Raw genomic sequence first — 72,089 nt, forward strand, 5'->3', positions numbered from 1 at the left:
TCACTCTTTAAAAAGGTGTCTCTGCAATCAATGCAGAATGCAGCAGCTACTGGGGCACCCTGTTGACACCATCTATCACCTCTACTGAAGGAGCTGTCCTGGCTACCAATATGCTGCTGGGTGCAGTTCAAGGTTTTGCTGTTAGCGTTAAAAGCCCTGAACAACTCGGGACCAGCATATCTAAAGGACAGCTTCACCCACTATATCCCTGCCCAGCAACTGTACTCCTCAGACAGGCCATTGCTGAGAGTATTAGTGTTGCAGCCCCAGTTCTCTGGAATCAATTACCAGCCGGAATCAGGCAGGCCCCTAGCATGATGATGTTTAGGCTTTTTTCTTTTTTTTTTACGAACACTTTCCCTGAGGGGGAGCCCAGTCATTTATGGAATTATCTGGTGAAATGTTTTTTTGAGTTTATATGGATGGTTTTATTGTTTTTAGAGTTTGTATTGTTTTATTATTGTTGTTATATGAAAAGCATGTTTCAAATGCTCCCAATCAAAATGCAAAAAACCTGTCTAATTGTACTGTTTTTGTATATAAATGTACAAAATTTTAATGGCAAGCCCACCCAGGATTCACACTCACCACTTTTTGGACAGACAGAAACCTTTCTTCCTTGTATGAGTTCAGATAAAAGCTATTTTTCTGGATTTTAGTAGAAGAATATTTACACAGCGCTGATGGGCCAACTCTCATGCCAATCATGAAACCATATCCTCCATAATTGCATCAGAGCTATGCACAGTGCTGATTGGCCGGCATTGCCTCAGTCATGAAGCCAACCCCTCCTTGTCTCAGACCACTTTTTTTTTTTTAAGATATACAGCACAAAGCAAATGTTTGAAAAATTAAAAGTGCTTATGGGAAAGTGAAATAAAAAGCACACAAAACGATCAGTTTTCCTGAAGCACAGGGTGATTTGCAGTGTTGTTCATAAAGGAGAAAAATAAGAGAAGTGTAATGTCCATCTATGTCTCTTTTTAATAAATAAATACAGCCACCGGAGGAGGGGGGAGGGAGCTGATTGTTGTCATGATCACAGTGCACAGGAAGGGGAGATTTAGCCTCTCTCCAGTCATAACCTACCCCTGAAAATCACCCCCCATGTGGCTACATTTTTTTTTAAAAGGCTTCATACTGTGTATGTGGGGGATTTTTGGAGGGGAGGTCACAGCTGGGTAGAGAAGGGATAAACATTCCCTTCCTGTGCACTGTGGTCCTAAAAACAATCTCCCCATCGTCCTTAGCTACAATTAATGTAACAATCTAAAATATGTATCATAAAACTACATGTTAAGCATTACAAGTAGTTTCACCCACATATTTCAGAACAGCCATGCTGGTTCAGATATTCTGTCTCCAGTAGAAATTTCTTCAGGCATCATGACCATTTCAGATATAACACTAAACCAGTTTCAAGCTATGCGAAGTTTCACGCTCATGTGCTATCTCCTCCCCTCTCTTTCTGTATTGCAGCCATAATGAGATTAGAAGCAAAACTCACAGGCCTCAAGGTTGGTTGGGCTGCTAGGGAGGAATGTACAGGTGGATTTTGTGGATATCTGTTGTTGGACTTCAGCTTACATCAGCCCCAACAAGGATGGTCAATGGCCAGGGATGATGGAAACTGTAGTCTACCCCTAGTTTAAACCTATGCCCAAACCAGGTCTAAATTACATTGCTGGAAGAGTGGGTGTTGTTGGTGATGAACTTGATGTCTTTGTTTTATTGAAAGTTGACCTTTTACATGGCCCCTCCTGTCCTGTTCAGGAAGCCATTATTGTTCAAGCCTTGGAAACCTGCACATGTGCCTACAGGAGATGCAAAAGTCCAACTTTGACTCTTACAAAACCTCACAGAGAACCCAACACGTTTCTTTCAAACAAAACAGACACACATTATGATGCACATGCTTTCTTGAACCCATGAATTAATATCTCTTCAATGTTCTTTTTAACTGGGAAATCCATAGTTCCTGGAGCACACAGTTCAAGAAGAATCAAGCTAGTTGAGAATGTCCTCCCCTCCTCTCTAATGCAATCAGACGAGCCACCAGAATAGGCAGGGAGCCTTTTCTAAAGTGGTTCCTCTGAGTATTTCAATTTTAGCTCTTCTTCAGTATCTGACACACAGTAACTGCCACCCCAGGGACCAATTTCTATGTATATGAAATGTCTGCAGGATGATAAAATCCCACTCAGCTGCCACTGAAGGACAGGAGAGTTGTACTATTGTATCCCCCTAGTAACCCATTAGGACACCTGGATAGTATTATGTACACATTAGGAAACGACAATTTTGCACAGGCAAAATTACCAGACTTATTGTATGGTAAATTGTGACATTTTTACATTGCAGAATGCGAAACACAATGACATAATCTTCTCTCATCTTCAGCTGTTGAAGCAACAAATTGTCTTTTGCACTGTCAGTAGGTCATTGCTACTGATTTGATGAGAGAACTATCTCCAGGTATCAAAGGGGTTTGGATTGCAGAGCGTTATCTTCCACAAGAGCAGGCTGTGTAAATCTTAATAATGGTAAATATTTATTTGAAGCCACTGTTATACATGAATCCATAAATACAGGCATAACATGCACAAATACAGAAGTGCAGAGTCTCCTGAATTGTTAGCAATCTACAAGGTAGGTTCACCAGGTCATTAATGGATAAGATGCAGGTTTCAGTATTAATTAAAAGCCTTTGTGTTTGTTAGCTATCCTGAGACCATGTGTGCTGAAGATTGGGATAAATATTGGTTAAATAAATAAATCTATAGGCCTTTCTAGGTTTTACCTCTCTCTAGGGTGATAAAAGACACATTTACTTTCTGTACTCTGTCTCCTCAATCAGATCAAATATCCTGTCCACCCTATTTATTTTGCTTTATTTTGTTTCTTCCGCTTTGTGAAGTAAGGATAGGCAAATCAATTTTTGTTTCTCTTTGTTTCTCATGTTTCCAATCTTAAGTATAGTTCACCATGTCTCCACAAAAAAATCACCAGCATTTTTACAATTTTCTCTGAATATACACATTTTGTATGAAACGGTGCCTAATATTTTGCTTAGGATTCACTGATATAATGCATTTTGTATGTTATTTCCATGAATATATGCATTTTTATGCATACTTACCTTAGCATATGCCTTTTGATACATCTCACGTGGCTGGAGAAGTGCACTGCAAATTTTGGAGAAGTGCAAATTTCAAAGGACAGCTGTGTTACAGTTGCACATTGTTTCAGAAAAAGTGAATTAGGTGTATTCATTTTTAAGTGTGAACAGAAGTTCTTCCCAATCCTCAGTGTGAAGAAATGAAACTGGTCCATCATTTTATGTTCTGTTCTTATAAAATGGTTGTTTTCTGGGAGAGGTTAGAGGCTGGTCTCACCAGAAGGTTAAAAAGTCATCAGAGGATCTAAATTTTCAATTTGGTACTGAAAAGGAAAAGGAAACCCAATGACAAAGAAGGGGGAGCATGAAACCTAATAAATTAGGAAACTTTTCTAGGTCACTATTCCCCCTATGACTGGCCATTAGGTTGGGAAGGGGAGTTGAAAGAACGTGTATTGGGGAGAGTTAAAGAGCATTAGGGTGTAAAACAAACCCTCATGGCACTGGGCTGGGAGGGGGGTTTGGACTGGCAGAGGGGATTTGCCCTGAGGCCACTGGTCTCCATCTCAGAATGATGCCAGTGTTACTTTGCTAATGTGGAGCTCCAAACAGGTGTTCCAGGAGCTGTGAGGGGCTCAGTCTTAAGAAGGAGACTACAGCCCATGACACCATACTTGGATTTTCTAGAAAACTGGCTGGGTGAGGTTCCCGTTAGCTGCCAGTATATCGTGGTTCCAGGGTCACTGCTCGCTTTAGACCAAATAAAATGAAAAAATGTGACCCCGGATCATTTTGTGTACACACTTTTTCATTCTCTCCCACTCCCCTTCAAGACATCACAAGGCACCATAAATAGAGGGTCCCATGGCCAGCAATGTCTTCATTCACAAAGAAGTATTACAGAACTGATTGCTGAGAGTTAATAAAACGATATATTCATATATAGCTTTATTCACCTGCCATAATTGCCATGATTCAAGACAAAATCACAACACTAAGACAGATAAGAGGTTTAAATAATTACTGACTGCGTATCAAACTCTCATTCCTTCTGAAAAGTGCTGTACTTAATTATTACAGTGGAGGAAAAACCATATGCAATAATATGATTATAGTAATCTGCACCTTATTTACGCAAAGATCAAGAGAAGCATTAAGCAGAAATGGACTAAAAAGTCTTTATTACATCAAATAAACACAGAAATCAATATATGTTTCACTATGTAGAGCCAGGCATGTATATTGTGTTTGAATTTCGGATCTTTACAAATCTGTTTATCTTCCTGTCTGTCTAGCTGTGGGGCAGATTATGCCTGACCACTGAACAGAGGAAGGATGAGTCTGAGGAAGAATACTAAAGAAGTAATGCACCTGCTACTTGCACATGCACTTCAGTATGAATCCATCAACTTAATTGTCTCCTTAGTATTCTTGATCTGTCATGTCCGTCATTTTAGACAGTGCTGGAAATTGTGAAGGTTATCACATGCTCATTTTGGGGTGGTCAAGGCCAACTGGAGGAGACATCTAAATTTTTATCTCACTCTTCCTTTAAAGATCTCAGAGTGGCGTAGTTTCCACCACACACATTTCATCAACATGCCAGTACAGTAGGATAGGCTGAGAGATCCTTTCTGCACTCTGACCTTTTTGGGGGGGAAATGTACTTCAGTTGGCTTGTGGGGCACTGTTTAGGGTCCATACTATCTTCAGGCTTTGGAGTTAGTACAAATATATTTCTGCACCCTCTTTTTAGTTGTTACTCCATTGATTCCTGGGGCCTTGGTTAGGCTGGAGACTAATATATGCCAACAATATCTGGTAACATTTTTATTTTATTTATTTATTTGTATTAGTTACTATTTGATTTATATCCTGCCCTTCTTCCCAGTAAGAGCCCAGGGTGGCATTAACATTTCCTATGTGAGTTGTTAGATTAAACTGCAGTTAGTTAAAACACATGGCCTTCCAAAGCTGCTTGAGATGCTTGACAATGACATTCTGTAACCAAATTCTTGATTATATGAAGGTTGGGAAAGAAAGAAAAAAGAGGACAGCATCAAAAAGAGGACAAATGAACAACAAAAAAAGAGGTGATACTGGAAAATGTGTCAACTTTTTGATGGAAACATGCCTCATTAGAATGCAATTTGTGCTGTTATTCTGGTCAAGGGATGTTGCCTAAAAAATAGTTACAGTGGTTATTGTTTCTCTAGTTCATGGGTTGCCCTTGTAGAATTCAACAGGGAGATGGTTGCGGACAAAACTCAAATTAGGCTACATTCAGACTTGGCAGTTGCATTATTTTTCCTGATTATAATACAGTAGGGCCCCACTTTTCAGTGGCCCACTTTTCAGCGTTCCGCTAATACGGAGGTTTTCAATTAGAGTAAGGCCCCACTCATACGGCACTTGTTCTGCTTTTACAGCGTTTTTTGGGTGTCGGGCGCCATTCTATTGATGGAATTCCACTTTTTGGTGGGTTTTGCTTTTAGGTGGGGGTCTGGAAAGTAACCCACCGTATGAGTGGGGCCCTACTGTACTAGTGCTTCTGTCGCAATTTCTAATGTCCCTTTTACACTGCAGTTCCTGATGCATTATGAACTTGTTTTTTCTTTTCATCAACATACCACCATGTCATTCTAAATGTTATTAATACCAGTGGGCATGGTATGACACAACAGTGGACATCATTAGATGTGGTGCCATCCCCACCTTTATCCACATGTGTGCTTCTGTATGCCCCAGATTTCAATACCTGAGTGGCAGCAGTGTGATCCCGAGAAAACTGCAGCAGAAATAATATGACAAACTCCCCCGTTTCCCAGGCTAACCGAGTTGCAAATGGGTTTTTTTTCTGGAAGCAATTAATGTGGAAATAAGTGCTAAACTTCTACTTGATTCCGTCAAGATTTCCAGAAGTGGCTTTTACTTCATGTGAAAGATCACATAAAATGTGAAAATTAACAGACAAGGAAACTTCATGCAAATGGAATAAAGTGCTGTCTGAATGCAGCCTAAATTGACTCTGTCTGTCATTGGCTCTGACTCCACCTACATTTGGCCTGTTTTTCCTACCATCCCCAGTGGGGACCAGCCACCGCTAAAAGGATCACATAGCAAGTGATGGGGAAGACCTCTGTCTGAGATGCTAGAGAGCTGCTTTCAGGTCAGACCATTTGTCCATCTAGTGTGCCCTGTACAGGTCTAGATTAACAAATAATCTGACCTGGTATTAGGCAGCTTCCTGTGAATCGTGGGGATGTGTCACTTCAAGTCTTTGCTTCAGCTGCCAACGGCTATGGCTGGCACCGTGCCTAGAATGGCCATCTATACTTCAGTGTAGCAAAGGAACCGTATACTTCAGAACCAACATTCTTGAACTTCAGTGTATTATGATGACTCTTCTTGTTTGATGCTACTTTGCAGACCACTGCATTTTCATACAATGTGACCACTTTATGGGAAACAACTTGAAAGATGTCTGGATCAAAATTCACTCCAGGAATCAAATTCCATTTATACACCAGTGCTGTTGTATGTAAAGCACAGAATGAAGAAAGGAAAGGGCCTTATTGCTAGGTTGTGTTGCCAGGTTTGTACCTCTCTGGAGGACTATGAAAAAATGATGCACATTGTAAATGCATGTGACTGGTTAGCTAGCCAGATGGGCGACTAAGAAATCCAATAAATAAATAAATGTAGACGTGGGAATGGGGTTGCTCCTGCTGGCTCCAGCCGCTACAACCAGTCAGCATAACTTCTGGAAACAACAACCCTATGCATATAAAAACAGGTTCTATATATTGTGCAATTACGGACACTGCTCAAGAAAGGCGTTGCCATGCAGCAGGGTGGAGCTATGTGCTTCAGGCAGCACCATGGTGTGTGTGTGTGTGTGTGTGTGTGTGTGGTGTGTAGATGAACATAGGATGCTGCTTTATACTGAGTCAGACTATTGTTTCATCTAGCTCCGTATTGTCTACCCTGAGTGGCAGTGACTCTCCAATGACTTTAGACTGGGGTTTTCCCAAGCCCTACCTGCAGATGCCAGGGACTGAACCTGGGACCGTCTGCATGCAGAACAGATGCTCTGCCCCTAAATTATGCTCCTTCCCCATTGGTGTCTGAGCGGAGCACCAAGACTTTTAGAATTCCTGGTCCTAGGAGTGCTAAGGAAGAAAGGACAGTCTCTTCCATATTTTATTATTCCATATCTCTGGTCTCTGCACCCTTAAACTACAGTTCCCAGAATTCTGTGGGAGAAGCCATGACTGTTTAAAGGGGTACAATCCTGCTTTAAATGTATAGTGCAGATGAGGCCTTAATCTGCACCCATGAAAACTATAATGTGAAGCACTTTTACTTCCTTCTTGAGTAAAAATAGTAATACCTCACAGCTGCGGTAGAACCTACTAACATATAATTTCCTATGAAAGCCACATGGCTGAGAAAGGGATTTCTAAACAAGAATAAACCAATTTGCTGCTTCCTTCCCTTATTTTAGCAGTTAATATAACAGCCAGTTTTCCCAAATACTTAGCTTTCCATTGCAGTTAATTAAACTGCTAAAAAAGCAACATACCATCCAAAAGGTATGTTAATGCAACACCAAATATTGATGCTCCCTAGGCAAGCTCCTCATAGCAATTTCAGTTGCACTTTTTAAACTTTGACCTCTCACTTTTTTCTAGTCCTGAGGCCTTAAGTGGTCTGTAATGCTGTCAGTGCTTCATACTGCTTTCTCTCTGCTCCTACCCAGCCCTTTGTTTTGGTCCCAAATGGTTTCCCCACCTGCTGCACTTTGTTGTTGAAATACCATCAGAATTTTCTCGAATTTTGAATGAATACAAAGTAGGCATGGAGAGAAATGAATAAGAAGCTTAACCCCAAAGCAGAGACTTCAAGAATGTAGCAGCCTTAAAATCCATTTCAAAGACGACAGCTGACAGTCTTAGTGATGCTAATGGCCCTGCTAGAATCAGTCAGGATGCATGCAGTGTTAGTTTTGCCACAGCATTTTGCTCTGAGAATTGGATGCCCCTGATGCCCCCACTGAGGGCTAAATGCTGTCAGCTCTATTCAATGGATAGACAAGCCTAAAATAAATGCACACTATTTTGTGTGAGCAATGCAGATTTGGTCAGAAGTTTTGGCAAATGTGGTAGAAGCCACTTAGATTTATGGGCGTGCCTAAATGCAAGGCCCCAAACTCCTGCCACTGTGCTTATCCTCTTCATGCAGGTAATGGGAGCTGTGGGCTAGAGTCCTGCACCTTTGTGAGTTGAATTACAAGGGAAATGATAGCAGGCTCACCTCCTCCCATCATTCCCTGACTGTGCTATGATGGTTGTAAAAGCCACACCTATCATTTCCCTTCCACACAAGTCTTGTTCAAATGATGGGGTATTTAGGAAATTCCACCCGGCTCAGATTAGTGAGCAGTGGGTTCCACCAGTCTCAGTTCAAATTGGCATCAGCAAATAAAAACAAAAGAGGATAACATTTTGGGAAAGCCCCTGTCCTCTGCGGGTTCTAAATTTGCACACAGTTGCCTTATTCTGTGACTATGCTCCTGCAATGCCTCTCCCATCCCAGGTGATTCTGCAGTGGTGGCAGTGGAGGGAGAACATTCTTCCTGTCCCTTGTCTACGGCAGTTGCTGAGGATGAAGGGATAGAGACAGAGGTTGGAGACTCTCTCTCCTCCTGGGTGTGTAACGTTAGAAAATGTAGTTTTGCTAGGTGTAACTGATGGCATCTGGCACCCTGAGAAAACTATATCTCCCAGTTTCCCAGGCATCAGGTAAGGGAGAGGAGAACAGAAAATGTAAGACGATGAAAAGTGGGGAAAAGAAGAAAAAAAGAGCAAGGCCAATGATCTCTGATATTTCCTGCCACTTGCAGAGTGCAGCAGCCCCAAAGATAAGGAGCCAGGCAAGTTAGTGGGAGGGAGTAGGAGGGTTTTTCTTCTTCTTTTCTCTGTCTTGGATTAATTATGGAGAACTAGTTTAATGCTGTTTTGTTTGTAAGGTAAGCATTACGAGTTGTTGAGATTCTTACACTGAGCCAAGGAATTATGAATAGCCTGGCAATATCAGATTGATGTGGTGAAAGGAGAGGCTGAATTTGAAGTTCTGCAGTACAGAAAGAAGCATCACACATGTTGCGCACTGAGTGATGTTGCATTTCCCTACTTTCTATATCCTCTTTTAAGATAGGAGTAGGAATGATCCACAACTGCATTTCCCCCCGATATATTGGAGTATTTAAAGGTATAGAGCAAATTGCTGGGCTAAAACCTGACATCCCTAGCTGTGGATGGTAGAATACATATGGAGAGCCCTCCAGATGTTGCTGAACTACAATTTCCGTCATCCTCAGTCATTGGCCATGCTTGCTGGGGCTGATGGGAGCTGTAGTTCAGCAACATCTGGAGGGTCAAAGGTTCTTCACACATGCTATAGAGCAGCCTTTCCCAACCAGTGTGCCTCCAGATGTTGCTGGACTACAATTCCCATCTTTCCTGACCATTGGCAAATGTGGCTGTGGCTGATGGGAGTTGTGGTCCAACAGCATCTGGAGGCACACTGGTTGGGAAAGGCTGCTATAGAGTATAATAAAATTAAATTATTATTTATTTATTTTAAATGGGATTGTTATAATTGTCAAGAATGTAATCCACTTAGAAAAAGATTTATTGTCAGGCTATTATTATATGTTAGTGTTATAAGCTGTATTTTAAATAAAAAGGGAAAAGAGAAAAAAGAGTAACTTGAGTATTCTTAATGTGCAGATATTTTGTGTAAGTCTGTATTTTTAAATGCTTCTGTCTCTCAACTCCCACTCCCCCCCCCCGTATTGGCTTAATTGTGTCCAGTGCTCATATAGATGGCTCATGCAAAAAAAAAAAATGCCTTAGTATAATGTTGTTAACAAGGGTCAAGTGTGTTTCTTTGACATTACAGTGAAGACAATTATTTTTATTTTCCTTCATATCTCAGCACCAACAGATGAAGACAAGATGCTTAGATAATTCACCTTTTTAAATGTAAGAACCAACACATTCTGTTTAATTTTTATAATTTAGTGGTAGCTGATTTTATTTAGTCTACTGTATAGTGTAGTTTGTCAAATTCTTTCCCGGTATATGCACTCTTCTTTTTTATAAAATGTGACTTTCTTTTGGTGGGCAAGCACAGATGGCATTCAATAAAGAAAAATTACTCCTTGTTTCAAATTTTTCAAGAAGTGAATCAATAAGTACAGATAATGCTATATCTGAGCATAGCTGCTGAATACTTCAACGTTTAACAATATCTGCCTCATAAATGTGAGATTTAATTAAAACTGAAAAATCAGGTGACTTTGTGGTTTTCTTCCAGTTAATGTTTCAGATTTGAGATTGGGAAACTTGAAAATCCAGGAGCTCATACCATATAGGAGTGGTTCAATTTCAGAACTTTGTAATTTGTACAAAAATGCTGTAATTGTCTCCCTACCCCCCCCCATACTCAAACTATTTTGTTTAAAATGGTTTTGTAAATGGAGACTTTGGTCCTTTGTCACATCAAAATACAAGGCTTCAGTAGGAACTAGATGGAACACATGAGTTGTTCAAACTCATGGTTGCTCTATGGCCCATATACACCCTAATGAAGAAAAGTTATTTCATCAAAAGGAACCAAGTGGTGACAGTGGATGCTTTACCTTACAGAACCTAGCTGCTAAATTTGCCCACAGGAGAGGCATTAAAAGCAAAAACAGTAAAGCTTTGATTCTATTTTGTAATTTTAAAAGTAATTACTTGTCAGGCCCAGGATGTGACTCAGGAACCAGACCAACGGCTGTAGTTAATTCGTGTTTTATTAGGGTAATGTCCAAACAAAGACTGCGTTTTCTCATGAAGCAATACAGGGATACAGGTCCTGCAGCATTGGGAGAAAGTTGACAGAGCAAGGGACTTCTTCCCGCCTGTTCTTTAAGAAGGGGCCAAACGGGCGCGCAATCTTTCGCTCCTCCTTAACTGCCCCTCAGGTACTGCCCGCCTTCCCCCCTTCTCTCCTGTCTTTTCAGCTGTCTGCGTGTGCGCGGTGAGGGGGGAAGCATCACCCCCTCCTCTTCTGAAGTTTCTGATTCCAGGATGGGGGATAGGGGAGGGGCTGATGGTAAACTGCCTCCCCGCTTTTCGGCTGTGAGCAGCCCTCCCTCTTTCCCCTCTTGCTCTGAGCCTGAAAGAGGGGGAGGCGTGAGAATGTCCAGGGAGGGCTCAGGCTCCCCGTTGCTAAGCGACCTTATCACTGGCAGTTCCTCTGTTTTGTCTTCGCTCCAAAGGGGGGAAGTTCCTCCCCCTTCCCTCTGCCATCCATCCGAATACTCTTCTCCCAACTCTCCGGGATCCAGCTCCCCGGGATTGGGACCCCAGCTCTGCCTTCCGACACCATCCCCCCTCCCAGGCTGTGCCCCCCTCCCCTTGTCTGGCTTGGGACGGTGGGGAAAACGTTGATGGAAAAGTTTTACAAATTCTGGAGCATGCACATCAGCTGCATCTTCCCATGATCTGTCAGCCACCCCATAGCCTTTCCAGTGAATCAAGTACTGCAGCTTGTGGCGTCTGATCCTGGAATCTAAGATCTCCTCAACTTCAAACTCAAGCTGCTCATTTACCAGGAGTGGAGCTCTGGGAGGTTCCTCCGGCCGTAACTCACTGGGAGGGGTGGCTTTCGTTAAGAGGGATCGATGGAACACAGGATGTATTTTAAACGTGTCAGGCAGCTTCAGTCGGTACGCCACGGGATTGATTTGAGTTTCTATTTCGAAAGGACCCACCCTCTTGTCTTGTAATTTTCTACATTTGCCCGGCATCTGGAGGAAGCGGGTGGACAGCCATACCTGGTCTCCCGGTTGAAGGGGGGGGGCCTCCTTCCTGTGCAGGTCAGCAACTCGCTTGTACTCCGTTTTGGCTTTGTTTAACTGCTGTTTCAGTGTCTGTTGCGCCGCTTGCAATTCCTTAAGGAAGTTTTCAGCTGCCGGTACCAGCATTCCTTCTGAGCTGCTTGGAAAGACTTTAGGATGGAATCCATAATTAGCGAAGAACGGGGTTTGTTGAGTGCTGGAGTGCAGAGAATTGTTGTAGGCGAACTCTGCAAAATGCAAATATGATACCCAGTCAGTCTGTTGATAGGACACATAACTTCGTAAATATCTTTCCAAAACGGCGTTCAAGCGTTCCGTCTGCCCATCTGTCTGGGGGTGATGGGCGGAGGAGAGTTTTAATTCCGTCTGCAACTGTTTCCACATTGCTCTCCAAAATTTGGCTGTGAACTGAGTTCCTCGGTCTGAGACTACGCTGTTTGGCAATCCATGCAGCCGGTAGACTTCTTTGATGAATAACTTGGCCGTTTCTTTAGCCTCTAAGGCCCCTGCACAAGGAAGAAAGTGTGCCATTTTGGTAAGTAGATCCACCACTACTAAGATGGCTGTCATTCCTTGGGACTTGGGTAGATCAGTTATAAAATCCATGGAGAGGTCCTTCCAGGGTTCGTGTGGGACAGGCAACGGTTGTAACATTCCTGCTGGTTTTCCTGTTTGTGTTTTTGTCCGCAGACAGACAGAGCAGGACTTTACATAACTCTCAATATTCCGATGCATTTTAGGCCACCAGAAGTCCTTGGCCACGTTCTGAATGGTCTTGTAAATCCCAAAGTGTCCCGCTGTGATGGAATCATGACACTGGCGTAGGATTCTAAGCCTTAATTCCCCTTCTGGCACATATCTGGCGGTTTTGAACCATAACAGTCCATTTCTCCAGTGAAAGGTTACTTCTGAGTCTTGACCTTGTCCCGTCTCCTGCTGATATTTTAGCATGTCTGCATCTTCTTGTTGTGCCTTTTTGAGTTCCTCTTCCCATGAAGGCTGGCATACTCCCAACGTTAATTTCTCTGGTGGGATTACGTACTGAGGCTGGTCCTCGGATTCACTTTCTTTGTATTGTGGCTGTCTGGATAAGGCATCCGCTCTCTGGTTTTTGGCTTGGGCATGGTAAGTAATCTGGAAGTTAAACCTAGTGAAGAACTGGGACCATCTTATCTGTCTCTGGTTCAGCTTTCTGGCGGTTTGGAGGCTTTCAAGATTCTTGTGGTCGGAGCGCACTTCAATTCGATGAGAGGTCCCCTCTAGGTATTGTCTCCAGTTTTCAAAAGAGTCCTTGATGGCCAGCAGCTCCTTCTCCCAAACTGTGTAGTTCTTCTCTGCAGGCTTTAACTTCCGAGAGAAGTACGCACAGGGGTGCAGCTCCTTCCCTTCTTGGTCTAATTGTAGCAGGACCCCCCCGATGGCAAAATCTGAAGCATCTGCTTCCACTACGAAAGGGCGGTTCGGATCAGCAAAGCGCAGAATGGGCTCAGTAGCAACCCTTCTCTTCAGCTCCTCAAAGGCCTCGGTGGCGTTCTCTGTCCATTGAAACTTCTTCTTCCCCCTTAAACAGTCAGTCAGAGGAGCTGTTAATTTGGAAAACCCTGGAATGAACTTTCTGTAATAATTGGCAAACCCCAAAAACCGTTGTACATCCTTTTTGGTGACAGGTTGGCCCCAGTCCAATATGCAGCTTACTTTCCCTGGGTCCATCTCCACGCCTTCCGCTGAGATTCGATATCCAAGGAAGTCTAGAGACTTGAGGTCAAATCCACATTTCTCTAATTTAGCATACAGGTGATTTTCTCTCAGTCTCTTCAACACCGTCTTCACATGCTGGTCGTGGTCTTCCTGGTTCTTTGAGAACACCAGGATATCATCTAAGTAACAGATTACATACGTGTCCAACAAGTCTCTAAACACGTCGTTCATGAATTTTTGAAAAATTCCTTCCACAAAGCCCGAACGGCATGACCAGGTATTCATACTGTCCGTAAGCGGTCAAGAATCCTGTTTTCCATTCATCTCCCTCCTTCATTCTGATCAGATTGTACGCTCCTCTCAAATCCAACTTCGTGAAGATTTTTGCAGAGCGCAGTCGGTCCAGCAACTCTGAGATCAGGGGCAGCGGGTAGCTGTTGGGGATGGTGATCTGGTTCAATGTGCGATAGTTGTTACAGGGTCTGAGTTCCCCCCCTTCTTTTTCACAAACAATAGTGGCGCTCCAGCAGGGGATTGTGAGGGGCGTATGAATCCTCGCCTCAGGTTTTTATCCAGGAATTTCTTCAGGGCCTCCCTCTCATTCTCTGTGAGAGAGTAGATTCTCCCTGATGGGATGCTGGCTCCTGGCACTAGGTCAATCGCACAGTCGTAAGGGCGGTGGGGGGGTAAAGTCTCTGCCTCTTTTTCATCAAACACATCTTTGAATTCTTCATACTTTGGCGGCAGGGTCACTTGCTCGATCTCTTGCACTGCCCCCGCTAAGGTGTTCTTGATTCCTTCAGGTTGACAGTTCTCCTGACAATACTGTGAGGTGAACCACACCACCGCCTCCTTCCAACTTATTTTGGGTTCATGCTTTGCTAGCCAGGGCATTCCCAGAATCACCTCAAAGTTCGAGAGATCTGACACGTATAGCGAAATGAACTCTTCGTGCCCAGGGATTTGAAGTTTCACTTCCTCCGTGGCTTGTGTCACCCCTCCTGACTTCAGGGGTCTCCCATCGATAGTCTCCACAGCTAGGGGAGCGTCCAGTTTCCACCGGGAAATTCCATGACGCTTGACTAACTTTGCATCAATAAAATTTGTGGAGGCTCCACTGTCAATTAAGGCAGTGGAATTAAACACTACTCCTCTGGAAGTTGTAATCCGAATAGGCAAGACCAACACCCCCTTTGAGGGAGGTTGGATCATTGGGGGGCCTTTATACAACGCTGCCCCCAGTCCACTGGCCTGCACGTGGACTGGGTGTTCTAGTTTCCCGACGGCTCGGCTTTCCCCCCTTTCAGTCCACAGTCTCTGGCCACATGGCCCGGCTTTGAACAATAAAAGCATAAACGTTCCCGGCGTCGTCTTTCCTTTTCTTCTTCAGACAGTCTTGGCCTAGCCCCTCCCTGTCCCTCAGTTGCATTACCTGCCATCCCTGCAGTGGGAAGGGTCTTGTTGCGGGATGCCGAGGCTGAGTATCTCGGGACCTCCTGCTTCCTTTCCAGGCGCCTTCCTTCCATCCGGTGATCTATCTGTAGGCATAGCCGGATGAGCCCTGGTAGGTCAGCGGGGGGGGGAGGTCCTGGCCAACTCATCCAGGATTTCAGCATTTAATCCACTCCGGTACAAAAACATCAGGGCGGCGTCATTGTAACCAGTTTCCTGGGACAGAATTTTAAAAGCGTTAGTGTACTCGGAAACAGTCCCTTTAGCTTGCTTCAGAGCGCCTAGTTGCCGCGCTACTGTTTCAGCCCTTTGCAGGTCTTGAAACATCTCGGTCATCTCCTGTATAAATCCTCTGTACCTTCCTAAGACAGTATCCTTTCTCACGAGATATGGAGTCACCCATTTTGCAGCTTCTCCCTCCAGGAGGCTAATCACGAAAGCTACTTTAGCCCCATCATCTGGAAATTCCATGTGCCTGACATCCAGATATAACTCACATTGAGCCACGAAGGTTGCCAACTGATCACTTTGCCCCACGTATTTTGGGGGCAATCCAATGGGAACCTTTACTACGGCAGCTGGAGGGGCTGTTCGCATCTGGTCTATCGTGGCCTTCAAGGTTTTATTATCCGTCTTCTGCGCCTTGACTGCTGCTAGCAGGGCTTGAACATCCATCTGCAAATCAGCTACCTTAGTCCTCAAGAGTTCCACTTCTTCCGTCTCAGAAGTGGGGTTCGTCCCCCCCGCTGCTCCCTTTGACATCTTGTCCCAGTCAAGTGAAGAGAGCGTTGAGGGTGATTTAGGTGGCTCTGTCAAGCTGTCAGGCCCAGGATGTGACTCAGGAACCAGACCAACGGCTGTAGTTAATTCGTGTTTTATTAGGGTAATGTCCAAACAAAGACTGCGTTTTCTCATGAAGCAATACAGGGATACAGGTCCTGCGGCATTGGGAGAAAGTTGACAGAGCAAGGGACTTCTTCCCGCCTGTTCTTTAAGAAGGGGCCAAACGGGCGTGCAATCTTTCGCTCCTCCTTAACTGCCCCTCAGGTACTGCCCGCCTTCCCCCCTTCTCTCCTGTGTTTTCAGCTGTCTGCGTGTGCGCGGTAAGGGGGGAAGCATCACCCCCTCCTCTTCTGAAGTTTCTGATTCCAGGATGGGGGATAGGGCAGGGGCTGATGGTAAACTGCCTCCCCGCTTTTCGGCTGTGAGCAGCCCTCCCTCTTTCCCCTCTTGCTCTGAGCTTGAAAGAGGGGGAGGCGTGAGAATGTCCAGGGAGGGCTCAGGCTCCCCGTTGCTAAGCGACCTTATCACTGGCAGTTCCTCTGTTTCGTCTTCGCTCCAAAGGGGGGAAGTTCCTCCCCCTTCCCTCTGCCATCCATCCGAATACTCTTCTCCCAACTCTCCGGGATCCAGCTCCCCGGGATTGGGACCCCAGCTCTGCCTTCCGACATTACTGTAGTAAAGAATCTGTTATGAAAGGTTCACTTTGAGCACATAAAAGGGCCACTTAGGGACACTTGGAGCAAGAAGCTAGGTTTGCCTTCCTATCGTAGTCCAGTATTATTCCTCTCCCTTTCTGTTCATGAAATCTGGGACTGATGTACACATGTAGTTGGAAAGCTGGGTAGTAAAATGGATTGTACCACTAAAGAGTGCAGGTAGGAGATTAGGGGTGGCAGTGGCGTCACTAGGGTTGGTGTCACCTGGTACGGTAACTCATGGTGTCACCCCCATGGACCTCCTCCCATATCAGACCATACAGTAATGTTTTTTGTACTAATGTTACTCATAAATCGTAATTCCCATATATCACTGAATGTAATGGCAATAGTAGTGACATAAACAACTAGCAAAATTAAAATTACACCTTTAAATTACAATATCATACGCACAGCTCAGATTCTTTCTCTTATTACTAACGGGAGTTAATTATCTTGCATATGCCCATAGTAAATTTTCAGATACTTTCAGACCCTCAGCAATTTTCAAGTGGTCTACGTAGAAGAAAGGTTTGGGAACCACTGGAATAAGACACCTGCTTATGTATGCTGCTCTCACCTCTCATTTAGGTGCCTGGGATGTGTGCGTGTGGACACACCTCCTTACAATTATGGAAAGTGATTCTTAATAATAAGTCTCCAGACACAAAGTTACATAGGTATTTATCAGTTGTTTAGTAGAAAATTCAGAGCTGCAGGGTCCCTTCATGATAGTTACAGCCACGTACACCCTTTTTTGCTCCTGGATTAAGAATGAGATCTTGGTTAATGCATTCTCTCACAACAACAAACATCTCTAGGAGCCAATCAGCATGAAAGTGGAGAGCGTTAGCAACTGAGAAGAGTCTTCTCAGTGGGTGACTCACCTCCTTTCACTCTGATTGGCTCCAATCTGAAGAAAAGGCAAGGAAGCATATTAGAAGACTCTTCTCAGTAACTAATACACTCCCTTTTCATGCTGACTGTAGGATGCTTGGAGACATAGCAACCCTGCTCCCAAAAAAGCAGAGGGACTAAGATCCCCTCGGCGACTACCCTCCTGGTGCTTATGGACATGACCGTAATATATTTTGTGATGTGCAAGTTCAATATTATTTATTAAGTGTGGTTAGGATTACACTGATGGCATTCCCAAATATGTACTTTCACACAGACTTTGGTTTTCCATAACATAATGTTTGTCCAAGCCTCCACATTTGGGGGGGCACTACTTGCACACCCCTTCCATAAGCACATCAAAGTTGGATACACACCTGAACCAAGACCCAGACAAAAGGGCACTTAAAACAAAAAGGTAATTACAGTGGCTGAGTAGATCTTGTACAGTGGTTATACTGTCTGGGCAGCCACTGTCATATTTTACAAAATACTTTTTCCTATACAAAGATTAAATTTCTGTGTATGAAAAAGTAATATATGAAGCGGTCTCAATAGTGAGAAAAGTAAACAAGTGAATGGTGATCCAAATGTTTTTCATTATGAAGCTGGCTGCCAGATGATGTATCACCTTTGCTACGCATGCAGCGTAGACTGAAAAAACAGCACCCAAGCCACCATTCAATACGTGCACGCGTTCTTTCCAACATGAATCTACAGTTCTCAAAAAGTAATGTGTGACAAAGTCCTCAAACACCTTATAACATGCCTCAAACATGGTCTCTTGTTCTACCAGCATGCCTTCACACCATCACTTTGCCAAAACATAAGGATAGGTAAATTGCTTTTAGGGAGGTTCACAATTATGATTTCCTATTTATTTAATCTAAAACTATTTAAAATACATAAAAACAGCCAGGGGAAGATATTGGAGAAATATAAAATAAGTACAAATAAAAAAGGGGGGGAGGTGAAGAGATCTTAAATGTGCTACTCACCATCTCTCAGCCTATCCTCCCCTCAGGATGAAAACAATGGAGAAACAATGAAGAAGGGCACACTTAAAATGTAGAGGAAAAAAAATCTACAACCATAGTGTGAAATCAAATACTTATTGGGACACAGTATGAAGAAATATTTATATAAACATGACTCTCAAATATGTTTATGAATTACACAATCTGTAAATATATTTATAGTGCAATCCGATGTTTGTCTACTCAGAAGCAAGTCCCAATGTATTCAATGGGGCTTACTCAAACTGGGAAGTGTGCAGAGAACTACAGCCTCAAGTGATAAGGAACTTGTTCTTTCAACTTGTTCTTTTAAGTTGAGACCTTATCCCAGTCTGAGTCTGTGTTGGAATTGCTTTTTAATATGTTTTTAAGCCTTTTCTTTTTTTAAAAAAAATGTTTTTTTAAAGCTTTAAAAAAATATTTTCAAAGATGTTTTAATATATTTTAAAGTCTGTTTTTATGATGTTTAAAAGTGCTTTTAGTGCTTTTGTTTGCTGCCCTGGGCTCCTACTGGGAGGAAGGGCGGGATATAAATCAAATAATAAATAAATAAACTTCAGTCACCCAACCCAAAATTCAGAATCATGCCTCTTTAGGCTGTTTTCCAACTGTTTATTCTTGCTTTATGGTTATTGGATTTTAAATGGCTTTATTCCTTGTTGTGAGCTGCCTTGGTTTCCAACCCTACCTCACAGGGTTGTTGGAAAAACTACACACACACACTGCAGATGTATAAATACATACAGCCCATATAATAGTTTATTGTCAAACCAGTTGCATAAAAAATTATTGCAGAAAAATCAGTATTAGTTTTTAAAAAATCAGTATTCGTTTCCTACAGAATAAAACTGTAAAACCTAAGTAAGCCCTGCCTACTTGCTTTAAAATAGGACTGGAGGAGGGGGGGACAGAAAGACAACACAAACACAATTCTTTTTTACATTCACTCCAAAGTCCCATTGATTTTCAGCACATTCATAACCATGTCTACTCAAAAGTAAATCCTATTGAATTCAATGGGATTTACTCTGGAGATATGGGATTAGCAATGCTTTTACCCGCACAAAAGCAAGTATTGGGAAGGTTTTGAAAACACTGCCCAGGATCTGATTCCTACACACAAGAGGGGAAAAAACAGAAATGTATATACTTACCCAATTTATGAGATTTTCAGATAAACGGGGGGGGGGGGAAAACCACCATTTTCTGGCCTTGGAATGAGGTTTACTAGACACTGCCACAGGTCAAACAAACACTTCACTGATTGGCTGCAATCCTGAATGGGCGGGGTTAAAGCTACAAAGTGCTATACAGTAGTTTAAAAAAAGGTTTAACGGGGCGGCTGACATTTTTATGTATATCTTGAGAACCGGACCACCTAGAAACTTAATTTTTTTAAAATTAAAGCTGAGAATCACCCCCCTCTGATGGTGTCACCTGGTATGGTCCACCCCCCCACACACCCCTAGTGACGCCACTGGGGGGTGGCTGACGTTTTTATGTATATCTCGAGAACCAGACCACCTAGAAACTTACTTTTTTAAAAATTAAAGCTGAGAGTCACCCCCCTCTGATGTTGTCACCTGGTGCAGTCCGCACCCCCCGCACCCCCCTAGTGATGCCACTGAGGGGTGGGGTAAGCTTTCGCAGTTTTGCGGTTCACTGTGCAAGTAAGTGCTAGTTCAGCTTTCTCCCCTCTCACAAATAGAAAACTATTTGGGAGGGGTTGGAAGAGTGAAGTACTTTGTCAGGTTAAGACTGGGGGAGGCATATGAGACAGCCTTTGAACAGTCTTGGCAGAGAATGTGGCAATGAGGGTCTTGATGGGTGCTTGGCCTTGGGAGCACATGGCATCAGTTTTACAACAACTGCACTGACTTCCATTTGTTTCTGGGCACAATTCAAAGCCCTAGTTATGACCTTTAAAGAACTAAGTGGTTTGTTTCCAGAATACCTGAAGGTGTGTTTCCTTCTGAACAAGATTACCCATGCCCCAAGATCAGGAGGGGAGGCACTTTTCCATGGCGGTGAAAGTTCAATGGGTTGGCATGTTGCTGATCCCAAACTATGGAACTCCCTACCTTGGGAAGTTCATCTGGCCCCCACTCTTTTGGTTTTCTATAATTCAGTGAAGATTTTGCTTTGGTCAGCTTTTGGCCTGCAGGGCTGTTATTTTACTGCAAGAGATTTGTGTTAGATTTTTATCTCTGTTGTATGTGTATATGTTTTAATGTTTTGTTTTGTTGATATCAATTTTAGCTGTACTTTAATATATTTTAACAGAAGTGTGGGATATACATTATTTTCTCTTCTATTTAATTCTGCTTTGTATGTAGACCTAGCCTTAATTCTGCTACATCCCTGAATCTAGTACAAAGGCAGGTAAAATACAGGGCCTGTGTACCTCTTTCTTGGGTCCTATGGGGCTCGTTGAAACGAACACTGCAAACACAATTACAATGTTTGTTTTATATATATATATATTTAAACAATAACTGAAAGGAACATAACACCATGTATGCCAACAGAATATATCATATATCTTCTTAACATAATAATTCCCAAAGTCCAATGCATTCAGCAAGACATAAATGAAGAAGTTGCTTGCAGAAAGTCCAGTAGAGAAAATTCGGAATTTTCCAATTGCAAACTTCAAAGCCCTAAATAAAATATAATTTAAATTCAAATACATAAAGCCACAAAAGAATTAATTTACTCTTCCCTCCCCTTTACAAACATAATTGTAAAACCCCATTACCTAATTCAAGGTGACAAGGGCCTAGTCCTTACTCCCTGGCATTAACAGCTCCTTTTCTCTTCAGCTTCCTCACGGTTTGTACTCAACTCCTTAATACAATCCTTCCATAAGGTTTCTCCACCCACTGGACCAAACCAATATAACCCATAGGGGTTACACCTGCTCCTATAAGCAAATATTATGACAGAGACTTCCAGAATGATAATGGCTTTACCAACTTTGTCTAGTAGTTTTGCTTTTTTCTGGTTAATTTATGAACCATACTTTATTCCATTGCCCTTAAAAAAATCCCTGCATCCCATGGTCCAGATAGTATCTCCTCAGTCTCTATTCAAGGACAGACCACACATTTCATTAAAAATGTTTAATGCAACCTTTGATAAGATTTTAATTACTTTTTACTCATTTACATAGAATAACTTTTTTTTTTTTAAAAAAAGGACTTGTGAAAGGATATAAAAACATAGAACAACACCTTTTCTTTTAGTTAAAAAAAAAACCTGTGGTCCCACGCAGATCATTCATTGTCATCCTCCACTACAAATTAAAAACAAGCAGAAGGCCAGAAGGTTAACTTTCAGCTTGACAAGTAGAATGATAGGCAAGCAACAATAATAAACCCAGTCTTCCTCCTTCTCTGTCTGCAATCACTGTTTTTGCTTAACCTATGATGCTAACTCCCTTGCAGCAATCTTTCCTTTCCAAGAGTTTCAGTCCAATCCTATGCAGAAAAACGCAACAGCTTAGTTATGCTTACATGTTACATATGTATGTCAGAACCTACATCCAAGTCCACCCCACATGTGACCACTAAAACACACTTCCTCGAGATGTGAAATCCTTTGCTGGAGACTATTGTGTGCTGCCCTGGGAATGAATCTAAGAAGTTTTAAACCCAAATAATACCTCACCAGAATATCACTGGACATTCTATGCTTGACATTATTTCAACTCTCTAAAGGTCTACCTGGGGTGTCATGCTACCAAGCAACAGAACCCTTACCAGACCTCTAGGTGCAATATCCAGCACTGTGCTAAAGGTGTCCCCTGAGAGTGATGTGAAGATGTATGAAGAACCACTGAAGCTGTGATGAGAAGGTAAAATGTACCCTTTAATGTTTTGGATTCTCATTGACTCACATGTAAGAAGGGGTGGGATCTGTGTATGTGAGAAAGAATGTTAAGAAAGGTTATCCATCCAGATGGGCATCTTGAATGAGCATCCTGACCAAACCACATATTTTGCATGTTGTTTCCTGGTTTTCCAGGGTACTTGAAGCAAACAACTATTGTTTTGCTAATCAGTAGTGTAGTGGTCAATTCAGAAGTGCAATGTTCCTTCATGATAGTCGCACCATGCCTCCTCACAGCCACTCCCACTTCTAAGAGTATACAATAAAATAAGCTTTCTGCCTCTTACTTAGTTTGGAGTACTTTTGCTTAGTGATGCATTGTAAAGATCAATGCAGATCTCCATGTGTTGCATTTCAGCTAGAGCCACAATTTGCTGTGCACATATATGGGCAAATATACTCAGATGCTGTAAAGTAAGGAACTTCCTCTGCTGAGTTTCTCTTCTTGGTTGCCATACAAAGAGGTGTGTGTTAACTACTGAAAAGAGTATTCCCAGTGGCTGACTTGCTTCCTTTCACTCTGGCTCCAATCAGCAGGAAAGGACACTGAAGACATAGGGACCCTGCTCCCAAAAAACTAAGGGGTCTGAGACCCTCTGGGATCCTGGATAACTACACTGCTGTTGCTAATCCAAAATTCCTCACTTAAGTGGTATCTTTTAGTTGGAAGGAGCAATCTTTCCTCCAGAGATCAGCCAGATCTTTAATTTAAATAGCTATCTTTTGTACGCCCAATCGCTATCAATTTCTAACTCATAACAACTTTTAGCAATTCATGTCACGTAGCGAGCTTGTAAGGGAAAAAGATCGGAAAGGAGGTAACAATACCATATTTTATTATTATTTATAATTTATTAGTAGATCTTTATTTATTTATTATTAAATGTATATCCTATCCTTCCTTCCAAAGGAGCTCATACTGCTTTTTGGGTTATGAAACTCTTTAGTCCAGTTCATGAACCAAAGTGCTAGCTGACTATAGATACTGCATAGGACCAGACTCTTACCATGTAGCCATGGTCCTTTGCAAATTTAAGCTCACCTGTTTCTATTGATTTTGGTTAATTTGGGCAATGAAGATACTCTCTCTCCATCATTTCCACATCATGGAATGATCTCTTTGATGTGGTGTGCCTGGCGCCCACACTGTTATCTTTTCGGCACCAGGTCAAATCCAAATCTTTATTAATACGGTCAAAGACCAGCAGTAAAACAATATCCAATAATACATACATTTAACTAAAATGAACAAAATTTTGTTTGATTTAAGATATTTTAAAACTATCAAATTATAAAACACCATGTGGGACCAGCAAGGTGCGTTGCTTTATTACTGCAGCACAATATTTTGCAACTGGGAATGTAACAGAAGGGTCCACATCTGCTAAAAGGTATTTTGTATATAATGCAGAGTCTCGGCCTGGGATTCATTGGAGAAGAGGAGTAATAAATCGCTGTCTTAACTCATTGTAAAACTCACAATTTAACAAGACATGGTTGATGTTTTCTAAAGAGCCACTGCCACATGGGCAGACACGCTCTAGGAGTGGTATTTTTTGATATCTACCGTTTAATAAGGTAGAGGGTAGAACATTGTATTTGGCCTTCGTGAATGCTTTTCTTATTCTATAGTCCACTAAGATCCTCAAGTGATTCGCAGGTATATAGGGCGAGCTACGTGGTTCCCCAATTGTATTAATATGTCTAAAAGAGCGTTGATTTTGTATTTCCGTATCCAAAATTCTTTTGGTAATTAATAAATTAGCTTGTTGGAATCCCATAGAAAGGAGAAAGGGCGGGGATAGGCCTAAAGATGTAAGTTTTAGTACTAGGGAATTTCTCCACTCCGAATGGAAGGAGTCAGTAAGTACTAAAGGAGCCAATCCCACCGGAAAAAACACTAATTTTAACCAAAATTTTAATTTAAGGATCCATATACGTGAATCCAGTGTTGGAAGACCAGCTTCCAGGCATAAGATGTTATTTGATACACAGGATGGAACTCCTAAAATGGACCTAAGAAATTTTGTTTGTACTATTTCTAATAAGGAAAAGTTTGTACATGCGCTAGCCTGGGTACCATATAGTAGTTGTGGGACAATTTTGGAGGTAAATACTTTTAAGACTGATGGAATATGTTGGCCACCCTTAGTATAGTAGAAAGAAAGAAGGGCATTTACACTTCTTTGGGCAGTTATCCACGCACATTTGGCCTGAGCTTGCCAGGTACCTGATGAGTGTAATACTATGCCAAGATATTTATAGATAGTTACTTGGTCTATAGCATTACCCTCCAGATTCCATCGGTGTTTTGTGCGTTTTTTGGTAAAAACCATCACCTTGGTCTTTTCATAGTTGATTACCAATGCCTCAGTCTTACAGTGATTACTAAGAGCTGAAAGGAGACGCCGAAGACCGACTGGTGAAAGAGAAACTAACACAGCGTCATCAGCATATAACAATGTTGAAATTGGCCTATTTGAGAGCGTAGGATGGTAGGAAGGAATTTTTGCAAGGCTTTTAATTAAGGCATTCACATAAAAATTGAAAAGCGTTGGAGCTAATATGCAGCCTTGTTTTACTCCATTTGTCTTTTTTTTTTAATTAATTTTTATTCCAATTTTCAAAACCAAAACAATACAAAAAGAAAACAACACAAATCAATAACTAGTACAATACAAAAAGAAATATATATATATATATATATATAAAAGAAAGAATATTGACTTCCGATTTGTCATAGTTCAGCTATAAATCTATAATATATAACAAACCTATCTCTTAATAGATTATAAAATCACCTTCCTCCAACGGTTATCTTAGTTGGTTTCAAATCTCATTAACATCATATCATTTTAATCTTCCACAAAAAGTCAAAGAGAAGTTTCCAATCCTTGAGATATATGTCAATCAATTTTTTTTTCTAAATAAACATGCCAATTAATCCAACTCATCAAATCTACTAAGTCCAGTAATTTTAAATCGCTCTTCTGTCATTATCCATATTGGGTCCATCTTCCATCTTCCATCTTTACGCACCCAAAAATCTTGCTGTCATAGTCATATAATAAAAGTCTGATAGGAATTTCCTCCATCACAGATATTTTCTTGCCATCAAATCCAAACGTATCACTGAAGTATTGTTGCAAAGCCGCATCTCTGTTCCTCTTTTCCACATGATACACTAGTACATCTCTTGAAGGTTTTTCCATTGACACAAAACAGGGATTAATTCTGTTAACTTTCTCCATTTCAAGTTCCATCAAATCCTTCCAGTCCAAGAATTTTTTTGAACCGATAATATCTTTATCTCCAATCTCTTCAATTCCTTCAGGGACAGCGCTGAATTCCAAACTGTAATATTTGTCTCCACGATCCATCACAGCCAGGAAATCCAAATCTTTTTTCATGTCCATAATTAAGCCAATCTCCATAGTTTGAACCTTGCCTTTAATTTCTCTTTCATCCTTTTTTTGTTTTCCAGATCTATCTTTATTCTCCTTTCTCATAGAATCCTGAGTTTCTTTCAGCTCCTGTCTCATTTCGTGAAATTCAATTCTCCACGCTTGTCTATTATTTCTCAGTTCTTGTTTTATTGAGTTAATCCCATTCATTATTTTCTGAAACATCTCTAGAGATAAAGTCCCTTCTTGTACATCCATGATCTTCTTAATTGTCATTCTTAAAGCCAAAGGAACAAAACTCCTTCAATTTTCAATGTCCCAAACAAAGAGCAGCTTATTTCTTTAACCAGTTACAAAGGAGTTAATCTTTCCAACAAACTAACGTCACACGCTAGACAGCCCTTATCTCTTATCTGCCCGGAAGTGTAAGAACGGCTTTAGTTCACAGCATCGAAATAGCTAGTAGCAGAGAGAATGAGCAGATTCGTCAAAAAAAAAGTAGATCAGGAAAAATAGTCCCAGCCATACATCAAAAAGATTTCTTATCTCTTCCAATCAGAAATCTCTCGTCCGTTGTAATCTTTAAAATGCTATTTTCCATGTCAGCTTTTTGCAATAAAAAAAAAGATAAGCTATTTATATTTTCTTCCCCCTTAGTTCCGTGAATAAAAAAAGGAAAGTCTTACCTCACCTAGGTTATCTCAATTGCTGTTACTTTGACAAATCTCTTTAGCTGTATAGATAAGAAAATGATGAATGTAGACAGGAGGATGTTTGCCTGTTAATCCGTATAAAAAAAAACGGGTCACTTATCCAGCTGAGCTAGCATAAAAATCCTCGCTCTGTCTGAGCTGCTGGAAGACAGACAATTCTGACGAATTCCAGACTCCAACAATCAAAACAAAGCTATGTGGGAAATCTCACGTTTCTTCTTTAACCGGAAGAAATTATTCCCAGTCAGAAAAGAGCCTTCTGACGGAATTTAAACTGGATAAGTTTCATCCAAGACGGAGCTCGTCTCAGAGGCTGCACAGGCATAAGGATCCTCCTGGGAAGTCCCGTTTTACTCCATTTGTCGTTGGAATGTGCCCTGTTAAATTGCCAACACTATTATATCTGATGCGAACGTAAGTATTTGAATAAAGGGTACGTATAAGCAATAACAGTCTCTTATCAATATTTGCAGATTCTAATTTAGCCCACAGTTTGTCTCTGGGGATAAGGTCAAATGCAGATTTAAAATCTATGAAAGCTGCATATAACCCCCCCCCAGGCGCTTTGAGTATTTGTCTATTAGATGTTTTAGAACAACTAGGTGGTCAAGTGTAGAACGATTTACCCTAAACCCAGCTTGTTCATCTTCGAGTATATTTTCCTGCTCAAGCCAGAATTGGAGTTTTGCTAGCAGATGTTTAGCATATAATTTGCTGATCACACTCAACAGACTTATGGGTCTGTAATTCGATGGATCAGCTCTATTTCCTCTCTTAAATATTGGAACAATAATAGCTAAACCCCAGTCTTCAGGGATGATGGTCGTCTGATCTATACTCGTAAAGAGTGTAGCTAATATAGGTGCCCACCACTTGGGATCAGTTTTGATCATTTCAGCCGTGATATTATCAGCACCGGGGGCTTTTCCTAATTTCAGGGAAGTAATTAGTGTGATCACTTCACTCTCAGTCACTGGGGGCCAGGTAGGAAGATCTTTTAACGGTATTTCAACATTACTGGTCTTATTCTGATCACTTACATAGATCTTTTGAAAGTGACTTTCCCATAGGTTTACTGAAATATGGGAGTCCAATTTTGATATTGAATTTGGCCATCCTCTAGCAACTAACTTCCAGAATAGTGTAGTGTTCTTAATCCTAGAGGCCATGATCAGCTTTTGCCAGTATGATTTCTGGAGTTCTAACTTTTTCTGTTTAATTAGATTTTTATAACTCTGTTTTAATTCTCTATATTCCGCCGGTATTTCTGTCAGATTTTGAAACCTATATTCTCTATATTTACAGATCAGAAGATTCTTATGGGCCTGGCACTCCTGGTCAAACCATTGTTTATGACAATTAGAACCTTTATTCCCTCTGGGAGTAGATTTCATGGTCAGATTTGTTTGGTCCTCAGAAAGCGTCTTCTGATAAGCTTGTATTGTAGGCTCTCCCTGTATTGCTGATAGTAATGTTTCTCTGAGCCGGACCATGGATGGAGAGTATATTATCTCTCTAAAGTGTTTTTCTACTTTAATTGTCCAACGTACCCTAGAGATGGACTCAACAGGTTCCCAGTTTAAAGTTGGGATATTTACGGGGTGAATCTCTTGTGATCCCCATATAAGTGACAATATAAGGGGTAAATGGTCACTTTCTGTTCGGATATCAACAGAACAGGAAGCTACCATATTGAACCAGTCCCTATGAATAATAAAGTAGTCGATAGTGGATGATCCCACGTTTGACAGATATGTATATTCACCAGACCAATCACCCTCAACAGTTCCATTTACCAGGGTAAAGTTCAGTCTATAAGTCATCTGTATAAGAGAAAAACCTGCATAATTTACCCCTTTATCTTTCGAGGAGCGGGAAGGAACTTTGTAATTCTCGCATGACATAGGGGGAATTTGACGGAAATGCTTATACAGTTTCTCATCACTAGGGCCAGTTCTGGCGTTAAAATCGCCGGCTATTAATATTATGGCCTCTGGGTGAGATGCTAATAGTTTAAGTATGTATTCCTCTAATAATTGGTATCTAGATTCAATTTGTTTCTTCTGTCTAATGGGGGGAAAGTAGACATTTATCAGTAACAGACTTGACTCCTTCGTTTTAAGAACTAGAGTCATGGCCAGTCCTGGCAAACATGGTAGATTTTTCAATTGTAGTCTTAGTTTGGGGGTAACCATTATACAGAGGACGCCTTTAGGGTGACCACCTTTATCGCTACGTGTTGCTGGCATGGTATGTCATAAATCCATCAATATCTATTGGATCTATAGCCCAGGTCTCTTGTAACAAAATCACATCAAACTTTTTAAGATAAATCAAAAGGGATGGATCAGTAATTTTAGATTTTGCTCCCGCAATGTTCCAGGAAAGGAGGGAAAGATTTGTAGGGAGTTGAGTACTACTCCATCATGGTTTCAAAGACTGTAACGTTGCTGTTGGTGCCGTCATTAAGTTTTCTTCAACCAATTCCGTTAGTCTGTCTGATCCCGACAAGGAGGTTTCTGATGGAGACTTTCCTTCTAAGGGTTGGTTAGGATGTACGTCGTTTAAAGATTTGTTAGTAAGTAGCGATGTCAAGTTTTGCAATCTTTGAACTATGTCAAATTGCGCCTCACTTGAGAGATCTATATAAGCTTCCAACAGTCTTACTTCCTCCTCGATATATGGGCCACTTTCTTCCTCGGTCGCAGGTATTTGGGTCAATTCGGATTGTTGAGGCTCAGTTGTAAAGACGCTAAGATGAACTTGTTGGTCCGGATGTGTGGAAACATCCTGGCTCGAGTTTAACTCTGCGTGTTTTGCTAAATGCTTCGTGTCAAAGTTTTCTGTCAGGTTTTTAGTTGGAATTTTTAGGCAAAGGGGTTGTGGCACTGCTACGTTCATAAAAAATCTCTTTATTTCAATGCCATGGTGCCATAGACTGAATTCATGTTGCAGCAGAAGATCCGCATGCTCCCAGGAGTCAAACTTCACCACTGCTCGCGCCATGTAGCTATTGTAGTATAGATATTCCACTGAAGATATATTTGCTGGTGAGAACCAGTTGGGCAAAACGCTGTTGAGTAGATGCAACAGATGAATTCTGCGCTCCCTTTGAGTTAGATATCCGGATGGTTTTGGGTAGTCTGTCAGTACTAATTTCCTACGGATAAGTTTTAATTGCCATTTTGAGGTGGGACTCTGCATCTTGACCTCCCTAGTATTGGAATAAGGGCACATACGTTTTAAAGTATTCTGATTATATTTAGGAGATTTTGAATCCTTTAGATGAGCAGACGCCATTAGAATCTCAGGTTCAGCAGTTCCTTTAAGTTGGTCACTAGTTATGGACTGCTTTGGATGATTTACATGTTGTTTTCTTTTGGAGTCAGTGAGTGACTCTAGAATTTTAAAGAGTTTGGAGAAATTCATTTTAACATATTGACGGAATTTAGGGCGCTTGATGTTTTTTACTCAATTTAGATGGTCTGGCCATTTTACCATGGTGTCTTCTTAAATTGGTCACCTGTTTTCCCTTGTCCTTTTGTTTAGCGTTTGCTTGGGACATTTGTTGCGGTTGAGCCATGTTAGATCGAGATAAAGGATCAGAATGGAGGGGGAGTTTACTATACGCCTCCACAAGCGTAGTTAACAGCTTATTTGCCTCACAAATAAAGTTTTTGATGTGTTCAATGTCCTTAGTCAATGTAAAGAGCCAACAATCTAAGGGTAAATAGCTGGTTGTACTCAGTACACTTTTCCCCTCCAATAGTTTGGTGGGACTTGATGTAATAATCGGAGATTGTGCCATGAGGTGTAGGCTATCAGAGCCAGCCCCAGGTGATCCCTTTTCCATATCCCTCAAGTCTGTAGTTACCACCTGTAATTTGTTTGTTATCAAGGAGCTTGCCAAATTTTCTGCTTGCGCAAACTCCTGGGCCAAAGAGGGAGTTAAAAAAGCAGGAATGTCCAGTTGGATTGCTCCATTTAAATCCAGAGACCAATCCATAGGTGTATCCAAGAGAAGGCCCTTTACAGTCTCTTTCCTTGTATTGCTGCTTTCAACATTAGTCCAAGTTTTAGCAGACTCAGGGCCCTTTTCCTCCAAAGTAAGCTCTTGGCCTTTTTCTTTCAACGTACCAGATAAATTTGTCTGCTCTTTGGGAGAGAAATACTGGGTGATTTTCAACTGTTTGGGCTTTTTTTCTACTGCTGATAGTTCCAGAATATCAAGCCCCTGAGTCAGGTAATCTCTTCTCATGTATACCATGTTAGAGTGTTTGGGTATCACCCCAGTCTAGAACTGAGTTTTTGGCCAATTCTAGTTAAAAAAGGTTTAACTTCTACTCACTTTCTGGTGTCTCCCAAACCTTCTCAGAGCCGGGAATTTCCTTTATTTTCCTTTTCTGTTCGTCTGTTGGTTAAGTCCAGATTTTTATTTTCACAGTCTCATTATTTTCTAAAAGAGCAGCTATCTTTGTTTCTCCCAGACAGTCGGTTATAGGAAGCAAACAAACACCAAAGGAGATAACGGGAGGCAGACCTGCAGAATCTAAACGCCCAGCCAACAAAAACATCCCATAGAAAAAAGCAACAAAATGAGTGGGACAGAGATTATTCCCCTAGTTTAGTTTGGTTTAGCTTGATGTTTTATATCAGGGTTGAGAGCGACCAAACTTGCTGTTATCTGCCGGACGCCATCTTTTTCGCCGGCACCAGGTCAAGACTTTCCTCTTCTCCCAGGCATTTTAGCATGTGTTTTAAGTTGTTTTAAATTGCTTTTAAAAGGTGTGTTTTTAAATTTGTATATTTGTTTTTAATGTTTTTAGTTATTGTAAACTGCCCAGAGAGCTTCGGCTATGAGGTGGTATATAAATACAATAAATAAATACAATAAATAAATAAATCTCATTTTTGCTAAAGAAAAGCAACATGGAAATATGCTAGGAATGTGATGGGGAAGGAGCATGAAGCATATGAGAACTGCCTGCAAGGTTGCCTTCAAAAGCTTCATAGTCGACAGAAAACTTTCATCACACAAATACTTTGATGAATTCAGTGGCATTTAAGTAAGCTGATTTCAGTATTCAAGCTGTACAGCATGATCCTGAAAGCATATTGGCTTACATACTCCCAGTCTTTTTAAGATTATAGCATTATGACATCATCCTAAACATGCAGGAATCATCAGCAGGGAGGGATGGTGCTGCAGACCTAGCCTCTCAATACTGACATTGCTGCCACTTACAGGGATGGTATGGGGGCAGGGTAGGGTGGCACACTGATGGGACTGGTAGATTCACCCCACCCATCTTGGTAAATGGTAGCAACACTAGTGCCAAGTGCCTTCCCTGGCCACTCCTGTAAGCATATTGATTGAAATAAATCTCAGTAAGTTCAATTGGACATTCCTAGTAAGTGTGTTTAGGATTTATTTAAAGGCTAATGATCTCAAAAAGCTGCTTCATACACATGGGAGGCAATTTCCAAATTCAAGGTACTCTGTCAGAGCAGTCATAGAATCATAGAAAAGTCGAGTTGGAAGGTGCCTATAAGGCCATCAAGTCCAACCCCCTGCTCAATGCAAGAATCCAAATCAAAGCAGTATGACAATGGAACCAACTAACTCGGCAGGTTGTGGGCTCTCTAATACTGAAGGCATACAAGACACAGCTGGAAAGCCACCTGTTCTGCGTGCTTTAAGTTGGATTCCTGCATTGAGCAGGGGGTTGGACTTGATGGCCTAATAGGCCGCTTCCAACTCTACTATTCTATACTATTCTAATAGCATTAGTTCTGTTCAGACAGTGGAAGCATTTGGAGCAGGAGTGGAAAACCTCAGGCCTGGAGGCAAAATGCAGCCCTGCAGTCCACTCTATTGGGACTCTGTCCAGACCACTCCCCCTCTCCACAGACCACACCTCCCACTGGTCCTGCAATTAATTCAATAATTAATTGATTGATTAATTAAATGTATATACTGCCTTCCTCCTAGAAGGAGCCCATCTGACTTCATCCACCACTGACATGCAGCCCTTGGAAGGCTGACAATGACTGAATATGACTTTCAGACTGAAAAAGCTTCACCATCCCTGATTTTCAAAAGTATGGAGGGAGAGGTAAAATCATAACAACATTTGGTGACTGATCTTGGCCTCCATATCATTGTGGGTTTGGGGGTTGGAATGGATGATCCCTGTGAGTCCCCTTCCAGCCTCTGATTTGGAATCCTGTGCCTTGGGGTGAGGGGCTGGCTCTGCTGGAGTTTCTTTTGTTAAGATAATAGAGTAGCCAGGTTGTTAATGGGTCTTTCAAGTGTCCAGCAACTGGTGAATGGGCCAGGAACATCCTTTTGTCATTGAAACTCTTCAGGAGAGCTTCCTTCCTCCTGGTAGCTAGCAGAGGTTTGTGCTTTGAGTGTGTAGAGATTTCTAGAGAAAGGCTGGGAACTGGAGGCAGGCAGAGAGGCTGTCTCTCTGCACCATGGATTTAGAATGCCTCCTGTAACACAAATGGGAAAGCTGGATATTGGACTGCTGATGCCTTGAACCCCTCCATCCTAAGCTCAGGTTGGAATGTGTGTAAATAAATCAACCAGACTTCATAAAGACACCACAGTCTCCGCTGACCTTCTTCCCAAAGAAAACCAACCCTGGATGAGCGCAGGGACCCCTGAAATCTCACCACTTGGAGATTGGGAAGGCGCGGAACTTCCCGGAAGGATTGGTCCGCCTGTGGCTGCCTCTGAGATGAGCTCTGTCTCAGAGGAAGCTTTTTTCAGTTTAAAATCAGTCAAAAGGGAACTTTGACTGGTATAAATGTTCTCCCAGGCAAGGGTGAACCGAAGATTATCCACAGAAACTTCGTTAGGCTGTCGGTGGCTGGAATCGATGAGGAATTCCCTGGGATAAGAAGGCATACCTAGCAGCCGAGGACGGAGTTAGGACTTCCAGCAAGCTGGAATGATCCACAACGGGCAAGCTTTCTTCTGTCTAATCTTATCATTTGGCTTAAATTACTACAGTAAAAGAGATTTGTTTAAGAATCAGAAATCAAGATACCTGGGTGAGTTACACTTCTCTCTTTTATACAAGGAATTAAGGAGGAGGAAAGAAAATTTAAAAAGCTTATCTTATTTTTTATGGCAAAAAGCTGGCCTGAATTTGGAAACTATAAAGATTAAAATGGATGAGGGGCAACTTACCCGAAGAGAAAATCTGATATAGATGATTATTTGATTGATATATGTCTGGGACTACTTTTTCTTGGACTACTTTCTTTAGACGAATCTGCTGTTTTTGTATGTTACTAATTGTTCGGCGCTGTGAACCAAATTTGTTTTGCATTCTTGGACGTGCGGGAGATAAGAACTGTGCTGGCCAGATGATGTCAACAGGACTGGAATATTAACTCCTTTATTGCTGGAAAAAGAAGCAAATTACTCTTTGCTTGGGAATTGTGGCTATATTGGAAATTTGAAGAGTTTTTTCTTCGGCTTTAAGAATGACAATCAAAGAAGTGGCAGAGACCCTGGATGTATCCCTGGAAGGGTTTTCTCCTCTGGATATGTTTCAGAAGATAATGGATGAGATTAAGATAACGAAACAAGAACTGGGACAGAGTAGACAAGAGATGGCAACTGAATTTGGTAAAGTGAAACAGGAGCTGAAAGAAATAAAGGATTATATGAGAAAAAAAGCAGATGGACAAGCAATAGAAGATGAAAAAGAAATTAAAGGGAAGGAGCAAATTCTGGAGATTGGATCAGATATATCAAATGTGGAATTGGAAAAAGATTTGGACTTTATGGCAAAAATTAAAGGGAGGATGCAAGTCCTGGAGATTGGAACAGATATATCAAGTGTGGAACTGGAAAAATATTTGGAGTTTGTGGATCCTGGAGATAAAGATTACTGTTTGGAATTTGACGTTGTCCCTGGAGAAATTGATGAAGATATCAGAGATAAAGCTATCAATGCTTCGATGGAATTTCTGGACTGGAATGATTTGATGGAACTTGAAAAAGAGAAAATTTATAGAATTAATTCCAGATATGTGACAATGGAAAAACTCTCAAGAGATGTGCTAGTGCATTTTGTAAAAAAGAGGAACAGAGATATGACTTTACAACAATATTTCAGCAACACATTCAGAATTGACGGCAAGGAAATATTTGTGATGAAGGAAATTCCCATCAGACTCTTACTATATGACTATGATTATGACAGCAAGATTATTATGGGTGCAAGGATGGAAGTTGGAAGATGGAATTAACACTGATAATGGAAAAATGGCTATTGAAATTACTGGACCTAGCAGACTTGATGAGATGGATTAATTGACATGGTTATTTGGAGAAAAATCGATGGATATATTTCTCAAGGAGTGGAAACCTCTCTTTGACTTTTTGCGGAAAGAATAAAGTGATGTTAAATTTGATGATTAATTAAGATAACTACTGGAGGAAAGTGATTTTGTAATATATTAAGAGACAGGTTTGTTATATATCATAGACCTATAACTGATCTGCGACAAATCGGAAGTCAACATGTTATTTTATTGTTTAATCCGTTTCTTTTTTGTTTTGTTTTGTTTTGTGTTTGAAAATTTGAATAAAATTAATGATAAAAAAAAAGAGATTGGGGAGGCGCACAACACTGGTGTTAGAAATGAGATTGAGTTTCCTAGAAGAAGCATTGGGAGCAAGATGTGCCTGAGTTAAAATGGAGGGAGAAACAGCAATCCTAATGGAACAGATGAGATTGATGTCCCAGCAGTATAGTCAGAAGGACCATCAGCAGAGGCAATGGGACCGGCAGTAAAGGCAATGAGAGCGCCAGGAAGAGCATCAGCAAAGGCAAAGAGAGTGCCAAGAGGAACGGGAACACTGGCAACGAATGGGGGAGATCATTGGAAGCTTCTTGGGAAAGGGAAGGGAGACCCTCTGTGAGGAAATGAGAGCCCTGCCTGATCAACCGCTGCAAGGGGTCGAGAATGACCCAGGAGCCCAGCTGCAGAGTACCCAGACTGCAGTGGCTAAAGAGATCCAGAAAGTGGATGGGCAGCTGGAGGGCTTGAACTATGAGGAATTGTAGTCAGTAGTGGAGAAGGAAGAAGTTTTGATTGTCCAGGAGCCTGCCAGGGGAGAAGACAGCACAAAGCTGGAAGTAAAGCTCCAAGAGTTGAAGGAGGACAGGCTGGGAAATGAAGAGGAAGAGGCCTCAGAAGAAAGTGGGATAGAGGCTGGAGAAGAACAGCTGTTAATGGATTTCTTCGCCCTGTGTGTGCCAGCTGTGAAAGAGAAAGTGCAGGAGGAAAAGTTGGAGATGTGTGTGCGAGCAGCTCCCAGCGCCTGTATAAATGGCTGTGGAAGAAAAAGTGCAGGAGAAGAAGCCTGAGGTGGGAGTACAAGTCCAAGAGGAGCTCCCAGTGCCTGGAGAGATGGGTGAGATAAAAATCCCCAAGTGACTTTGCCCCTTGGATGCCCCATAATTGTCTTTCAGGGTGGGATGCAGCTATGATGGGTGCAGTCCCAGAGCAAATTCCAGCAGTGAGAGGCACCCAGTGCCCTGTGAGTTTGGAGGGCAAGAGACACTGGGAGGGTTACCTGCCTCTATTTGGACCCATGATTCACACTGGAGATGGTGAGGGAGAACAGAGAAGATTTCTTTCCGCCAACCTGGGTGGGCTAGGCCAGCTAGTCCTGAAGAAAATGCCCCCAGATAAGGATGTGTGGCAGGACTTTGATCTGGAGTTTGTGGCAGGAGATGAAGTGGACTGGCTTAAAGACTTTTCCCAGGGCATTGGGTGGGAAGAAAATGGCTACAGCCGGCCGTGTGCTGATGAGGAAACAAATCTGTTCCTGGAGAGGAGTCCCAAGACCCTGCAGGCAGCAGCAGGAATCAGCTTGGACTGGGAACTCCATGAAGCCCCAAGACAAAGGGCCATGTGGGCAACCACTTGGTTTGGGGGTGGGGGTTGTGCTTATGAGACTGTGTACTGATTTGTTGTAGGAATTCTTCTGATGGTTTTAGTATTGCCTTTTGAAATGCTGTTGATTTGCGCTTTTTGCATGCTTGTGGGGATATGAGCTGTTTAATGATTTTTTTAGAAGTTATGGTGATAGGTTTTTGCAATAAGGTTTTAATGTTAAGATTTACTATTCTGTGACTGTTGGATTGTGGGTGTATGTACAACTGTTTCGGGGAGCGAGGGAAAAAGGTGCAAGTGTGTCTGAGGGTTGCTGTGGTACACACAGCAGGACAAAGGAGCTCCAGTACTGGGGGCTCTAAGAAAGAAGAGGAAGCCTAAAGAGAGAGCATTTATTTGAAAACTTGCTGTAAAGCAATGGATTGTTTTGTACTTGTGTGGAAATGAGACTGTAATATGATTATGCTTTTAATGATGTATAACTTGTACCTGTTATTTCTTTGTAGAAGCTGTTATTCTGTTGTTTGTTTGCAGGTCTGGGACAGGTCTTCTCAGGGAAGGGGGTAGAGTTGTGAGTTTGGGGGTTGGAATGGATGGTTCCTGTGAGTCCCCTTCCAGATTCTGATTTGGAATCCTGTGCCTTGGGGTGAGGGGCTGGCCGTGCTGGAGTTTCTTTTGTTAAGCTAATAGAGTAGCCAGGTTGTTAATGGGTCTATTGGGTGCCCAGCAACTGGTGAATGGGCCAGGAACATCCTTTTGTCATTGAAACTCTTCAGAAGAGCCTCCCCCCTCCTGGCGGCTAGCAGAGGCTTGTGCTTTGAGTGTAGCGTTGTCTAGAGAAAGGCTGGGACCTGGAGGCAGGCAGAGAGGCTGTCTCTCTGCACCATGGCTTTAGGATGCCTCCTATAACACTGATGGGAAAGCTGGATGTTGGACTGCTGATGCCTTGAACCCCTCCATCTTAAACTCAGGTTGGAATGTGTGTAAATAAATCAACCAGACTTCATAAAGACACCAGTCTCCGCTGACCTTCCCAAAGGAAACCAACCCTGGATGAGTGCAGGGACCCCTGAAATCTCACCGCTTGGAGATTGGGGAGGCACGCAACAATATATTAGTTGTAACATCTGCTCAGGGCCTACGCACAAATACCCCAGGGTGTGCAGACTTTCATAGCACACACCTTCAAGGCTCTTCAGACATTTGCCTGAATAGGCAAATGCTTATAAATGGGGCAGGCTGCACATACAAGCCCCACCCCAATGTCCTGGTGTGCTCTCTCCAACTTTCCCCTTTGTTGAGTATGGAAGTTCCAAAGAGGGCATTTGCTCATATTCACTTGACAACAAGTAGAACCCCCTTGTGACTGAGACCCCAATTAATCAGGGCTCCTGATTGTCCAGAAGCTTCTCCTTATGTTCACGGAATACAAATTAAAGCTTCTTTCACACTTTACCTTCACAGCATTGGAAGGTTGGGTGCTGAGGAGGCGGGACCACAGACACTGTGGTCAGGGCTGGCATACAGGGGTTTCCTGTTCAGGCATAGTGACTGAATAGGACTTACGAGCCTACAAATATTGGAATGTGCATTGGTAAGCCCCTGTTACTGTATACCTTGTACTTGGAAACAGATGCTCATCATTCTTTTGTGATGACCCATGACTAAGCCCTGAGACTGTAATCCTAAGTATACCTACTACTAACTCTTGCTTGGGGTCACTTTCCAGTCAGGGCAGAAGTTTGGGGATACTTTTATTTTCTTTTATTGTTTCAGCTCCAGGCTGGCACAGTAGAGAAGCCCAGACTTGGCTCCTTCCCCAGAACATGGGCTAGTTTAGGATCCAGTGTATTCTTTACTGGCTCTGCTTCATCCTCACCCCAATGATAGTTCAAAAGCAGCCTGTGTCTTTGGTGGCTGTCGCTGGGGGTTTCATGGCAGCAGCGCCCCCATCATCACCACCAGCAGAGGTAATCCTAACTTCCCCCTAGCACTCAGCAGCACAAATCGGGGCCAGATTGCTCCCTTACTTCTGAATAAACATTAGAATCACAATGAAAGGCTGCGATCCTGCACACAGTTAGGCTGTTTAAATTCCACTGCATTTTGTAGAATGCTGTATAATGATTTGCAGAAAATATATTACTTTTATAGTTGAAGTGTGTGTGCACCTTGAAACAACTTGTGTTGCCCAAAATGTAAATGGTTATACCTAATTTACATAGCAAATTGAACAGATCAGAATACTCTTTGAACAATGCAGTTTCTAGTTATCTAGTGCTTTCAAAATGAAATTGCATTTTATCTTCAGGAACAATAGTTCATACACATTTATATCATTTAATAACTAGATCAAGTAGAAAAAAAACCTGACTGCATATCCATCAGGGATCATATGCATAGTAATTAAGCTTGAAATAATAAATTCCCAATTTCCACAGGATAAGGTAAGCAGCCAATTAAAGCCGGATGCAGTCATTACTTTCCACACTCATTACTCAAAAGCATAAAGTATCTTCACATTTCCTAAATAATTTACTTGTGCTAAAATAAAGTAAAATGCTTAAAGTGTTAATAGGGTGCTTTACAACAGAGGAGTAAATAAGGCATTATATCAGGTCTATATAAGTATTTTATGGTTTTAATCAGAGGAAAGGTATGCCACTTTCTGCATTGCAGAAACCCACTACCAAAGTCTGTCAGGCCCCCAGACAGGTTTTTTCCAAGTGAGGACAAAAATCCGATGATTGCCAGGGTTCTTTATCTGCTCCTGTTTGATTCTGTGTGGTACTAAGTGCCTGATGCCAGTTGCTCAGAATGTCACCCACTGACATGATGTGACAAAACGGTAAGATCCCCTTGTGTGGGTTGTTTTTCCAGTTTCATTCTTACTCCTTCATGTCAGGACTATAGTAAGGCATAAGAATATATCAGGTTTGAAGGAAGATAATATCCCGGCCCAAAAAAGAATGGATAAGGAGTAACTTTGTTCCCAACAAAGGCTTTGTGAATTTACCAACAAAAATTCAGCAGGTGTAACTTTTCCTGGTAGGGCTTGTACACATTATCAGCTTAAAATGCACAGAGGTCTTTTTATCTCACTGTGTTTCAGAATGAATCTGCACACTGCAGTACACATCTTTATTGTTTGATGTATATCTGCTCTGTGTACATACCAGTGGGTGGAGAGGGGGTGGGATGTTTATTTATTTATTACATTTATATACCGCCCCATAGCCGAAGCTCTCTGGGGTTTACAGATGTTCTAGCCCAATGCGCATTAGTTGGCTTATTTCCTCACCCAGGCTTCACCCAGGATACTGTCACCATGCTCCCATCATTTGTACATACACACAGGTATTTATTTACCTGTGCACACACACCTTTTTTTTTTACCAGACTTCTGATATACCAGAAGTCCCAGTTCCCCTTGCCAGCATCACTATTTTCCCTTGCATTTCCTCATTGTGCTGTGCTGCATTTTCCCTTGCCGTTTCCTCGTAGTGGTGCTGTGCTGCTCTGTTGTGATGGTTGACAGAAAGTTGCTGGGCATACAAATACAGAATATAGATACTGTTTTGGAACTGTCTGAGCACACAACCTCTTCCTCCCCAAGCTCCACGTCAAAGTCTTAGGGTTCCCCTCTTTCTCTCTTCACTACCTCTCCTTGGTGCTGTCCCCTCAAATGGCTTTCCCTACCTTTTCCTCCAAGGAGGCTGTAATCCTATACCAATCCCACCTACTTGAGAGTAAGTCCCATTGAACTGAGTAGGATTTACTTCTGAGTAGACATGGTTAGAATTGTACTATGAGCTGGTAAACACAAAATCTCTCCTGCCCCCCTCACTTTCTATCCCTTTTCTGGCTCTCCACACACACAACTCAAATGGGGGACAGCCTGTTCTGAATAGCCCTATTCTAAACTTCTGCTCAACCTTGAATAAGCCCTGTTCTGGAGGTGTTGTGAGGAGATGCAGCCTCTGCTCTCTCTCCCTGCAGTTGCTGTGCCTTTCTCTCAAACTATTTCCTAATAGGGTTGCCAGGTTCCTGGCCTGAGACTGATGCTGTATCTTTAGGAGAAGAGAAAGTCAGCCAAGTGCAGGTGTTCTGGCAACCCTGTAATGGGAAAAACCATAAGGTAGAATTCTTCCTTCCCCCTGCACAACTTTTAAAGATACAGAAGACCTCTTGGAGGCCGGGCCTGGCAACCAAGAGGTCTTCTGTGTCTTTAAAAGTTGTGCAGGGGGAAGGAAGAATTCCACCTTGTGGTTTTCTCATTATAGGTGTTGCAAGAACACCTGCACTTGGCTGACTTTCTCTTCTCCTAAAGATACAGCATCAGTCTCAGGCCAGGAACCTGGCAACCCTATTGCCTAACCCTGCTTACCTGGGAGTAATTCCCATTGAATGGAGTGGGACTTACTTCAGAATAGACATGGTTAGGATTGCATTGTGTTTTTTTTAAACTGTGAGCAACCCATTCCATCCAACCTCATAACATTGTGCACCTGGGTCACTAAGCTGAGACTCTGCCATTTTCTTCTAGGCATTAAGGCGGGAGTGGAGGTGAGTAGAAGCACTGTGTGGAAATGAAATAATCCAAGCCTGCAGGTAAGAAGTGGGAATACACCCCCCCCCCGCTGATGACAGAGATTTAGGACCCTCCTGTGATGTCCCTGTATATATATAATACTGTAAATATGGTAAGTGCAGGTTTATTAGAGTATATGTGGTAAGTAGACTGAGTGTGAGAGAGGAGTACATGGGTTGGAATGTTGATGAGTGTTGTATGATGATTGGCTTAGCGTTTGAATGTCTGAAGGTATAAATGAGAGGATGACAGTTGAGAGAGGGTTGGTTCATTGGTTCTGAGGGTTTTGGAGGGTTGGTTGGTTTTGGAGAGGGTTGTTGGGTGGATGGGATTAAGCGGGTAGTGAGGCAGGATACTGATGACTAAGAAATATACAGAGTAGCACATCTTATGAAACCACATGCTTGTTGACTAAACCTTTAAGTAATCTTCTTGTTCCCTGTGTATATAAATAAATAGTTATTGGTTTACTAAAATGCCTGATCCCTGGCTGGGTTTACACAAACCAGAAGGGTGGGCAGGGCATATACCAAGGTTGGGAAACAGTATCAATGGTGGCAGCGGTGAAGAGACAGTGTAACATCATCAGGTATCCAGAGCAACCCAGGGCTGTAATCTTTATAGGCACAAAGATACAGGGGGGTTGAGGCCTGTAAGTGGACCCAGACACAATGTAACAATAAGCCAGGAGGAGACGAAGAAGGCACAGTCTCAAGGCAATATTGGTTACAGGGAGTGTCTGGTGGTGCTGCCTAGCAGTGGGATCTTGAGAGATCTTTGCTAGAGCCAGTGAGAGAACTGTTTTGAGAGCAGGACCCTGAGGTGGGACAGTGACAAGGCGGTGACCATGGGAGGGAGCCTGACACACCCCCACGGAAAGTGTCTCCATTGTACATATCTCGGAGTTGCAATGAGTTGATCGATCAAACAGTTTTCAATTCAGAGTGAAGCTGGCTTGGAGGGAAATGCATCAAAACACAGAATTCCCAATTTTTGGAGCAGGAATCAGTGGGTAATGTCGTGGGTAATGTCATGTGCACCTGGACTTGAAAAACAGAGGTGGAGATGCACTGAAGCCAGAATTACCACAAGTGTATACATGGCCATAGTTGTAGGGATAAGGATAGAATATTGAGAAACCGATTGGTTCCCCATCAGAAAGGGCGTGAGACAGGGGTGTATTTTATCACCCTATTCATTTAATCTATATGCAGAACATATCATATGGAAAGCAGGATTGGACCAAGATGAAGGAGGTGTGAAAATTGGAGGGAAAAATATCAATAATTTAAGATATGCAGACGATACCATACCACTAGCAGAAACCAGTAATGATTTGAAACAAATGCTGATGAAAGTTAAAGAGGAAAGCACAAAAGCAGGACTACAGCTGGATGTCAAAAAGACTAAAGTAACGTCAACAGAAGATTTATGCAACTGTAAAGTTGACAATGAGGACACTGAACTTGTCAAGGGTTATCAATATCTTGGCATAGTCATTAACAAAATGGAAACAATAGTCAAGAAATCAGAAGACGGCTAGGACTGGGGAGGGCAGCTGTCAGAGAACTAGAAAAGGTCCTCAAATGCAAAGATCTATCACCGAACACTAAAGTCAGGATCATTCAGACCATGGTATTCCCGATCTCTATGTATGGATGTGAAAGTTGGACAGTGAAAAAAGCGGATAAGAGAAAAATCAACTCATTTGAAATGTGGTATTGGAGGAGAGTTTTGTGCATACCATGGACTGCAAAAAAGACCAATAATTGGGTGTTAGAACAAATTAAACCAGAACTATCATTAGAAACTAAAATGATGAAACTGAGGTTATCATACTTTGGACACATAATGAGAAGACCTGATTCACTAGAAAAGACAATAATGCTGGGGAAAACAGCAGGGAGTAGAAAAAGAGGAAGGCCAAACAAGAGATGGATTGATTCCATAAAGGAAGCCACAGACCTGAACTTACAAGATCTGAACAGGGTGGTTCACGCCACATGCTGTTGGAAATCACTGATTCATAGGGTCACCATAAGTCGTAGACGACTTGAAGGCACATAACAAAAACAAAGTTGTAGGGAAAGTAACTAGTTGATTTTTTTTAACCTGTCATAGCTGTTAAAGAACATAGCTTTTGTTATAAAGAACTTTTGTCGGGAACAAAAGCAACTCTATTCTCCAACATTATTTAACCTGTAAAAAGGTTGCATCCCAATGTGGTTTATAACTTTGTGTATCTATGCAAACTTTGCAATTTTATCATGCACTAGAACACTTAGAATTGGAACCACCAGGTTTTTTAGTTGCAGATCAGTGTCCTTAGAGTTTAGGAGCAATACATCATCCTTATTCCCTGAGACATTTCTCAGCTTTCATTTGGCTCCCTGTGGAGCCTTTTGCTTGACTAGGAAATCTATATATCCTTTATAACTATCTGGAGCATCTTTGAGATTCTGTTGCAGTCCTGATCTCAGAAAATCTAGATCTGCTTGACGCTGCTTCTTTTCTCTTTGCCTCCTGTTGTACTTTGGTTGTTCTTCACACTGTGCTTCTGACTGCTTCTGTAGCTACTGTCAGTTCAAGCTAATCAAGCATGGTAACTGTCTCATTCCTAATCTTGCTGACATGATGGCTCTCACTGATTTATCCCATCTGCTGGTGTTGATCCTATTTAGAGCTGGAACTAAGAGGATAAGATTTTTTTCCATTTGGCCAGACTTCTTTGGGCAATGCCATCACTCAAAGCAAACCTCAGTTCTAGTTTCTGCCTTCCTAAATCCTTATTGGTCTCAGACCTCTGACTATATGTCAGTGAAACCAGATTGTTAACCCTAAGTAAGCTGTTCCCAAAATATGATAGATACAGCAAAGCTTTAGGAAACATAATTCCTATCTTAGATGGAAAGAAGCAAGTTTGCGATTTAAAGACTAGTTAGTCTGAGTTCAGAAAAAATAGTAAAGCAAACAGCAAAAAGAATAACAGGAAGATAAAAGGCAATATGTAATAGCTAGGGTTGCCAGGCTCAGGGCCTGAGACTGATCCTGTATCTTTAGGAGAAGAGAAAGTCAGCCAAGTGCAGGTGTTCTTGCAACTCTGTAATGGGAAAAACCACAAGGTGGAATTCTCCCTTCCCCCTGCACAACTTTTTATACAGACACAAGAGTGGCGGTATACTATAGCAAGCGTTGATGTTTCACATTCCGCAATGTTAAATTTAAAATACCCCCATGCCATTCTGATGCTCCCCATAAGCTCATTTCAAAACAAAACCTTACAAAACTTATAGTCCTGAACTCAGAAACACTTGCTTAATAACCCTGTAAATTTTCATGGTGATACACAAAACAGTCAGAGAGAATAGAGAGTTCAAAGTCTAAAGAGAGAGAGAGAAAAACCCAGAGCCCTTTTGAACTTTTTTGGCAGACTTCTCATAATTTGTTGAAATTCATTTAAAATCAGCCATGTTCACAGAGTACCTGTAATCCTAATACTGACCTTGCCCCATACTCTGACCTTCATCTTCTGCAGTTTAAACGTTAAAAAAAATGCCTGGCTGATTTTTAATTATTTTAAGAAATTTTGGCTTGAATCAATTGATAACATGGGGCATTCTCAGTAAATACCAACTGTCAGTGTTCTAAAAGCCAGACTCACAGCTGCTTGGCTTGCCTAATCAGGCAGCCACACCCACACCAGACTGATTTCACTTGAGACAGTCATGATTTCCCTCAAAGAATTCTAGGAAGTATAGTTTGTGAAGTTTGCTGAGAGGAGACTCCTATTCCCCAGAGAGAATGGTTTAACAGTCAGCCACTCTGATTGAGGGTCTGTGAGGGGAACAGGGCGTCTCCTAGCAACTGTCAGCACCCTTCACTAACTACACCTTCCAGGATTCTTTGAGAGAAGCCATGACTGTCCAAAGTGAAATAAAGGCCTGGTGTGAATGTGGCCAGGGACAGCTTTGGTTTAAATTTGGGTGGGAGGCTACATGTGCCTGCTGTAGAATAAAAAGGTGAGGGAAATGCTGAAAAGCAGTGATACTGTTCACAATGTTTTCCTTTCGGAAAGGGGCTTCCCCTCTGCCCGGTGCCCACCCACACAATCTCCTCCCCTCCCCATCCTCCAACCCCACCCCTCCCTGCCCCTCCCCCGGGTCAGTGTTGGACTATGACCTGGGAGACCAGGGTTCGTATCCCCACACAGCCATGAATCTCACTGGGTGACCTTGGACAAGTCACTGCCTCTCAGCCTCAGAGGAAGGAAATGGTAAAACCACCTCTGAATACTGTTTACCATGAAAACCCTGTTCAAAGGGTTGCCATAAGTCAGAATCGACTTGAAGGCAGTCCATTTCCATTTTCAAACATGATTGCACAGAAATAAATCCCATTGATCAAACCCACCCTCCCTTCTCCTCCCTCCTATCCCCTCCCTCTTGCCCCTTTCCTCCTCCTTCCTTTGCCCCTCCCTCCCCTTGCTCCTCCTCATGGTCAGTTTTGCCTATCTTAAGCATGACTGCATGGAAGTAAATACCATTGAACTCTATAAGCCTGCAAATGATCAAACCTGCCCTCCCCTCCCCTTCCTTTGCCCCCCTCCAATATGCTCCTTCCCTTTCCCCATTCTCCTCTTCCTCCCCCATGGTCAGTTTTCCCTATCCTAACCATGATAGCATAGGAGTAAATCTCATTGAACTCAATAAGTATGCAAATGATCAGACTTGCTTTCCCCCTCCTTTCCCTCTCCTCACCCTTCCACCTCCCCGCCCCTCTTCCTCTTCCCCTGCCCACTCCAGCCCTCCCTCCCTCCCCCCAGTCAGTTTTACCTATCCTAATAATAATAATAATAATAATAATAATAATAATAATAATAATAATTTTATTTATAAGTCGCCTATCTGGCCGAGTTAACGGCCACTCTAGGCGACATACAGTACATAGTAAAATACAATATCAAATACCATAATAACAAATTAAGCTAAAAACCACCCATCCAGTTAATAACAGCATAAAAGTTAGATCCTATAGGCCTACCTGAATAGCGAGGTCTTCAAGGCTTGATGGAACCCCATCAGGGAGGGGGCACGGCAAAGATCGGAAGGAAGGGAATTCCAGAGGGCAGGTGCCACAATCGAAAATGCCGTCTCTCTGGTCCGCACCAGTCTAGCAATTTTGACTGGTGGGACCGAGAGGAGGCCTTGTGTGGCTGATCTTGTCAGGCGGCACAATTGATGATGCTGGAGGCGCTCCTTCAGATAAACTGGGCCAAAACCATGTAGGGCTTTAATGGTCAACACCAACACCTTGAATTGGGCCCGGTAGGCAACTGGTAACCAGTGTAGATCTACTAACACCGGAGTGATATGATCACAGCGATGGCTGTTCTTAATCAAGCGTGCCGCCGCATTCTGTATCAGCTACAATTTCCAGACCGTTTTCAAGGGTAACCCCACGTAGAGCACATTGCAGTAGTCTCAGCGAGAGGATACCAGGGCATGTATCACCTGTGGGAGTAGATGGATAGGAAGGTAGGGTCGAAGCCTCTGAATCAGATGTAATTGATACCAAGCTGCCCGGCTCACTGCCGAGATCTGAGCCTCCATGGACAGCTGGGAGTCAAGAATGACCCCAAGGCTGCAGACCTGTTCCTTCAGGGGTAATCTCACCCCATTGAGCACCAGGTCTATATCTCCCAAGCTCCTCTTATCTCCCACGAGCAACACCTCAGTCTTATCGGGATTTAGTTTCAGCCTATTCTCCTTCATCCATCCACTTACGGATTCCAAGCACTTGGACATGGTATCCACAGCCAACTCAGGTGAGGACTTAAACGAGAGATAGAGCTGAGTGTCATCTGCATATTGGTGACACTGCAGCCCAAATCTCCTGATGATGGCCCCCAATGGCTTTACATAGATATTGAATAGCATGGGGGAGAGGATAGAACCCTGTGGCACTCCACAATTGAGAGGCCAAGGGTCTGATACCTCATCCCCCAATGCCACCCGTTGATGCCTGTCTGAAAGATAGGAATGGAACCACCGTAAAACAGTGCCCCCTAATCCCAGTTTCTCCAGGCAATCTAAAAGGATACCGTGGTCAACTAAGCATGATTGCACTGGAGTAAATCCCACTGAAGTCAATAAACATGTGAATGATCAAACCTGTCCTCCTCCCCCTCCTGCCTGCTCCCATCCCAGTCCTCCCCTCTGTCGTTCCTCCCCTCCCTCCTCCTCCACCTCCCCTCCCCATCCCCTGTAGTTAGTTTCACCTATCTTAAGCATGATTGCAGGGGAGTAAATCCCACTCAACTCAATAAGCATGATCAATTCATTTTCAGCAAACTTGGACAGGATCCCATTTTTTACCTCCCGGATTAAAAAGCAGGGAAATTCACTAATAGGCAATAAACCTTGCAGTTTAAGAACATAGCTATAGCCCACAGATATTCTATCAAACTTTAAAAGGCAGGGAAATTGGGCAGCTATAGTGTATGCACTAGGGGAGCAAGACACCAGACCTCCTCTCTGAGATATTGGACTGCCCTACAAATTGGTCAAAATGCAAACACCATTTGGGTTGGTCTTTCACAGTCCAATCCACTTGCTGTGTAGGTTGGAATAATTTGGTAACGTGCCTCTGAGCATATGGTGAGTGGTGGCAACACCTGCAATCAGTCCAAAGAATATAAAGAAAACATGTGTTGTGCTGATCTTCTTTTAGCAGGGAGGAAGCAACATTATTAAGACAGTTGATGTAGTTCAGATGGTCACTTCAAATATGTCCGATTTACTTTGCAATTTTAGTGAAGTTTCCTATAGGAAATCATTTTCTTTTGTTTCTATTTCTGTGAATATGTGAAGTACAGCAACTCTTTGCAAAATTTACACTAAAAAAACTCCAAACATAATTGTGGAATAATGGCACTGACTTCTGCAGAATAGTCTCCAGTGGACCTCAGGAGTGTCTCAGTTTGCACAAGACAAAACAGTGGGAGGTGAAATATATTCTAGCAAAATGCTAGGTGTGCTCTATGTTTTTAATTGACTCTGCCCACCTTGTCTTAAATGAAGTGGTTTAAACATAGCAGGCTGAAAGCATGCATCCTCTTTTTTCCAACAGCTAGAGTCATTGATGAAGTAGCAACATATTGGAATCAGTCTGATTTTACATTAAACTGCAGCTTCAGATTCCACTGTTAATGCACCCAAAATAGAAATAGAACATAACCTCCAATTTGAAACACAAAAGGCTGTCTTCATCATCATATGACATTGACTATTAAAAAGGCTCTGAAATTAATAAGAATAAATTTGACACAGATTACTAGGATGAATAGTGAGGGAAATAAAATTTTCTAGTTTAGATTCTCTATAGAAACATTAGTAACACAGGAAAGAAGCAAAGTAAGAAGAACACCAACAAACATACAAAAATATAATTCTCCATCTTTGGAGATGGCAGGTGTTACCACCACTCACCATATGCTCAGAGGCACATGTTACCAAATTCTTCCAAGCTACACGGCAAGTGGATTGGACTGTGAAAGACCAACCCAAATGGTGTTTGTATTTTGACAAATTTGTAGGGCAGTCCAATATCTCAGAGAGGAGGTCAGGTCTCCTGCTCCTCTGGTACATTCACTATAGCTGCCCAGTTTCCCTGCTCTTTAAAGTTTGATAGAAATATCTGTGGGCTATAGGTACGTTCTTAAATCACAAGGTTTTTTGCCTATTAGTGAATAAAGATACAGAAGAGCTCTTGGTTGCCAGGCCTGGCCTCCTGCTTTTCCTCCTGAAGGAGCCTAGGGCAGCAAACATAACCAAACAATTTAACATTAATGTATTTATATCCCACTTTTCCTCCAGGGAGCTCAACGTGGCATCCAAATGTGGTTCTCTCCTTCCTGATGTTATTCTCACAACAGCCCTGTGTGGTAGGTTAGGCTAAGAGATAGTGATTGGCCCAAGGACACTCATCATTTCCTAGCATTTAGGAAACAAAATACTATCCCAGGAACAAACACCTAATTCACTTTTAACAAGGGCAATTGGAAAATTATAATTGTGTACACACCAAATTCCTTATAAATGTAGCCCAAATGGGAGATTTAGATATTCAGAAATGGATGTTCAGGGTTGGATTTACTTTCTGGATCTGGCTGAACTAAATGTCTGAAGCATTTTTTCCCCAAACTGGTCTCCAGAAAGTTGTTTGTGCAAACTGAATAGCAGTTGGCAGGTGGGAAGTGGTGATGAGAGAGGCTGCAAAATAAATGAGTGTTTTTCTCTCTCCTTTTTATTATATACAGGTAGTGAATGATGCAACTTGGCAAGATTCTATTTGGGTCATCAACTTTTAGAGCCAAATCCATTCCTGAAATAAATACAACAAAATTGGTGAAATTAGACATGTAATGCCTGTTTGCACAGTTTTCAAGTTAACTGCTGTGTCTTTTTAAGAGGAAATCTATTACTCAGACATTTATTTGTGCCTTAGGTCTTACTGAACTTAGAGAAAGCTGCTTTGTGTTATTTTCTGGATCACCTTTAGGTTTTAGACAGCCCTAACAAAAAAAATAAAAAGTTGGATGGACACATTGTTGTTGTTGTTATTTGCCTTCAAGTCGATTACGACTTATCGCGACCCTATGAATCAGTGACCTCCAAGAGCATCTGTCATGAACCACCCTGTTCAGATCTTGTAAGTTCAGGTCTGTGGCTTCCTTTATGGAATCAATCCATCTCTTGTTTGGCCTTCCTCTTTTTCTACTCCCTGCTGTTTTTCCCAGCATTATCTTTTCTAGTGAATCATGTCTTCTCATTATGTGTCCAAAGTATGATAGCCTCAGTTTCATCATTTTAGCTTCTAGTGACAGTTCTGGTTTAATTTGTTCTAACACCCAATTATTGGTCTTTTTTGCAGTCCATGGTATGCACAAAACTCTCCTCCAACACCACATTTCAAATGAGTTGATTTTTCTCTTATCAGCTTTTTTCACTGTCCAACTTTCACATCCATACATAGAAATACCATGGTCTGAATGATCCTGACTTTGGTGTTCAGTGATACCTCTTTGCATTTGAGGACCTTTTCTAGTTCTCTCATAGCTGTCCTCCCCAGTACTAGCCTTCTTCTGATTTCTTGACTATTGTCTCCATTTTGGTTAATGACTGTGCCGAGGTACTGATAATCCTTGACAAGTTCAATGTCCTCATTGTCAACTGTAAAGTTACATAAATATTCTGTTGTCATTACTTTAGTCTTCTTGACGTTCAGCTGTAGTCCTGCTTTTGTGCTTTCCTCTTTAACTTTCATCAGCATTCTTTTCAAGTCATTACTGGTTTCTACTAATAGTATGGTATCATCTGCATATCTTAAATTATTGATATTTCTCCCTCCAATTTTCACACCTCCATTCTGGTCCAATCCTGCTTTCCATATGATATGTTCTGCGTACAGATTAAACAAATAGGGTGATAAAATACACCCCTGTCTCACACCTTTTCCGATGGGGAACCAATTGGTTTCTCCATATTCTGTCCTTACAGTAGCCTCTTGTCCAGAGTATAGGTTGCGCATCAGGACTATCAGATGCTGTGGCACCTCCATTTCTTTTAAAGCATTCCATAGTTTTTCATGATCTACACCAGCCTTTCCCAACTAGTGGGCCACCAGGTGTTGTTGGACCACAATTCCCATCTTTCCTGACCATTGGCAATGCTGGCTGAGGCTGATGGGAGTTGTGGTCCAACAACATCTGGTGGCCCACTAGTTGGGAAAGGCTGATCTGCACAGTCAAAGACATTGCTGTAATCTATAAAGCACAGGGTGATTTTCTTCTGAAATTCCTTGATCCGTTCCATTTTATCCAATATATGTTTGCGATATAATCTCTGGTGCCTGTTCCCTTTCTAAATCCAGCTTGGACATCTGGCATTTCTCGCTCCATATATGGTAAGAGCCTTTGTTGTAGAATCTTGATAGACACGTTAGCAGTAGGTAAAAAAGAAAGAGGCACCTATATCTAGATCAAAGGCACTTCTGATTATTTTAAAAAAATCTTTTTAAAATACAGATATTCATGGTCATGATGTGAACTTAAATGATCAGGTTTAATACAAAAATGAAGGATCTTTATATAATGGAGTCAACCTATGGAGTACATTTGCTACTAATTCAAACTTTAAGAGGGGTGCAGGAAGTCAATGAATACATGTAGAATAAGTAATTCAGTTTGGCCATGACAAACAAAATAGCAGTATCTTACAGGCATCAGATGCTGGGAAAATAAAATAAAAGTTGGATCTCCCAATCAGACTCCGTATATATGAACCTCCCTGAGGCATTATTGGGAGACAGAGTTGAACTACATGGATCACATCAGACAGAATATCAGAACCAGTTGTCAGACCCAGCATTCTAATTAATTAAATAATTTATTGATTAAAATCACCTCATATTTCTTTATAAGCCCCCCCATACAAAGCACGAATAATTAAAAAGAAAAGGAAAAATAACAAGAGGAAAACCAAAGAAACAAACCCTCTACAAACCAGCAGACAGACTCAATAATGACCAGCAAACTTCATAACTCCCCATAGCCTATAGTCATGCTTTGAGCAGGCAATGGAAGCAGTGATGGAGACAGCAGACGTCTCTAGGAAGGGCATCACACAATTAAGGAGATGAGAACCATATTTCAATGGGAGAGCATCTGTCTTCCATGCAGAAGTCCGATCCCTGGCATCTGCAGGTAGGGCTGGGTGAGACTCCTACCTGAAATCCTGGAGAGCCTCTGCCAATCAATGTAGATAAATACTGAACTAGATGGACCAATGGTCTGACTAAGTACAGGGCAGCTTCCCGTGTTTCTAGAGGTTGTTGGGTCAGAATTTGCGATCCAGTTCCCTGCAGAACTATAAAACACGTGCCTTGTAATGAAACAGCTTGAGCATCATGGGAAACTGAACCAAAGTGGCCTTTGAATGACTTTTGATATAAAATATCGGTTTATTTCCTGGTGACCTGATCCTTACCTACATTCCAGTGGCTCGAATAATAAAAGCCGGTTTAAGCTGGAAACATTACCATTATGCATTCTTGTATCACAACTATGCCTATAACCTTGCTTATTGTTACAAATGTGCCTCACATAGAAATGTTAAAAGTTATCCCGATGTCCCACAGACCTTGACTTGTAAAACCTTTGATATGCAAGCGTAGTAATTTCATGTCTGTCTCCATTTCGGGGCGCCCGGTTGCAGCTGGGCCTCCTCTTCTGAGATTCCCCTTTGTCTATGGATGTAGAATGCTTATCTCAAGGACATGCGAAATATGCAGACATAGAGTCTGAAAGGCAATCTCAATGTTTCCACTTGTGTCCTTCCCCTACACCCCTTTTACCTCCTTCTACATATCTTAAGGTTGAAACAACTGCAATTGCTTCTTTTGTATTTATGACGTTACCCCAATATTGTAAACTTTGGGGAGAGGCTATATATACCCTAAGCTATCAATAAACGAGGTTCCCATGCTGACCTGCTTTGGCTTGTAATTATTGGGTCCCCTTTGCAAAGGAATTGTCTTGTCTTTATTTGATCTCTGATAGTGGGTTCATTTGCACTCAACTCCGCACTTTCTCGGGTGTAAGCGAGTTGGGGTTGACAGAGGCGACTCGCGTGTTGGGTTTGGACCTAACAAGGTACTATGACTGAGAATGCCTAGTCTCTTGTGCCTACCTCCCAAATTCCAGACAGCAAATTCCAGCCAGGCCCGGCCTCCAAGAGGTCTTCTGTATCTTTAACAGTTGTGCAGGGGGAAGGGAGAATTCTACCTTGTGGTTTTTCCCATTACAGGGTTGCCAGAACACCTGCACTTGGCTGACTTTCTCTTCTCCTAAAGATACAGCATCAGTCTCAGGCGATGAACCTGGCAACCCTACTATGAGAGGACGTTATACTTTTGATAACTTGGCCCCAAGATGTTAAAGGTAATTGGCATGTTGCTATAAACCTAAGGAAGTTCATAGAATAATAGAATCACAGAATTGCAGAGTTGGAAGGGGCCTATAAGGCCATCGAGTCCAACCCCCTGCTCAATGCGGGAATCCAAATTAAAGCATACTCAGCAGGTGGCTGTCCAGCTGCCTTTTGAATGCCTCCAGTGTTAGAGAGCCCACCACCTCACTAGGTAATTGGTTCTACTGTCATACCATTCTAACAGTTAGGAAGTTTTTGTTTGCTTTAAATGAAATAGGAACAATATGTAGTCCTATTTCTTAGCAAAGTATACATACAACAGCAGATTTGAGAATAACCAGTCCCACACCTTCTCTCAGACATACTACTTAATCAAATAAATCAACAGAGACAATCTTCTTAGGCAAAAAAATAAAAGAATATTTACTCATAACCTTCATATGTTTAAGAAAACATAGGCTCTTGCTTAGACAGAAATAATCTGCAGTCTCAGTCCATTTTCAGTCATTGGTGAGGATGCTCCTGGAAGGAGCGTCTGCCTGCTCTGTCTACTAGAGGTTAATGGAGACTATGCAAAAGAATCAATATCCCCAGACAAAGAAGGACGAAGAAGACGGTAAATAACCCCACCCTTTAAGGAAATTACATCATGGTAAACAAACATATAGAGATATCCCCAATACTGGTTAGAGGGAACATCTCCCTTTCAAAGGGAGCAGCATGCAAGCTTGCTTAAACCCAACAGGTTTTTTTCCTGATGTTCAGTTGAAATCTGGCTTCCTGTAACTTGAGCCCATTATTCCATGTCCTGCAGTCTGGGATGATCGAGAAGAGATCCTGGCTCTCCTCTGTATGGCAGCTTTTCAAGTACTTGAACAGTACTATCATATCTCTCCTCAGTCTCCTCTTCTCAAGGCTAAATATGCCCAGTTCTTTCAGTCTCTCCTCATAGGGCTTTGTTTCTAGTCTGTTAATCATCCTTGTTGCTTGTTCCAGTTTGTCTGCATTCTTCTTAAACTGTGGTGTCCAGAAATTGACACAGCAGTCAAGATGAGGCCTAGCCAGTGCCAAATGGAGGGGAACCAATACTTCATGCAATTTGGAAACTATGCTTCTGTTAATGCAGCTAGAAATAGCATTTGCCTTTTTTACAGCCATATCACACTGTTGGCTCATATTCAGCTTGTGATTAACAACAATTCCAAGTTCCTTCTTGAATGTAGTATTGCTGAGGCAAGTATCCCCCATTTTATAACTGTGCATTTGGTTTCTTTTTCCTAGGTGTAGAACTTTGCACTTATCCCTGTTAAATTTCATTCTGTTGTTTTCAGCCCAATGCTCCAGCCTATCAAGATCACTTGGAATTTTATTTCTGTCTTCTAAGGTATTAGCTATCCCTCCCAATCTTGTATCATCTGCAAATTTGATAAGCATCCCCTGCATTTCCTCATCCAAGCTATTAAAAAAATGTTGAAGAGTCCTGGGCCCAGGACTGAGCCCTGCAGTACCCCACTCTTTACCTCCCCCCAGTTTGAGAAGGAACCACTGATAAGCACTCTTTGAGTACAATTCTGTAGCAACTGTGGATCCACCTGATAGTTGTTCCATCCAGCCCACATTTGGCTAGCTTGCTAATCAGAATATCATGGGGCACTTTGTCAAAAGCTGTGCTGAAGTCGAGATGTGCTATGTCCACAGCATTTCCACAGTCTACAAGGGAGGTTATCCAATCAAAAAGTGAGACAAGACTAGTCTGGCAGGATTTGTTCTTGATAAATCCATGTTGGCTTCTAGTAATTACTGCATTGTTTTCAAGGTGATTACAGACTGATTGTTTTATAATCTGCTCCAGAATTTTCCCAGGGATTGAAGTCAGGCTGACTGGTCTGTAGTTTCCAGGTTCCTCCTTTTTGCCCTTTTGGAAGATATGGACAACATTAACCCCCTTCCAGTCATCCGGCACTTCACCCATCAAAGTTAATGGTAGGCTAGTCCATCACAGGTTTGTACTGGATCAACACAACGTACATAATCCTCTGCAAAGAAAACCTGGGGATTGTTTTTGTTGTATGCACATATAGAACAGGAGTCATTAAATTCCACCGTTTGATAAAAGTGAAGCATCTTATTTCTGAGCCTTCTAGTAAATGGAGAGATAGCACTGGTGGCAAGCGACATAAAGGACTCCCAACACAGAGAAAGAAAACAAAATAGATGAGGAGGAATAGCAGAAACTAAGAGAAAATGACTCACAAAGCCAGGTACTTTTTTCATACTGCTGAATTCAGCAGCTTTTCCAAAGAGGTCACACTACTGAGAGAACAACAACAAAAGCACACTTTTCTATCTTGCCCACCCCTACTGGAAACCAAGATATCACCACAAACTGATTACAAAAGGAATGTCGTCTCAGTCTGCTAGTCCTCGACAAATAACTGGTCTCCTCTGCTAAAATCTTTCCATTGCTGTTCACAAAGCTTCTCCATTTGTCTGTTTAGTCATTCCATGGGCAGCCACTATTTTACAGTACATATTACACCAGCACTGCATTAAAAGTGTGGCAGAAATTGTTTTGAGCTTAGCAGCCTACTAGGACATTTATTCAGAAATGTTGTATATCCTTACAGCATCCCCTGAAAACTCTACAAAGATTAATTTAAAAACCAAAAATAAAACTTTTCAACTCCTGTTTTCCATCTTCTTCTAATTTATCAGTTTCAGATCCTGTCTTTAACATGTTCTCCATTTTCCTGAACTTTTGTACATTAATCTAATTGTACCATAGGACCAAGATATAAATATTCACTTGAAAGCAGGGGTATAGTGGGCTAGGGTCTTGGGTTTTTTTAGACCACTTACCTTTTTGGGAGCAGGGTCCCAATGCCTCCAGCATCCCATGAACCAATCAGCAGGAAAGAGGAGTGTGTTAGCCACTGAGAAGAGTCTTCTAACATACTTCTTTGTGCTTGCCTACTGATTGGAACCAATCAGAGTGAAAGAAGGTGAGTCAGCTACAGAGAAGACTATTTTCAGTAGCTAACAGTCTCCCCTTTCATGCTTATTGGCTCCTAAGGATGTCTGTTATTGTGGGAGAAGGCATTACTAAGGATCTCACTTTCAGTCCCACACCAAAAAAGGGTGGTGGTAGCTGTGACTATTATGAAGGGACCTTGCACTTCTGAATTTGCTACTATTTGAAAGGTAGGAAATTTGGTTCCTTGTGTTGAAGAAAGATGATTTCCCTCAGAATCTCTAAATGTGTAATGCTACTGGTTTTTGTAGAGAGTAAAGTATACCACATTTTCAAATAAACATATCTATGAAATATCGCATGTGAAAAAGCAAAGATAGCCTTAGCCAGTATTTTAAGATACTATAGACACTTGCTTGGAACTCAGTGATGCTTACTTTTGAGTAGGCATGCATAGCATTGCTCTGTAAACCCAGACAAAAACACTGACTTTGAATAGTATATATTTCTCTTTGGCAAACATACCAGTAGGAAGGAAAAGTACTGGTGATTACTAGAATACCTGATTTTGCTGCCTTACACAATTGTGAATCTGTGGGCAAATTAATGTTAGGATTATATCTGCCAAATATAGAAGGTGAATTCTTGGATGACTGACTTTCATAAATGGACATTACCACTCAAGTCAATGAAATATAAGAAAGCCAGTGCTTTGGAAGACATCATCTGAGAACTATCTGGACTAGCTAGATCTGCTTTGCCATCTCTAGGAAACAAGCCCCTGAACCTTATCCTACTGTCTTAGGTTAGCAGTGTGTTGATGGCTATCCTACTACAGAAAGATACTGCTTCTTAAAGAAAAATGGTTTCCCAGCTGTAACTATTGGACAGCTTAAGGCACACCCCTCTATAACTCAGATTTACAGCTTTGAAAATATGTAGAAACATGACATTTGGATACAACAGCTTTTTACATTTCTCAGATGCTGAAAACACATCTTCATCAAAGTTATAGTGGAAACTGAGGAACTGGCGTTCTGTCTCTCCATATCTGTATTAACATATGAACTAGAAAGGTTTTAATTTTTTTTTTTAAAAAAGCCCTTTTAAAAAAGTAAATATCCATATGTACATCCAAGCTTTGTTCAGCTGTAAACTAAGAAAAAGTAAGTTTTAAATGGCTATTCCAGGCTAATAATGAATTTCAACTACTACGCTTGCCATATTGTTAAAGTCTTTTACTTAGACTGAGTAATTACCCTGTTTCATTTGCAGTTAATTTAGTTCAGTAGAACAAATATATATATAAGCAGGAGTACAAAAAATATCTTCTACAGAATAGAATATTGTAGAAATACATAATACTTTGAAAGTGCACCAAACCAAAAGTTGTTGCTCTGCACATATGGGAAAGAAATATATCACTGTTTGGTATTACTGCTGGGGATTTGAGGCCTTTGCATGGATGCAGAAGGCAAAGGGAAACTGGTAGAGCATCTGCTTTGCATGCAGAATGTACCAGGTTCAGTCCTCAGAATCTTCAGATAGGGCTGAGAATGTCCCTGTATTAAACTTTAGAGAGCTACTGCCAGTCAGTGTAGACAATGCTAAGCTAAATGGATTGATGGTCTGATTTAGGCCCCATCTGCACTATACTTTTAAAGCAGTATTATACATTTTAACAGTCATGGCTTCCTGGGAACTTTGGTTTGTTAAAAGTGCTACAAGTTGTTAGGAAACCCCTATTCCCCTCAAAGAGCCACAATTCCCAGAGTTCCCTGGGAAGAGGGCTTGGTTGTTAATCAATTCTCAAGTGTAAGGGGGGGGGACTCAGACATTTTCCTCAGAAATATGTCTTCTGAGAAATTCCCATTCTGCTCTAATTCCATGCAATAGGACTTGTTCCATCATCATAAGGGGTTCCAAAAGTTTCAGTCATGTTTAGGGTTGCCAGGTCAGAAGGAACCCAAAACCTGAGATTTGAGGGGCGGGCCCTAGTGATGTCATGGGGTGGGCCCTAGTGATGTCTTTAAGCATGATACATTAAGCATCAATCACAGTTGCTTGGAGCATACCATTAAAAAAAATCTGATTGGAAATTAAGATAGAAATCTTAGCTAAAAGATGGAGCCTGGGTAGCAAACATTTAATCTAGCCTACTTGCTTTCAGCAAGAAGGGTTAAGTGCCTTCAGGCCAGGCCAGTCATCAGAAGGTAACTGTAGGGACAAAGGAGCTTAGTGTTGTGGAGATGTTTCCTGACCCTGAAAGACTTGGGAGGCAGCTGACCAAGAGAGGAGGAGGAGCTCTGGTGAGGTAAGCAGCTCATCTGCATCCTTTCTTTCCCACCAGACTCGGCATTGTGTGCCTGACAGGGGCGTGCAAATTAAACACACAGACACACACACAAACTACAATCCGTTCAACTAATTCCTGGCACTGACAACAGGAATATCAAGACTGCCACTGACAACAGGAATAGTAAACAACAAATAGAAAATGGAGGGGGATCAATCAGTTGTTGTCACCTGCAAGGTGTGCGCTATGTTCATCTTCTTGACGGAATCCAGCCGTGATTACACTTGCAGCAAGTGCAGATTGGTGGCACTCCTAGAAGAAAAGGTCAGGGGGCTGCAGCAACGCATCGACACCCTGCAACTTGTCAGAGAAGATGAAGACTTCCTCGATAGAACACAAGAGGAATTAAGGGAATGACACAAAGTACAGGAAGAAAGCGACAAGGAAGAAGAGGACTGCAACAGCAACAAATCCCCATGGAGGATTGTCACTGTAAGGGCAAGGAAAAACAGGAGGGATTCAGAACTGCTGCAACTAACAAATCGCTTTCAGCGTCTCTCGGCAGACAGCACCTCTGAAGAGCCTCAACAAACTCACCTGCATCAAGAGCCACTGGCTGCAAAGGAAGACTCCACACCCCAGAAGAAGGAAGCTGATGCAACCACCGCTCGCGACAAAAAGAGGAGGGTGCTGGTGGTTGGAGACTCGTTGCTCAGGGGGGTAGAGGCACCAGTATGCCAGCCGGACAAAATGAATCGGGAAGTCTGTTGTCTCCCTGGGGCACGCATCTGGGATGTCGCTGACAACCTGCCGAGGGTCATTGGGAACCAAGATAGGTATCCCTTTCTCCTCATCCATGTGGGCACAAACAACACGGCCAGAAACACCTTGGAACAGATCACCTCAGACTATGAGGCTCTGGGTAGGAAGGTCAAGGATTTTGGGGCTCAGGTGGTCTTCTTGTCAATTATTCCCGTGAAGGATAGAGGACTACAAAGGGAAAGGAAGATACTGCAGGTCAACGACTGGGTACGCAAATGGTGTCGATGGGAGAGGTTTGGATTCTGGGACCATGGTCTAAGCTTCCTGGAGGGGGGACTGTTGGCAAGAGATGGGCAAGAGATGGGCTGCACCTCACGAGGACTGGGAAGAATCTCTTGGGCAGAAGTATGTCAAAACTCATCAAGAGGGCTTTAAACTAAAGCCTCTGGGGGATGGAGATGATAGCTTAAATACCGATCCAAAGACAGCAGGTTGTAAATGCAAGGATTTGAAGGGTACAGGAGACACTGGGAGAGAAAAAGGGATGCACGGCAAAGCTCACGGTATATTAACGGAGGAATCCAATCAGGACAAAAGAGACTTTTAAAAATGTTTTGTTTTAATATATTTTAAAGTCTGTTTTTATGATTTTTAAAGTGTTTTTAGTGCTTTTGTTTGCCGCCCAGGGCTCCTTCTGGGAGGAAGGGTGGGATATAAATCAAATAATACATAAATAAAAATAAATAAATAAACTTCATTCACTCAACCCAAAATTCAGAATCATGCCACTTTAAGCTGTTTTGCAACTGTTTATACTTGTTTTATGGTTATTAGTTTTAAAGTGATTTATTTCTTATTGTCAGCTGCCTTGGTTTCCAATCACCAACCCTACCTCACAGGGTTGTTGGAAAGGACACACGCACAGAGAGAGGTGTAAAAATACACCCCATATAATCCTAATCTACTCAAAAATAAGTCCTAATGGAGTATTGGATTAAATACTTTCATATTTCATAGCCCAGGGTCTGACTCTTGCACAGAAGAGAAAAAAAAAACTTTAAGCCATATTACTTACACAAACTGCAAAATCTGAAAGTCTCCAGTTGCTGATGTTGAAATTAAGCTTAGGCATGCCTGGATCAAGAAGTCACAACCTGGCTTCATTTATTGGCTACAATCCTGAAAGGGCGGGATTAGAGCCAGAGCTCGGAAAAGTTACTTTTTTAAACTACAACTCCCATCAGCCCCAGCCAGCATGGCCACTGGATTGGGCTGATGGGAGTTGTAGTCAGAGGTAGGAGCTGTTCTAAACATCTGTAAAACAGATTTAACAGTCGCACGGGGGGCCAATGACATTTTAGTGTATATCTCGGGAACCAGGCCACCTAGAACCTTTTTTTTCCTTTAATTGAAGCTGAGAGTCCAGAGATTAAGGGGTGCTAGCCGGAGAGCCCCCAGAAAAACCAGAGACTCTGGCCAAAAACCAGAGATCTGGTAACCCTAGTCATGTTCCATACAGTTTAAATCTAATGAAATTGCTGGATGTAGTCATTCACAGGTTTGGTGTTATGTTTTCATGTAATCCTATGTGTAGCAGAGGATTCTCTAAATACGTACTTCAGATTGGTAGTGGATTTGAGCAATTAAATGAAGCCCAGTCAGGGAAGACAGAAATGTTGATTTTGCCTGAATTGGATGAGGACACACTCTTACTTAAACATTAGGTACATGCAGCAGAATGAGGTGGAAAAGAGGTAAGGGTAAAATGGTACATATTACTTCATACTACCTTTGAATGATCTCTATCATTAAAAAAAACTACCTTAAAATTTGAGATGCTAGAGAATTTTCCCCGAGGTAGGCACAAATAATAATTTCAGGGGCTTCTAAAAGTTAAGGGCTTTACCAACCCTAGAATTCTCCTGCTTGGATTGAAATCTGAGACTGAGAAGAATTGTCAGCTTCTCTGGGTTACAAATGCTTTGCACAGCCAGGAGAGAGATAATCTCCTAACATAGTAAAGCCTACTGTCAGCTAAGGATCATGGAGGCTTTAGCTGCTGAATATCCAGTGTGGTCACACAGCTATCAGTGTGCTGGATCTTCAGCTGTGAAAGCTGCTACAAGCCTCTGTTTAATATAATGGAAAAGTGTTGCCATTCATATTAAACAGAGATAGAATTAATAGGTGCAGGGGCAAAAACTAAGAGGAGAGCACCAATCCTCTGTTTGGGTAAATTCTCCACCTTTATATTTTGCCCTGCAGCATTTTGTTGTTGCTCCATTTGATTTATAGGGACAGAGGGAGGCAACGCTTCAGGGAGATAGGTAGGAATATGAATGTAACTTTTTCAAGCCATTGGGAACTTCTGCAAGTTAATCTGATGGGAATTTCTGAGAGCTTGTACATCTCTCCTGCAAAAAGAAAACTTACACGTTGGGAAAAATATTCTAGTCTAGCCCTTTAGTTGAAGGGCTAGTTCTCTGCAAGGATTTTTTAATGTATGGGCACATTCAAGAACACAATTTCCCCTGCAGTCTAAATGGAGGCAGTCCACTCTACCACCTCAGTATTCAATCACCTCATCGTAATTGTTAACTGGTGCTAGTCAATGGGACCATATTACACCATCTGTATATTCTTTATTATTAGGGGTTGAAGAAACCTCAGAGTAGTCCAAATGCCTTAATGGATCTAGTATTTCCTTCAGGTCTTTCTTGAGTCATTTACTGGTCCAAAAGTTACATTAACAACAGCATAGCAGTCCACATCATTTCACCACACAGTTTAGGCTGTGCTCCTATACATACATACCTGGAAGTCGGTTCCACTGAACTCAAAGGACCTTACTTCTGAGGAGATATGTACAAGAATGTGCTATCAGAATAGTGGTCTGCAATGCATGGAAATTTAGAAATTGCTGTATTTTACATTTTGAACTATTTCCAAAGGAAGATAAAAATGAACGGCTAACTAGGAAGCTTTAGCCATGCGGCTCCATCCTAAAACAGCCTTAGAGGTATGATAAGGTTGGCAGAAACCTAAATTAAATTTGGGATCCAATTTCAAACAGAATCTCAACCTCCAGAGTAAACAATAGATGGAGCTTGCCCATTAAATCATCATATTTTAATTAAATTCTTTGCAGCTTGTGAGTTCTTAAACAGAGCTAGGTGATAAATGCATTGTAATTTTAATAAGGTTATATTTTGTGCAAAACGCACATAGAGCAGTGACAAAAGATATATACTGCACCTCCACAAAATACTGCATGGCACTGTGCTGATAACTACACAGTTGGTTCTATGACATGGCAGCTTCCTGGAGGATATAAAGGCAATACTACTTGGGTTATTTTTGAATTACAAAGGCTTGAGTCAAAGAGCATTTTGAGTACTTCAATTCCTTAGCCTTATTCTTCAAGGAGCTCAGCTGAATTTTGCTGAGGTTAGAGAATGTCATCGGGCTTAATCTCAGACATGCACTACTTTTAATGCAGCGGTTTGAATGTTCAGAACAGAACATGGTTCATTTCTCTTGTGGAACTGTGCTTCCTCATCTACTGCCCCTAAACCAAACCTCTCTATGCTTGGGAAATGTATATGTGACCCACGCCTATCCTGTGATGTATAATTCCAAATAAAGAGCTGTACAAGATAACTCCCCTCAGCATTGGCAACTGAATTTAACTTTATTAGGTAGAATTTTACAAAATATTTCTATCTTTATATTATATTTTTCTAACTGTTCATGGGTAGTGTGATGCTTAGAGAAGAGGCGGGGCTGTGGTGACAATGGCAGCAGCAGTGAGAGGGGTGGCGTCAGTGGAAGCAGCAAGAGAGGCAGTGACGGTGGAAACAACAGCAGCAGCAGCAGCAGCAGCAGCGAGAGGGGTGGAGGTGGAGGCCACCCCTCTCCTAATAAGATTATCCATCAGGGCAACCAAAGCTGATTTGGTCTCTGAACCAGGCCTGAACATTTTTTTTCCTGCAATAAGTCCAGACAATTATTTTCTTTCAATACGGCCTGTAACTGAACAGTCAAACACTCTCAAGAACCTTCCCAGAAGAGATATTTGCAACCAGGCAGTAGTTATCACTGATCTCTGGTTCCAGAGTAATTATAAGGGTGCACATGAGCCCCAAAATTTGCCTTGTATCTGTAAATTTTTAACAAATTCTAATCTGTTTTTGAGTCACTCTGTGCTCTCTCCACTTTGATTTGTGCTCTGACTCTCCCTGTGTACAGTTAAGTTCCACTTTCCTCATTTTCTATAATGGGTAATCTAAATATGGTTGTAACTTTTTCACATTTTGGCCAAAGTGGATGTGATTTACAGCTACAGGAGCCCTTCCAGAGTGGATTAAACCTGCCAGATTATAGACAGATACATCAATGGAGGGGAAGGAGAACGACCTGGGGGGGGAGGGGGAGTGCTGGAAACACATGAGGAGAGGAAGGCACCTTTAAAGTTTGCTTCTTAAAAAACAAAAAGTCTATAACTTTTTTATTTTCTGCCAGAATTGGATGCAATTTGTAGGCATTGTCACTGCTATTGAGGGGATAAATCTTGCCAAATTTCAGAATGATATCCCCAGTGGGTTCTCCTGCAAGGACAGACTTTACTATTTTAGGGTGAGTATGTGATGTTCCTGCTTATATTGTAAATATGGTAAGTGCTGGTTATATAGAAGACATATGGTAAGTGGAGTGAAAGAGGAGGGGGAGTACATGAGCAGTAGAATGCTGGATGATTGGCTGAGCGTTTGAATGGCTGGGAGTATAAATGGAAGAATGACAGTTGAATCTGGGAGGTGAATTGTGAGGTGAATTGTAAGGAGAATTGAGGAGGTGGATGGTGTTTGGTGTTGTTGTTGAGAGTGAGTCGGAGTTCTGAGGCAATTAGTAAGAAGTAAAGTACATAACAGAATATAGATGAAACCATACGCTTGTGAAACATTCCTTAACTAATCTTGTTATTTCTAATTCTTAATAAATATATTTCTTGCTTAAACATAAGCCTGATTCCTTCAGCTGGGAAACACATACCAGGGGGAATAGCAAAGTAACCAAGGCTGAACAGTTTGTATCGAATGGTGGCAGCGGTGGATTGGAGGAAAGTGTATCCAGTCCCACAGAGAAACCCAGGGCTGTATGCTTCAGAGTCAAGAGGCTGCAGGGGGGTTGGGAATTACCTATACCCATAGACACAAGGTATCGAGATAGCCAGGCAGAGACTAGGCACAGTCTAAAGGTTATAAGAGATACAGAGTGTTGGGTAGTAATGCCTAGCAGGGGGATCTTCTGAGAACTGTGCTAGAGCTGTAAAGAGTAAGAAGAAAACCTGACGTTCCTGTCTGCTGGTAGCCACAAGTGAGAGCTTCATAGGTGGTGCTGGGGAAGGACGTCACAGAGTACAACAGGAATCATTCAGGATTTGGTGGGGAAAAGAGCATGGATCCCCAGGAAATACAGGATGGGGAAATGCCTGCCCCCAAGTACAACCCTGTTACACAAAGAGTTGTTAGTGGGGAATGGGCTTCGCCCCTCCATGGATTTTTGGGTATGCAGCTTCTTCTCCGTGAGATAGAGAGCTGTCTCTATTGACTTGCAGAGGGGAAGGGGCTGGTGGAAAAATGTCTAGGAAGGGCTGCGATGGGAGAATTTCAATCCTCCCAACCAGCAAGGAACCTTATTATCCCAAGCATAATTGGTGAAAGGTGAAACATGAAAGTCCCAGCAAGGACTTTGCTTCCACAAGGGTCCTTGCCTCACTCAGAGTTTTGGGGATACAGGGGAAATCTCTTTAAGGGTGGCAGGCGCCATGTCCTCATGCAAAACATATTTGCCACACAGGAACCACCTTTGCCAAACAGCCACATGCACCTTATCCACATCCTCAGGCCCCAAAATTTGAAACTGGTCTCATAACATAAAAATCACTCACATCACGCCTGTTCAGAGTAGCCTCATTTTAGAAGTTGCAGTGTTTGGCCCTTGAGCCAAAACAAATCCCACATGGTGTCATGGCAGCTCTATAGCCAATAGGATTCAAAGGATAATCCACTTCATCTATGGGATTTACAATGCAGCTTTGAAAAAGACGTTATTGGTCAGCATGAGTTTCTCAGCAGGAAATAATATGATCTCTCTCTTATTACTACTGTCATGGTGAATTATATGTCAATTAGCAAACTAAGACAATGTCCAGGGAGCAGCTTCTTGCTTTATGCTTGATATCTGTTTGCTAAATTCCAGAGAGATAGACATGTTAGGCTACAATCCTAAACACATGTAAGCCACATTTTACTGGCTGGTGTTTACCTCTTAGTAGACATATATGGAATTGCACTGTTAGTCAGTTGTAGAAAAAACTAAAAGGAGTCTTGTGACACCTCTAAAATCAATATTATTATTATTATTATCTTAATTTATACCCTGCCCTTTTTCCAAACTGGAACTCAAGGCGGCTTCCAGATAAAAAGTACACATAATTAAGAACATACAAAAATCTGCATAAAATATAATTAAACTATTGAAATATTAAAACCATTTAACAACATTTAAAATACTGCAAACTCAGTTTAAATAGCCATATAGATAAAACAATGACAGTACAGCATCCACTTCAAGCCCTGTCCTTAAGACCTTCAGGTCCCAAAGCCTGTAGGAAGAGAAAAGTCTTTACCTGCCGATGGAAGGACTGCACAGAGGAGGCCATTCTTACCTCCCTAGGAAGGGAGTTCCACAACCTAGGGGCCACCACCGAAAAGGCTCTATCTCGCGTCCCCACCAGTCTAGCTTGTGAAGGTGTTGGGACTGAGAGAAGGGCCTCTCCTGAAGATCTCAGGGCCTGAGCAAGTTCATATAGGGAGATACAGTCTGAAAGATAGCCTGGACCTAAGCCGTATAGAGCTTTATAGGTCATAATCAGCACTTTGAATTTTGTCCAGAAACAGACTGGCAGCCAGTGGAGCTGTTGTAGCAAGGGGTTGTATGGTCCCTGTAACCAGCCCCAGTTAGCATTCTGGCTGCAGCTCGTTGCACCAGCTGAAGTTTCTGAACAGTCTTCAAAGGCAGCCCCACGTAGAGAGCGTTACAGTAATCTAAATGGGATGTAACTAAGGCATGTGTCACCGTGGCCAGATCAGGCAACTTCAGGAATGGGCGCAGTGGGCGCACTAGTCTTAACTGTGCAAAAGCACTCCTGGCCACAGGCTGGAGTCCTTACTGTTTTATTTATTGTGGCATGCATTTTTGTGGACTTACAACCACTTCATCAGATGCATGAAAGGTTATCATTAATTAGTGGACTGTATATATAGAAAGAGATCTATCTAGTTGTGACTGTCTCCTTATGGAAGGCTCTTTGATCTTGTGCAGCTTCTGTGAACAGCAGAAGGTAAGCATTGTGAATAGGAGTACAAGGGCTGCAGCAGATTTTGTGAAAATCACTTTCCTTTCACTTCCATTTCTGGAAGCCTCTGTTGAAGTAAAGAACCTTCTATGAGTGAAGGGGCACAATTGGATACAACCCAATTTCTAGATATAGATAACATTACTAAGGTAAACAGCAGTGCCCAAATATCATAACATGTCTGTGGCAATGGCACAAAGCTAGTACTCCCTAAAATAGCAGGTCCTTTTCTTCTGAGCTCTAACCACAAACCTAGCTTGTAGAATGTCTCATTCACATTGGAGATGAAATTGCTGGTGTCCAAGTACCGAACCGGTACAAGGTGGCAGATCAGCACAGAATAAGGATCAGCTAACTGCAGAGATTTTATGTGTATTTCCTCTCACAAGGGCTATGTCAGTCTTTGCCAACCTGATTCCATCCAGATACTGGCTAGGACTGATGGCAGCTGTAGTCCCAAACATCTGGAAGGCACCAGGTTGTTGAGGGGTGCCCTATGGATTAATATATGTAAGGGTGTCTGTGCATCTATACCTATCTACTTAATACTTCCCTTTATAAAAATAAAATCTGATTTCTAATTTTGGAGTCCCAGCTGGATTTTCAGGTGACTTTCACATGGGTGCTGAGGCAAGCCACGCTGTGCTCTGCAATTCAGTTGACCCAGGCTTTTGAAACAGAAAGAAGCAAGCTGTTTTCTCAGTTGACACATAATCGACAGTGAAATACCAGACTGTTTTAAAGATACAGTTGTTAGATTTCAACCTTCCACTGTAACCTTCCAGTACTGATATGCAAGTGTATTTCTTAAACATAAATATAATTCATTGGAGGCAGGTCCATTAGGATGAACGGGGCAGTGCCCCACCTACCTCAGCCTGGCCTCATCTGCCTGCCTCTTAACTTGCAACTAGTCAGAGGTGGGTCTGCCTGTCATTGACTCTGGCTTCACTTTTTCTTGGTCTCCTTGCTTTCCCTCCTACCTGGGGTAGTGTAGTGGCAAATTCAGAAGTGTAGGGTCCCTTCATGATAGTCATGCCATGTCCCCTCACAGCCACACCTCTTTTCTCCCTTTCCCTCATCTCTCTTGCTCTCCAAGTCCACACTCCACTCCAACGGATGTCCTTAGGAGCCAATCAACATGAAAGGACAAGGACTCTTCTTAGTGGCCCCTTTCATGCTCATTGATACATAAATAGGGACTTGGCTAGGACCCTGCTACCAAAAAAGTAGGGGGTCTATGACCCCCTGAGACCTTGGAGGACCATACCCCTGCCTACCTTTCCCAGTGGGTGCCAGCTACCACTTATATAATTAATTTCCTCTGGGGACTTCTTTTCTTTTTCTTTGAAAAAGGAAGTTACTGATATAATGAATTGCAATTTACTGCTAAGATTTGGTAGCTGCTGGGACAGGATGAATATAGAAATTGCTACCACTTCTCTGACCAACAAGTACATTTTGAAAAACAAGACCTTCAAGTAAAACCAAAGCTAAAATAATGTTGAATATTGAATTGGGGGTTTCTGTTACAACTCTTTTAGCATATTCTTTGTTCTTCTACATTGTACAATAGCTAAAGGGGTATTTTCTTACCATGTTGAGAAGAGTGGCTTTCTGCTGAAATCAAGTGAGCTGATCCCCTCCATCAGGGCTCTCTTGTAGGGCCAATAGCTTTGTGAGATATATCATTCCTATAAGGGTCAGAGCACATCAACAAAAGGACAAAGCCCATATGAATAATTACTGGGCTTTCCTTTCAGTGGTTTGTCTGCCACTGTTGACAGGTTTCTCCTGGTAGAGGCCTGATAATTCCATTTGGCTAGTGGTTTAAACAAAGGAAATACCAGATGAATGAAATGTATACACAGTCCCAAGAATGGTGCTATTATTTTCAATAGAATTTTCCTGGCATTAACTGTGGTAAAATGAATCACATAGACCAACATTTTTCATAAACCCCAATCATCTTACACTCATGTAAAAACTGATGTATATAAAAAATGTTCACTGGGGTGTAAAATGGAAACAATGAGGGTTTCAGACATACAATTTGTCATCCTGATTTTATATAACAGCAGGATGTAAGAATATAAATGGATGGTTTGGCAGGTGAAAAGTAAAATTGCCAAGAGAGAGAGAAGGATATTGTTGCTAACTCAACAGCTGGTATATTGCCAAAGGACTCTTTTGCCACTTGAAACTTGACTTATACATAGATTGAAAAATCTTGCTAGACTCACATCCGTTTGATCTTGATTAAAATAAAGGCAGTGTTCCACATAAAAAACAGCAGTAGTTGATTTTTTGGTGATTGTAGCAGGATTATCATGATGCTAATAACTGTGAACCTCCTTTTGAAAACTTCTACATGATAATGTAAGAACATTCCTTTCAGCAATACCGCTGGAGGCCATATGGATTCCCTCCTACAGAAATGTGTGATTCATTCTCTGGGGAAATAGAAGCTAGCAGGATATTTCTGGAGACATGAAATAAATATGGGATTTTCTCCTTTGTTTACCAAGTAGCATATGATTATATGTTCTTCATATGCAAGGAACTGTGCTTACATGCAATTGATAAATGGACAAATCATTTTTCTACTGCCTATAGAGGAAAAGAAAACCCCAAGAGGAGAGACAGTGCTCTATTACACTTCACTCCAGAGTACAGTATATCATTTTGTTGCTGCAGTTATTTTTATATGGCTCTTGTTCATATATTTGCTCTTCAGAACAACTTTGACCAGAGACGAATTTGTGAATTAATAATAATAATAATAATAATAATAAATTTTATTTTTAGTCGCCTATCTGTCCGAATTAACGGACACTCTAGGCGACTTACAGCAAACAGAATAAAATGCAATATATAATCAATAAATCAATTAAGAAAACGGTAGGTGGATATGCAACTTGATAGCAGAAGACTGTATAATTCATGTGGTTCATGAATTTCACAATTATTTGTTGACATATAACAAATTAGTAAAAATGTTGAACAAAGTGTAACAATTTGTCTTTGTACAAATCAATGATTAGCAACAAAACTCAGAAAACACACACAAACCCAACAGCCAATGTGAAGAACAGAGTGAGAAAAAAATCACTTACAACAATACTAAAGCCAGACATTCTCCAGAGCCCCCTTAAGTAAGAAATTATTTGTGTGATCTCACAAAAGCAGGGAGGGTAAATAGTTGTATTACTCTGCATTCAGGAACTTTTAAGTCACTGCTGTGAAAGCAACACCCCATTGCCTTTTACTTCTTTCTCTCACAGAAATAATCCTGGGCAATAATCTTGAGAGGCTTTTCTCCCAAGTCTCGTGGCACTTTAAAATTCAGATCCAGGGGTTTTATCTAACTAAGAGTAGACCCAGTGAAATGAATGGACCTAAGTTAGTCGTATCCATTAATTTCAATAGACCTATTCTGACTAAAATTTAGCTGGATACATCCCCAAAACTAGAATGGACAGCCAATACAATTGATGTAGTATATGGCTTATTTTCCCTCTCCAATCAAGTTATGGGCAGTGGCAATGTCTCTACCAGCTGAAACTTCCAAACAGTTTTCAAAGGCAATCTAATGTGAAATCTGGTGTAGTAGTTGAGTCTCAAAATAATAATAATAATAATAATAATAATAATAAAATAATGTTGGAATGATGGGGAGCAGATTACTGCTTTTAAGAAAAATGATGGTCCAGCACATAAAAGATATATTTAGTCTCGCACTGAACATTACGTCTGAGTGGAGCCCAAGTCTGAGTACCTGATCCGGCAGTGGAATGATGATCATATCAGACACAAGGAGACTTACTTTTAGAATGTCTCTCCAACATAATTCCATATTTAGCTACAGTTGAGTATTGCCTCCAGATGCAGATTCAAGACCATGGCGCCGTTCCTAGATCACCTGATAAATGAAAACAAAGCTACAACTCCAAAGCCCCAGACAATTTCAGATAGAGATTTAATGCACAGAAAAATAAGAAAAGGATAAAACTGTGGGATACTATGTGGCAGATGCCAACTCCAAAGACAAACAAGGATTCCTGGTTTCACTTTCTAGCTATGGTGTGTTAAAAATGAATCAAACCAAAAAAATACAATTCCTTGAATACAAAATAGGAGTTCCAGGAGTTCAAGGTAATCTAACAAAATTTGGTGATCTACTTTCAGGTCTAGAATCCTCAGGAAATATTGTTCATTTCAATCTCTAGACAAAGATGATGTACTAGACCATGAAAGTGGTCTCAGTCCCAAATCAGGCCACACGCTTGATTGACGCTGCTTGAGGAATTGTTGATATTTTATTATAACATTTTGACTGAAAGTGATATGGCCAAACTATAGCGCCACACAGAAAGGAGACAATGCACATTCTGGTGGGGATTTGAACAGCAGAAGAGACAGTTGTGAAGAAAAATGATAATCTGAAAGAGTATTTGATTCTGAATGCCAGAGCCAACATTTTGGACAATGGAGGGGAGACATGAGAACACTTGATTTTCTTTTCTCAATATGGCAAAGATTAGCAGTATGATATCCTACGCATGCTTTCAAAAGTAAGCATCACTGATTTCAGTGTTTGGATGGACACATCTTCCCAAGTCCTTTCCATCTCATTTCCGCATGTGAATGGACTAAAGTCTCATTACCATGTGGATTTTAGGATACTTCTGAAAAATCTTTTTAAAATTAGCATTGGAAATCCTTTTTTAAAAAACCCACTGTAGATAGGTTCTATTTATGAAGTGTTCCAAAGGCTGCTTTTTTCCCCTTAACAGAATCAATCTGTACTATTTGTACTGATGAGGGCAGTCATCTTTTCCCATACAATACCTCTTTGTATGTGCCATTGTTCATACAATTATCCAAGAAGAGAAGCAAGACTGCTTATTGCAGCATTTTTAAAATCATTTAAACTTGTGCAGCAAAGGTGCCACACTTTGAAGCTGCTCATAGCAGCTCTACCCTGCTAAGTAAGAAAAAAGAATGAAAGAAGGCAGCCATCACCTTTTAAGTAGAACTTAACTAATCAATCGAACCAGTGCTTAGAAAGATTCAAAGATCTGCAAACTAAACCAAAGATCTATTCCACTTTCAGTAATGTTTTAGCTACAAACCAGGGAAGTTTGGTCCAAACTGCAGAGCTAACAAAATCCTCCCCCATCCCTAGATCAATGGGGCTAGCCTTAAGATAACTGTTCATGGCTTGTGGACTTAGGATGGAAAGTGAATCACACTCACTAGAGAGCAGTAAGTCCCATTGTAATCAGTGGAATCTACTTCCAAGTAAACATGCTTATGGTTGGTCCGTAGAGGTCCTACTATGATCCAATTACATGTATAAATGTCACATAACAGCATGTTCTAGCCCAATTTCCACCATGAAAATATGTAATCCAAGCCTCTGTGGACTGTACAAGTATGTACATGAAATTAGTATTCTGAAATTTAGTAGATTTCGTATGTAGGAAAGAAAAGCTGTTTTGAAATAATTGTCAGCCACAGCTCTGATATATTCCTCAGATGGGAAAATGAAAGC

General features: G+C 41.7%; 2 long non-coding RNA genes across 2 annotated transcripts; one reads left to right on the forward strand and one right to left on the reverse strand.

The window, feature by feature from the left end:
• Positions 1 to 21,075: 21,075 nt before the first annotated feature.
• Positions 21,076 to 31,243, reverse strand: LOC133382360 (uncharacterized). Its single transcript, XR_009761924.1, has 3 exons — positions 30,930 to 31,243; positions 21,807 to 21,868; positions 21,076 to 21,233 (listed from the first exon to the last, which is right to left on the reverse strand). It is a non-coding gene; the product is annotated as an uncharacterized LOC133382360 (long non-coding RNA).
• On the forward strand, positions 30,695 to 49,695 carry LOC133382359 (uncharacterized). Its single transcript, XR_009761923.1, has 3 exons — positions 30,695 to 30,824; positions 41,055 to 41,074; positions 49,417 to 49,695. It is a non-coding gene; the product is annotated as an uncharacterized LOC133382359 (long non-coding RNA).
• The last annotated feature ends 22,394 nt before the right edge of the window (positions 49,696 to 72,089 follow it).

This window comes from Rhineura floridana, chromosome 3 (assembly GCF_030035675.1).
Source record: "Rhineura floridana isolate rRhiFlo1 chromosome 3, rRhiFlo1.hap2, whole genome shotgun sequence".
Classification (NCBI taxonomy): domain Eukaryota; kingdom Metazoa; phylum Chordata; class Lepidosauria; order Squamata; family Rhineuridae; genus Rhineura; species Rhineura floridana.